Source organism: Hypanus sabinus, chromosome 9 (assembly GCF_030144855.1).
Source record: "Hypanus sabinus isolate sHypSab1 chromosome 9, sHypSab1.hap1, whole genome shotgun sequence".
NCBI classification, from domain to species: Eukaryota; Metazoa; Chordata; class Chondrichthyes; order Myliobatiformes; family Dasyatidae; genus Hypanus; species Hypanus sabinus.
Genome location: NC_082714.1, coordinates 137424344 through 137496432, shown reverse-complemented (window position 1 = coordinate 137496432; position 72089 = coordinate 137424344). Strand labels below are relative to the sequence as shown.

At 41.1% G+C, this 72089-nt stretch overlaps 1 protein-coding gene across 2 annotated transcripts; it reads right to left on the bottom strand.

Moving 5' to 3' along the window:
- Positions 1 to 33141: 33141 nt before the first annotated feature.
- On the bottom strand, positions 33142 to 69772 carry LOC132399842 (protein LKAAEAR1-like). 2 transcript variants are annotated; one of them, XM_059980665.1, is made up of 5 exons: positions 69707 to 69772; positions 69489 to 69538; positions 53076 to 53381; positions 43580 to 43702; positions 33142 to 34685 (listed from the first exon to the last, which is right to left on the bottom strand). In XM_059980665.1, exons 3-5 carry the CDS (start codon positions 53352 to 53354, stop codon positions 34623 to 34625), a joined length of 465 nt encoding a protein of 154 aa, XP_059836648.1. In that variant the 5' UTR covers positions 53355 to 53381; positions 69489 to 69538; positions 69707 to 69772; the 3' UTR covers positions 33142 to 34622. The 2 variants fall into 2 exon arrangements, with proteins under 2 accessions (XP_059836648.1, XP_059836647.1); XM_059980664.1 differs by lacking the exons at positions 69489 to 69538; positions 69707 to 69772 and adding an exon at positions 55148 to 56014.
- Positions 69773 to 72089: the final 2317 nt, after the last annotated feature.

Genomic DNA, 72089 nt, shown 5'->3' with positions numbered 1-72089 from the left:
ATCCCATGCAGCTCAGTATTTTGGATAAGCCTACCATGAGCTAACACTGTATTTGTCTTCCTCACTTCTGACTCAACCTGCAAATTAACCTTTAGGGAATCCTGCACTAGGAATCTCAAGTTTCTTTGCACCTTTGATTCCTGAATTTGTTCCTCATTTAAAAAAATGGCCTACACTTTTATTCCTTTTATCAAAGTGCATGACCATACACTTCTCCATACAGTATTCTATCTTCAATCTCTTTGCCTATTCACTTAATATACCCACGTCCTCTGCAGGTCCCCTGCTTCTTCAACATGACTAATTGCCTTTGTATTTTCAGCAAACCTTGCCACAGGACCATCAATTCCATCATTTGGATCATTAATGCAGAATGTGAAAACCAGCAGATCCAGCACCAACCCCTGCAGAACGCCTCAAGTCACCAGCAGCCAACCAGAAAAGACCCCCCCCCCCTTTTATTCCCACTCTTTGACTTCTGCCAATCAGCCAATCTTCTGTCTGTGCCAGTATCTTTCCTACAATATCATGGGTTCTAATGTTGTTTAGCAGCCCCATGTGTGGCATATTGTCAAAGGCAAAGGTCTTCCAAGTAAACAATGTCCACCGACTCTCCTTTGTATATCCTGCCCTTTATTTCCTCAAAGAATTCAGGAAGCTTGTCAGGCAAGATTAACTCATGAGGAAACCATGCTGAGTTCAGCTAATTTTATCATGTGTTTTATTGTGCCTCCAAGTATCCTGAAAAACTTAATGCTTAATAATGGACTCTAACATTTTGCCAACCATTGAAGTCAAAGTAACTGGCCCATTATTTTCTGCCATTTGCATCCTTCCCCTCTGAAAGAGTGGAGTGGCATTTGTGATTCTCTAGTCCTTCAGAATTATTCCAGAAACTAGTGATTCATGAAAGATCACTACTACTGTCTCCACAATCTCTTCAGCTATCTGTTTCTGAATCCAGGGCTATAGTCTATCAGATCCAGGTGACACATCTACCTTCAGACCTTTCAGCTTCCCAAGCACCTTCTCCTCTGTAATAGCGATTACATTCATTTCTGCCCTCGGACACTTTTGAATTTCTGGCACAATGCTGGAGTCTTCCATAGTGTAGACTGACACAAGATAGTTATTCAGTTCAGCATCCATTTCTTTTCTCCCCATTACCACTTCCTAATTTCCAGCCATTCATTATCCATTCCTGCCTCTATTTTACTCTTTATATATCTGAAAAAGATTTTCGGTATGCACTTTTATATTACTGACTAGCTTAACTTTATATTTAATCTTTTCTCTACTTATTCCTTTTAGTTGCCTACTGTTTATTTTTAACAGCTTCCCAATCCTCTAGTTACCCATTCATTTTTGCAATATTGTATATCCTCTCTTTGACCACCCTTGTCAGCCATGGTTGATGTATCCTCCCTTAGAACTCTTCTCCCTCCTGCCATCTGGGAAAAGAAACCCAAGCATTCGGGCTCTCATGACCATACTATGTAACAGTTTCTTCCCCCAAACTATCAGAATGCCTGCACTGTTTCGTGCACTTTATGCAGTCCTGGGTAGGTCTGTAGTCTAGTATAGTTTTTTGTGTTGTTTTTTTTCATAGTTCAGTCTAGTTTTTGTACTGTGTTATGTAACACCATGGTCCTGAAAAAAATGTCATCTCATTTTTACTATGTACTGTCCTAGCAGTTATTGTCAAAATGACAATAAAAGTGACTTGACTTGACTTGAGAATGCTTCTTTTTCTTTTGGGATGAATTGAACCTTCATCTTTCGAATTCCACCTGCCATGGTGTTCAAGCAACATGCACAACATAGTTGAACTTTACTGTCCATGACACTGTAACCATTTTTTTTAAACCAATAATTCTTTTTGATCATTTTCTGCATGTTAAGAAAAATCTGGCTTATTGTCCGGTTGGAATAAAAGCAGAACAGGGATTGGCAGAACTGAAAGTATCATTACTGCTTTCCAGATTGTGGGCACAGATTTACATGATACACTTTCTATGGTCACAAACCAGCTGTACATTGAGGCAGTGGAATCTCCTATGGGTTGATAAAAATGTCAGGGAAATGTCAATGACCCTGCAAGGCAGATAGTTTGCAAAATGTGGCATCCTGCGTTGTGGTAAGGTCTGTTACAAAACCAAAGCTGAGCGTACTCTAGTCCCGCTTTGCTCTTCTCATTGGAAAGATAGTACAGTGTTTCTTCTTGTGCTGAAACACATGATGAAACCCTTCTGATGAACTACAAACCACCAGATTTTGCTGATGCTACTTGTTGCAAACTGAAAGGAACCTGTGGTGTGAAAGCTAATGGCAAGTGTATTTTTTATCAGCCTAATTCAATGTATTTAATTCTTGGTTTAAAGACCAGAGAAGTTGAAGTAACTTAGTATTAGCTACCTTGATGATGCAAAAGCACCCGTTATTGTTATATAATAAGGTTCCTTTAATACATGCTGTGGTTAAGGCCTAAGGCCTCCTGTGCAATTTTGTCTTTTTCATTTTTCTTCTGTCATCAATCTTACAGTCCTCTCTGCAACTTTCTTCAGCCTATATCCTCCAGAGGCATCTGAACCATAACTACTCCTAAATTCAGACAGTCATTTCTGTGGAAATCAAGAATACAACACAAAAGAATAACACCACAGTATCAGTTTAATATAGATGGCATGTGTTGTTCAAAGTAACAAAGTAACTTAAATGCCACAAATTATCCAGCAGATGGAATTGGAAAACAATCAATAACCTTTAAAATAGCATTGACGGATCTTTTTGCCAGGTTGATCCCATTCGATCTTGCACAGGCCTAATTAAGTACTGTACATATAGATACTTTCTATAATATGAGAAGGATCTCAACTCAAATTATTGCATAACCTATGTATATGGTCACTTCATGCAACAAAGCATCTATTTGCACTTATGTACCAAACAGCTCAATGAGTAGTTGCAATGTGCATATGCTCCCTGCCTGCCATATTGGTAGATTGAAGAGCCACGTTCCACTGAAAAATTTGGTAGTTCAAGGTTGAATCTTTGGTGTTCATATTAACAAAGTCTTAACTGAAAGGATCAAAAGTGCAAGAGACAAATGTGGGTGAACTGAGAGGGTGTGGGAGTTGAGATAGGGCGATAATCTGACAACAAATTACACTGACATTTGTAATTTATATAAAACTTTTACAAGCATGTTATAAATTAGTAACTTTTACCATAGTTGTGTTAATTGCAAGGATCCTTTTAAAGTATAAAACTATGCATAAATTCAGCAGTTATTTATTAGACTTAAAATGTGCAAATTTAAGATATATCAAGGTTAAGTCCAAGTGGTAACAAAATGTAATCAGAGTTCAAAAATCCCCATTTGTGAATTGATTACACCAAATTATTCCAGTCTTAAATGTAGCAATGAGGGTAAACTCTCTCCCACACAAGTACTGGTTGAAGTGTTTTATACCCCAAAACAGAGTCAAGGTCTCTCTGCCAATCTGAGTGCAACTTTTCTCTGTACTGGTAAGGGAATGTGATGCAAAGGTGTTCAATTCCGTCACTCATAACTCGTGACATGACTGCACCTATACCATAGGAGTGTTTGTCACAGGCACACTACAGTGGATGACATGAATCATAATGCGTGAGTATGGTTTCTGACATCGCCATTTCCTTTGCCTTTTAGAAAGCCACCTCACACTGCTCATTCCATTGCCACTTCTTCCCATCTGTAGTAATGAGTACAAGGGGTAAAGCAAAGTAGCCAAGTTTAGGAGCAACCTGTTACAGTAATTGACCAATCCAGCGACACGTCCCTTGGCTTTGGGGCATACACCACAGCTTGAATTTTCTCAGCACGCTTATTTCAATCATGTGACAACAGTAAGTGATGCTTGGTTTGAAGTGTACTAATTCAAGAATTATAATCTTTTTAACACTGCCTTGAGATTTTGGAGATGTTCTTTGACATCCTTACCAGTAACAATGATGTCAGTCATGTAGCACTGAGTGCCCGAGCAGCTTTGCAGCACTTGCTCCACAGCTTTCTGCCAGAGTGCAGGTGCAGGTGCTTCTCCAGAAATAAGCCTACTACAGTGTTAAAGCCCTTTGTAAGTGTTAATGGGGAGGAACACTTTAGACTCTTCTTACATCTCTATCTGTAGGTAGGCTTCAGCTGTCCACTTTACTGAAATGTTTCTCTCCTGAAAGATTTCCAAAGATATCGTCTATCCTGGGCAGAGGATAGTGATCTACTTTCAGTACTGGGTTCATGGTGACCTTAACATCACCGCACACCTTGACACACTCATTCTTCCTGGCTACTAGGACTACTGGTGTTACCCATGGGCTCAACTCAACCTTGATATATCTGAGTGTAACACTAACCCAACAGGCTGGTATCTGTCTAGGGGAAAAGGAGATCCAGCCACTCACCAACCCCACCTCCCGTACATGCAGGTGCTGTGAGAATCAAGTTTATGTTGCGCGTACACACTCAATATCAAACTCACATCAGATACCGTTATGGAACACACTTTAAAAATTTTACTAAAACTGAAAGAGTATTATGCAATACAGTATATATGAAGGAAAAGAAAATAAAGTAAAAGGCGCCAACTTATCAAAGTTCAGTCAGTTTAGTGCACATCGTTGGAGCTCAACCATTGAACCATTCGACCCCTTGTCACTTTCCTCCGACCTCCACGTCCTCGCACCGGGGACCACCTGGGTGGTCGACCGAGTAGTGCAGCGCTCGTCCACCTGCCTCGGCATCTCCTTCCCGCCTCCCCAGAAAAAACCGCGAAACCCCCAAGCTCCCAGCCTCACAAGACAAAATAACATTCCCCATTGCTTAACAAATGAATACAATCCCCATATCAGCAAGTCTAAAGCTAAACAACTGCAAGAGAAAACATTTATCGAACATAAAAGCATTCCTACTCTAGCAAACCAGAGAAGCCATTTTGATTAACATACACAGTACATTGTATATGAGTTTTCAAATGCCATCCTTGAACACTGCTATGTCATCATCAGGTACCTTTCTTAAATTGCTTTCAGTTGACTCTATTGCATGGTATGTGGCATGCAAAATGGCAGCTGGATCTCAAATAAAGTTGTAGTTGTCTCAACCAATCACGCTCCCTACTGCTGGCCCTCCTGTTCTTAAGCCCAATGTGGCTTGTTGATTGTATTTCATTGTTATGAAAATCATTCCCAGAGGAATTAACTTTCTTGCAGTATAAATTCTTAGTTGTATATCTGCAGGCTTCAGTTCAGTATCTTTGAAGTGCCATTTGTTGCGTTCATTAATGAGGGAGAATGCAGACAGCCCACCAGCAGGGCAGCAGGCAGGCTGTTCAAGTGAACTTTATTGATAACGTTGCTTGTACAGTATGTGAACTCCTCCCATGTGGGTGTGGCTAACAGAGTGGCATAGGAGTAACCCTATTATCACCCAGGATATCTCCCCTTCTTGGAAAAAAAAAAGAAAAAACAAGGTATGTACTTCTTGTCTGTAGAACTACATTGAAATTATAGTCACAGAAATTGAGCAATTCAGTTCACTTTGCTCATGGCCCAATCAGTGGCAGGAACAGATCACTGAGGAGGTTACTCGCAGGTCGGCAAAGTTTGAATAAAAGAAGAGCTTTGCAAGTATTAGGACATCCTGGAGGCCCATTCAGTGGTGGGAACAGAACACTTAGAAGTAAATAAAAGTACAGAAGGGACAAACGGGGCGGCCATGGTTTGGAGAGGGCCAGTAGTGAGAGTGGGAGTGTTAGGCGTTAACTCAAGAGGCTACAACATGAAGACGCTGAGGCCAAAGACACAGGTTAGAAGATTTGGTCTTGGTTGCCCATAGTACAGAGCAGGCAGGATAACAGATATGTCAGTGGAATGTTCCTCCTGTAGGATGCGGGAATTCATGGAACCTGATAGTCTCCCTGATGACTACACCTGCGGGGAGTGCAGCAAACTCCTGATCGTGAATGACCGCATTAAGGAGCTGGAGCTGGAATTGGATGAACTTAGGATCATACAGGAAGAAGATCATTTGATAGGTATGACATTTGAGCAGGTGGTTACACCTAGACTACAGGATTTGGGGAATAAATGGGTGACCACTGAGAGAGGTAAAGGGGAAAGGAAGTCAGTGCAGGGTACCCCTGTGGCCATTTCTCTCAGCAACAGGTATACCCTTTGTATATTGCTGTGGAAGATGACCTATCTAGGCAAGGCAGCAGCAGCCAGACCAATAGCACTGTTGTCAGCCCTGAGTCTCAGACGGGTAGGGTGAAGTCAGGCGGAGCAATAGTCATAGCGGACTCAATATTTAGGGAGACAGATAGGAGATTCTGTGGCAGCAAAAGAGATGCCAGGATAGTGTATTGCCTCCCAGGTGCTAGGGTCCAGGATGATTCTGAGCGGTTGCAGAATATTCTTGAAGGGGAGGGTGAGCAAGCAGGTGGTCGTGGTACATATGACATTGGCAGGAGAGGGGTAGAGGTCCTGTGCAGTAAGTTTAGGGAGTTAGAAAGGAGGTTGAAAAACAGGACTTCAAGGTGGAAATCTTTGGATTGCTCCCGGTGCCACAAGCTGGGGAAGGTCAGAGCAGGAAGATAGCTCAGGTGAATGAGCGGCTGAGGAGACGGTGCAGGGGGCAGGGTTTCAGGTTCTTGGATCATTGGAACCTTTTCTAGGGAAGGAGTGACGTGCACAAGTGGGACGGGTTGCACATGAACTGGAGGGGAACCAATGTCCTAGGAGGGAGGTTTGCTGATGCTGTTGGGGAGGGTTTAAACTACATTTGAAGGGGGTTGGAGTGGAGTGAAGAGGCAGAGGATGCAGTGGCTGGTGCACAAGTAGAGAAAGCTTGTAGGGAGTTTGAGAGGAAGGATAAGCAGATTATAGAGCATAGATGCTCACAGCCAGATGATTTGAGATGTGTCTACTTTAGTGCAAGGAGGATCATAAACAAGGCGGCTGAACTTAGAGCATGGATCAATATTTGGAACTATGATGTTGTGGCCATTTCAGGGGCAAGAAAGACTGCTGAATGTGCTGGGCTTTAGATGTTTCAAAAGGGACAGGGAGGGAAGCAAAGAGGTGGGGGAGTGGCATTGCTAATCAGGGATAGAATCATGCCTACAGAAAGGGAGGAAGTCATGGAGGGGTTGTCTACTGAGTCATTATGGGTGGAATTCAGAAACAGGAAGGAGGGAATAACTCTACTGACCCCACAAAAGTAACAGAGACTTTGAGGAGCAGATAGGGAGGCAGATTCTGGAGAGGAGTAGGAGCAGATAATTTGGGAAAACACTCAATTGGTGTAGGGGAAAATATGATGATATTAGGCAAGAACTTGGGAACATAAATTGGGAGCGGTTGTTCTTGGAAAAGCACAGCAGAAATGTGGCAAATATTCAGAGAACATTTGCATGGCATTCTGCATAGGTCTGATCCATTGCAGCAGGGAAAGGATGGTAGGGTAATAGAACCATGGTATACAAAGGATGTAGAAAATCCCGTTAAGAAGAAAAGAATAGCTTATGAAAAGGTCAAGAAACTAGGTACTGTTAGAGCTCTAGGAACTATCAAGGTTGCCAGGAAGGAGCTCAAGAATGAAATTAGGAGAGCTAGAAGGGAACATAAGAAGTTCTTGGCAAGCAGGATTAAGGACAACCCCAAGGCATTCTACAAGTACGTGAAGAACAAGAGGATGAGCTGGGGATGATTTACAGTGGATTGAAACACTTGAGTGTATAGACATTAAGAAAGAGGATGTATTGGAGCTGTTAAAAGGTATTAAGTTAGATAAGTCACTGGGACCGGACAATATACCCCGGGCTACTTTGGGAAGTGAGGGAGGAGACTGCTGGGTCTCTGGCAATGATCTTTGCATCATCAATAGGGACAGGAGAAGTACCAGAGAATTGGAAGGTTGCAAATGTTGCTCTCTTGCTCAGGAAAGGGAGTAGAGATAACCCAGGAAATTATAAACCAGTGAGTCTTACTTCAGTGGTAGGCAAGTTGTTGACGAAGATCTTGTGAGAAGGATTTATGAGCATTTTAGAGACATAGTCAGCATAGCTTTCCCAAGGATAGGTCATGCCTTACGAGCCTGATTGAATTCTTTGAGGATGTAACAAAACACACTGATGAAGGTAGAGCAGTGGATGTAGTCTATATGGAATTCAGTAAGGCATTTGATAAGGTTCACCATGCAAGGCTCATTCAGAAAGGTTCATTTTGGTAGGTCAAATTTGAAGACAGAATATAATATTAATGGTAAGACTCTTGGCAATGTGGAGGATCAGTGAGATCTTGAGGTTCGTATCCATAGGACATTCGAAACTGCTGCATAGGTTAACAGTGTTATTAAAAAGGCAAATGGTGTGATGGCCTTCATCAATCATGGGATTGAGTTCAAGAGCTATATTAAATGAGGAATGTTAAAGCTATGCAAGACCTTAGTTCGACCCCACATGGAGAACTGTGTTCGGTTCTGGTCACCTTACTACAGGAAGAATGTAGATACTTTGGAGAGAGTGCAGAGGAGATTTACAAGGATGTTGCCTGGATTGGGGAGCATGCCTTATGAGAATAGGTTGAGTGAACTTGGTCTTTTCTCCTCGGAGCGACGGAGGATGAGAGGTGACCTGTAGAGGTGTATAAGATGATGAGAGGCATTGATCATGTGGATAGCCAGAGTCTATTTTCCAGGGCTGAAGTGGTTAACACAAGAGGGCACACTTTTAAGGTGCTTGGAAGAAGGTACAAGGGGAATGTCAGAGGTAAGTTTTTTGCAGAGTGTTGGGTGTGTAGAATGCACTGCCAGGAATGGTGGTAGAGGCAGATACAATAGGGTCCTTTAAGGACTCTTGGGTACAAGGAGCTTAGAAAAATAGAGGGCTATCTAGTAAGGTAATTCTAGACAGTTTCTAGAATAGGTTACATGGTTGGCTCAACATTGTGGGCTGAAGGGCCTGTAATGTGCTGTAGATTTCTATGATTCTATAGCACATAACTTATGCTCCTTACATAAACATAAAAAAGAATTGACATTATAACTGTCCACTGACATCTTCTATAAACCCACTGAATCTCATATTTACCTCAACTATACCTCTTCCCACGCTGCCAAATGTAAAAATTCTATTCCCTATTCCCAGTTCCTCCGTCTCCACCACATCTGCTCCCAGGATGAGGCTTTCTGTTCCAGGACATCTCAAATGTCCTCTTTCTTTAAGAATCGTGGTTTCCGTTCTCACCCGCATCTCCTCCATTTCCCGCACTTTGACCCTCACTCCATCCTCTCGTCAACACAACAAGGACCGTGTTCCCCTTATCCTCACCTACCACCCTACCAGCCTCTAGATCCAGCATATTATCCTCCGCAACTTCTGCCGCCTTCAACAGGACCCCACCACTGAGCACATCTTTCCCTCCCTATCAATCTCTGCTTTTCACAGGGATCATTCCCTCTGTGACTGCCTGGTCCATACGACCCTCCCCACAGATCTCCCACCTGGTACTTAACGCTGCAAGCATAAGTGCTACACCTGTCCCTACACCTCCTCTCTTACCACCATTCAGGGACACAACCAGTCCTTCCAGGTGAGGCAACACTTCACTTGTGAGTCTGTTGGGGTAATCTATTGCATCCGGAGCTCCCGGTGCTGCCTCCTCTAAATGGGCGAGACCCAATGCAGATTGGGGGACCGCTTCGTCAAACACCTCCACTCCGTCCACCACAACAGACAGGATCTCCCGGTTGCCACCCACTTCAACTCTGCTTCACATTCCCATTCAGATATGTATATACATGGCCTCCTCTACTGTCATGATGAGGCCAAACTCAGGTTGGAGGAGCAACACCTCGTATACCGTCTGGGTAGTCTCCAGCACCTTGGTATGAACATTGAATTCTCCAACTTCCGGTAATTCCCTCCCTCTCCCTTCCCCCATCCTACTTTCACTCTGCCTCCTCTTCCAGCTGCCTATCACCTCTCTCATGATTAAGCCTTCTTCTACTACCCATAGAGCTGTCCGCTTACATTCCTTCTTCACCTTTCCTGCCTATCCCCTCCCTGCTTCCCCTCCCCCACCCCTTGATCTTTCCTCTGATTGCTTTTTCACTTGGCACCTTACCCTCTCCCCCCATCCTCTTTATAGGGCCCCTGCCCTCTCCTTCTTCAGTCCTGCCAAAGGATCTCGGCCTGAAATGTTGACTGCTCATTTCAATGGATGCTGTCCAACCTGCTGAGTTCCTCCAGCTTGTTGTACATGTTGATTTGACCCCAGCATGTGCAGTGTACTTTGTGTTGACATTATAACTGTCTTTTCCTTTGTTTTTAACACTCATTCACTTACTCACTTTGTTTTACTCCTTTTTTTTACACCAATTCTTTTTCCAAAGAGAAGTTTCATTTTGAGAAATGTTTTCAACATTAGAAGTCTTTTTAAAAAACAGATGGAGGTCAGGGCAGATTACCTGAACACTGAGAGGATTATTCTGCCTCCTTAGTCACTTACCCTAAGCTTTTAGGCTATGTAGTATATTTCTGTGATGGAACTGATAAACAACCATATCTGGGATAGGTTTCCAGGACTGTTGGAGTGGATGAAGATTCTTGAACAGGTCCTTGCCATGAGGATCAGGCCACTCTATGTCTTTCTCTAACTGTTGTGGACTTTGAAGACGCACGAATCCATGTCTGTTCCACCTGATTGTTCCTCAATTTGTTCTGATTACGTATGATCATGTTGCATGCTGCCAGACTATTCTTCTTTTGGTGGATTGGTCTGAAACGCAAACAGTTTTGCCATTCCTGAATGGTGACAAAGATTTTCCTCTCTGTCTAATATCATGCATGCTTTGTTTTTTCACTCTGTTTTGCCTCAAAATTTCTCACTTTTTCAAAGTGAGTTTGGAGAAGAGAAGGAAAAACAGACAGGCTTTTTCCCAGTCTCTAGACCATTGACAGTTCTGATGGACTGTAGCCACTCACAAGAGGTGTAGAGCAATAAGCTAGCAGTGCTTAATAGGAGTGTTTTGCCTTCAATAGGAGATTCATAACAGTTTACACTGGTCTTTCTGCTTCAGAATTTGCCTGTAGATTGTTTGTCCAGTGTTTGAACTCATAGTCCTTAGCAAAAACTTTGAATTCTGAGTAGGTGAATTGCAGACTGTTGTCTGACCCAAGTATCTCTAGTATTCCATGGTGACCAAATATAGCTTTCAGGTGCTGTATAACTGCTGCTGAGGATATAGAGAACAGCTTGGACAAGTCAACTTTCCATAAATAGTAATCCATATTTTGTCCCTTTTGCATGGCATCCTTGACTGGTGTGAAAAGATTTGCTGGGGACATGTTCAATGTCATAACAGTATTGTGTAAGCCTCATTCCAAATCTTTGTGACTGAAGTTAAGTCATCAAAGTGTTTCAAGCTGAGCAGGCTGACAAGTGGCTTGTGGTCTGTTTCAAGTAGGAATTTGGTGTACATCAAGCAGCAGCTGAAGCCTTCACAAGCCCACAAGAGAGCCAGTGTCTCCTTTTTGATTTGGGCTTAATGCTGTTCTGTAGGTGTCAATGCTTTGATGCATATGCCACTGCAATTTTGCATGAGCACCCCCCTGGGCCAAAGCAAGATGCATCTGCTGAGACCTTGGGTGCTTTGTTCAGATCAAAAAATGCCAATGTTGGCAGAAAGTTGAGATCTACTTTAAGTGATGAGAATAACTTCTCCTGTGGTGTGTTCCATATAACCATATAACCATATAACAATCACAGCACGGAAACAGGCCATCTCGGCCCTCCTAGTCTGTGCCGAACTCTTAATCTCACCTAGTCCCACCTACCCGCACTCAGCCCATAACCCTCCACTCCTTTCCTGTCCATATACCTATCCAATTTTACCTTAAATGACACAACTGAACTAGCCTCTACTACTTCTACAGGAAGCTCATTCCACACAGCTATCACTCTCTGAGTAAAGAAATACCCCCTTGTGTTTCCCTTAAACTTCTGCCCCCTAACTCTCAAATCATGTCCTCTTGTTTGAATCTCCCCTACTCTCAATGGAAACAGCCTATTCATGTCAACTCTATCTATCCCTCTCAAAATTTTAAATACCTCGATCAAATCCCCCCTCAACCTTCTACGTTCCAATGAATAGAGACCTAACTTGTTCAACCTTTCTCTGTAACTTAAGTGCTGAAACCCAGGTAACATCCTAGTAAATCGTCACTGCACTCTCTCTAATTTATTGATATCTTTCCTATAATTCGGTGACCAGAACTGTACACAATATTCCAAATTTGGCCTTACCAATGCCTTGTACAATTTTAACATTACATCCCAACTTCTGTACTCAATGCTTTGATTTATAAAGGCCAGCATTCCAAAAGCCTTCTTCACCACCCTATCTACATGAGACTCCACCTTCAGGGAACTATGCACTGTTATTCCTAGATCTCTCTGTTCCACTGCATTCCTCAATGCCCTACCATTTACACTGTATGTTCTATTTGGATTATTCCTGCCAAAATGTAGAACCTCACACTTCTCAGCATTAAACTCCATCTGCCAACGTTCAGCCCATTCTTCTAACCGGCATAAATCTCCCTGCAAGCTTTGAAAACCCACCTCATTATCCACAACACCTCCTACCTTAGTATCATCAGCATACTTACTAATCCAATTTACCACCCCATCATCCAGATCATTTATGTATATTATATGAGCCTTATTGCAAGGTTATATCTGGGCCCAAACATTTCTCTGAGAGAGGAGGTCACGTAGTGGCTTTGATTTCTCTGTCAAATCTGGAATGAATTTTCCCAGCTGGATTACCATGCCAAGGAAACTGTGGATCACTGATACATTTGTAAGTTGTTTCATGCTCCAAGCAGCTGCCAGTCTGTCTGAATCTGGCTGCACTCCCTCTGAGGACATTTGGTGGCCTAAGAACTTCATCTCCAACTTCACAAATTTGTATTTCTTTTTGTTCATCGTGATTCCAGCCTGTTTCAAATGCTCCAAGGAACTTCCACTCTTTTGTCATGTTCCTCACTTGAGCCTCCAAAGATGAGTATATCATCCACGTGGCAGACTTCTCCATCCAGTTTCTTCAAAATTTGGTTCATCCTCATCTGAAAGAGTTCCGGGGCTGATGAAATGCCAAAAAGGAATCTCTTGAAGGCATAGCGTCCATATGGTGTGATAAAGATTGTGAGCTTCTGTGACTCAGGAGCTAAACAGGTTTGCCAGATTTGCATCTAGTCTGTTGAAGGACTGTGCTTTACCCAGCATACCCAATGTGTGTTCAACAGAGGGCAAAATAAACTTCTCCCACCTGACTGGATTATTCAGGTTTGCTGGCTCAACACAGATCCTCACTGTGCCATCTGGCTTGGGAACCAGAACAATGCCTGCACACCAGTCAGTAGGTCCATTCACTCTAGTTATGATGTCAAGTGCCTTCATTCTCTCAAGTTCAGCTTTGGCTTTTTTCATCAACGGGAGTGCTATATGGCTTACTGTGGTCAAGGAGAATGGTGTCTCTACCCTGGCCTCAGCTGGATAAAGTACTTGTCTTTCAGTACCCCAGGATCAACTTCGGGTACTTCTACTACTGAACATAGTCTAGCAAACCCAACCTTGCAATAAGGTTCATGATGCACCATCAATAATTCCCAGTTTTTATTAATAGCGAAAAGAGAGCACGACATGTCGAAGACAGGGGGGGGGGGGGAGCAGTGCCCAATCGCCTTTATTACAGGGGTCTGTGCGAGAAGCCACAGGAGCAGTCAGCAGAGGGGCGTGTCCAGACGGGTATACAGAATTTACCACAGTTCAATTTCTTTTTATGGCACGTTGTCCCAGTAGAAGTATGAAGAGACTCTGAACAATATAGAAATCCTCTCTTAACTGTTTCTTATTCCTTTCACATTGAGCTTATGTTTCTCTGGCCTCATGAGCACTTCCTTTTCTGGGTTTAGCATAATGCCTGTTTTCTTCACTCTTTCTGTGAACAGACATTCAGGGATGGCTGTGATATCTGCCCCAGTGTCCATTTTGAATGTCACTGCTTCATTTTGCAACTAAACCATCGTACACCAGTTTGTCTGTTTGAATCTAGAGCCCCAAGGAAAATCCTCTCTTCATCTGAATCATAGTTTTGTTTGACCTCCTGAAGAACTGTTTTTGAATGACTCTGGCTTTGCTAACGGCCAACTCCTTTGCAATAGTGACGTATCACTTCTTTTACTGGATGGAGCTCTTTGACACAGAATGGAGGCTTGCTGCCCCTCCTGTGGTCAGACATTTTACCTGCTCTTTGTTTTGCGTGTCTGGCTCTTTTGAGCTGAGCTCTGCTGTTCCCTCTTTCTGTAGTCTTTCTGTCTAGACCTTGTTTCCTCATATATCACATTTCACTTTCTTGTGAAATATTCTTTGAATTTGCCCTGCACTGTGTTGTACTCCTTTTCCTGAGCATGCCAGTCCTAATCCACCCATGATGTCATCTGCTTTGTAACCCATGCAGTATATCAGTATGCTTACTTGCTGCTCTTCTGAAGCCTGACTGAAATTGCTTGCGACCCTAAATCTCTCAAAGCATCTGAGCCATCTCTCAAAGTCCCCTGGTTTAAAGAAATCAAATGTCTCAGGTGGCTTTATTAGGTAAATGGACATAGGTATGCAGGCATTTGCTCCATTTTTCTGTTTGTTTATTTCATTATTGTTTTATTTATTTGGCTACAATAGTCCTCTCTCTCTGAGAGTTTGACTGACTTCTCTGACTTCTCTGCTGTGTCTGTATCTTTGTGCACATCCCCAAGCTAATGGCCCACAAATGATTACAATGTATCCCCTTTTGGGTGCAGCTCGAAGGCATTGCCTCACAATCTTGCCTGTTCTTAGATCACTTAATAAACTAGCATAAGCAGTCCAGGCTGACAAGTTCCTGGACAACTCCCACAGAAATGTACAAACAAAAACAGACTTACCGCAAATTCTTTCTTGTTGGTAGTCTCCTTTGGTCTGTAGCCCAAATTCATCAATGATCAACCACCTCTGACACCATGTTGTAATTGTTTATGAGAGAGAGAGTGCAGAATGCAGACTACTCAAGTGCACTCTATTGGCAACAGTGCTTGTACAATATGTGAACTCCTTCCATGTGGGAGCTGCTAACAGAGTGGCATAGGATTAAGTCGTCAACTACCACAACACTATTCAAACACTCATTTTGTGGAATGAGTGTCCAATTCACTTTTAATTTGCCAGTCACTTCTGGTGTAAGTCATATTGCTTGTCTATTGTAGTTCCTAAATTGTAAACCCCAAGGCCACCCAGTCCTATGTCACTCTCAACATAATCAGGATTTATCATCAACAGCATGCAGATTAATACACTTTTTGAAACTGCAACTTAACCTTTTTATAGTTTCTCTTCCCTATGCAGCCCACTTGCTTTTGTCTGTAGGATATGCTCTTTCTATGTGTCCTATTTTTTTGCATTTTCTGCAGGTTTCACCTTTAAACCTGCATAGGTCTGGTGTATGTGAACCCCCGCCACAACAGTAATACAAATTGTTTGGCCAGGTCAGTTTCTGTTTAGACATTGAAATTTTGTTCATGTTCTCTTTCATTCCTAATTGCAACTCTATTGAATCTCTGGCTGCAGTTTTCATTGATACAGTGATTTCAACTGCCATTGTTTTGCCCTTTGTTAAGCTAGGCAGATATGTAACCTTCAGTCCTGCATAGCTGCAGTTTGAAGGTGGTTTTATTATTCACCATTACAGTATGCTAAAAACTGAGAAAAATAAGAAAAGACAAGACTTTTCGTCATTCTAATGAAAGACAGATTCAAGCATTGATTAAAATTCCTTCAACTTCTAACAAGTGCTTCTAACTACTAAATAAAATATACAAAAATATAAAATGGCCAACCTGATGGTGAAAGCTAATTGCTTAACAATGCGATAATGAGTAATCAGCAGCTGCTGTGAACCCACAAGTAAGCAGTGAGATCTGGTAATTAGGGATACATCAGGAAAGATGTAAAACTTCCTGGCTGGTATCTGTAAAATATGCCAACAACTTAACTCATGGCTTTCATAAAAAAAATGTTTAACAGAGTCATCCTCCTGATCAATTGGATATCACAGTCAAATACTAAAGAATAATAGGATCATCAACTGAATTCAAAATACATTCTGTCCATCCAGAGGGATGACTGACCCCAACTTTGGAATAAGCCAATTAGATTATATCAAAGTTACAACAGAGAATCCAAAACAAATCTAGAATACATACAAACTTAAAATACTGTCTACACTTTTACAGATTTGGAACCAGAATTCACATTGCAATCATTTTCCAGCAGTCTATTCTTCCATTTATACTCTTCATTTTTATCCTAAGTAATTTTCGAACGTTTCTTGAGCACATGTGTAAGTGAAGGGAAGTGCCTGCTTGCATGCTCACAGTTGTTTGAGAGGCATCGTCGGAGGTTACAGAAGTGTAGTGGTGTCACCCAGCTGTCTGTGCTGTCTTGATGGAACCTGTTTTCCATCACCCTCAGGAAAGTAAGGTCATCTATTGATGGAGCTGGTTTGTAGTCATCCTTTGTATGGACAAAGACAGATTCGCACATGCTTACCGTGTTGCTTGTCAAACCTTTTTGTTGCAAGGTCATGGTGGGAGAGATGGGAGTCTGGCAGGACTGGCTAAAGCTGTCCCTGACATGGACGCTGCTATGCCAGGGAGTCATGACACTGGGGTGCACATTTTCTAGAATTCTAGTTCTGAAGACCTTCACATGAGAGCATTTATTTGCACTCACTAGGCAGATGTCTTCTACAATGACAGACCCAAGTGTTAACCTCTGTACCAAAGGAGCACCTGGAGGTCCATTATATTGCTGGAGTACCTTGTGTTCCTCTATGATGTAGCTTCCTAGCAGGAGCAGCATCTCAGCCTTTGGGCTGAGTGATGGCATCTCGCTAGCTAGGGACGTAGTGAGTCACTGCTGCTGGAGTGGGGATTTCTTTCCCATTGTCCAGAAGTTCATAAACATGGGGAGAGCTAAATGAGTCTTTTAATCAACAGATTTAACAATAAAGCCTCTTGTTCTTTGCCCAACCATCACTGCACATGTCTTAATTGTATAAGGTAAGGCACAATAGGTTATGTTGAAGACACTGAAGGAAGATGTTTTAGCTAGAGACTTATTGTTTTGATCATCCAAGACAACATATATCCGCATCTTCTTCTCACAGTGGCCTTCTGGGTAAACATTAACCAGGCAGATCCTTAAACATAACTTACTGGTGGAATTCTCCCCACAGAATTCAGTACAGGAAGAGGTGGCAACTAGAGAGGAAGGGAATTCATCTGTCCCCCACCCCCTGCCATAATGTAAGGAGATACTTGTGCTTTTCTACACAGACCAGGGAGGTGGGCCAATATGAAGAGTTGCAATATCACTGTCACATTCAGAGCACTGGATGACAGCACTACAGTCCCTCACCCGGTATCTGGTTGAAGAACAGCAACAGAAACATATGGAGTGTTCTTTAGAGGTCTCTTCGCTCCTCTAGAGGTTTCTTCCAGAAGCCTCTACACTTTTGGAGAGGGTGCAATTTCCAGTGTAGAGGGCACTGTTTGTGAGGATCTTCTGACATTTTAGAATAATCCTTTTGGACAGCATTGTCCATTTCAGTTTTGAGCACCATGATTGTCCCTAACAGGTTTCTGTGATTTAAGTGGTGCTGAGCCAAAGACAGTCAGGATAAAGTTGTGGTTGTTCCTCATTCTGGCTTCATCCTGGATAAAACTAGAAAATGAGGAGAAGGGTGTGAAGGTGACTCCCTTTTCCAGTTTGTATCTGGTTCCTTCTGACATCCATTTCTCCTGTGGATTAAAGGGGAGTTTCTCCAAGATTGGACAAATTTCTTGTACAGTGTTGAAGTAAGACAAGCCGCATAAGTAGCCTTTGGTTTTGGCTGTTTCCAACTCGGATAGCTGGTCTCCTAGGTCTCGCAGACATTTGGACTCACTGCTAGAAATGTTGGGGAAGACTCGATTTCTATGAAGAGAGCAGACTCCATTGCCCTTGAAGATCCCTAACACTCTTACAGTCTTTGTCAGACTAAACTGAGGCCAGAACTGGTGTGTGTGATGTGAACTGACCTTAATCTGCTTGGATGCTCAGCAGATGTGGTTTGAGCCACTTCACCAGCAGCTCAAATTCTTCACTCAGCTTGAGGCTGAGGTCTTCAGTGGCGTTGGAGAATGCAGACTTCCAGGCCAGTTCTCTGGCTTATCATCGGATTTGGTGAGTCTGACTGTCAGCAGGTCATGACAGGCGAGAAACATCACAATTCTGACACACCATGATTATGTTGGGGTTCATTGGGGGTGTGGTGCACCTTACCAGGAGGCTGAGCAGCATCACTACCTGTGTTATGCCATGGTACATAAGAGGCCTGGGGTCTACTATTACGTGGCTGCATGCCTCCTTCATTTCTATAGGTAAATCAGTGGCCAGACATTGAATGTTTTGAGATAACTGCCTGTTCGGTGTAAGTGTAAACATGTGAGGGAGGTGGTCTCTATTCTGTCCTGTTGCAGTAAAAGGAGTCAAGTTGCAGGGTCTTGTCCTGAGCAAGAGGAGCCACCCTTCTGTCTAGGTCTACCATGTCTGCTGAGGCTGGGCATAAGCATAAGCAGACTGTTCTTGAACATACTTCGTCATCCTCTCAGCCGATTGATTGACTTGGTGAGTTTGATCTGACGTCGTCGTTGTCAGCAAGCTGCCCCATGGTCACCTCAAAGACTGTGGCCTCGGCTAAAGTCGCTTCCACCTCCTTTTCATGCTGCCATGCCTTCACTGTGGCTTCCAGGTGGGTGAAATCTACTTTGTTATCAATTCCTCTTCTTGCAAATGGTTCTTTGACTAGCACTGCTTCAGCCCTTGCACGGGTTTCCAGCACCGCCGTACTTGCTGCAGATCTGCTAGACAGTCTAGATTGGGGTCAGCAACCTTTACCACTGAAAGAGCCACTTGGACCCGTTTCCCACAGAAAAGAAAACACTGGGAGCCGCAAAACCCGTTTGACATTTAAAATGAAATAACACTGCATACAACGTTTTTTTTTGCCTTTATGCTATGTATAAACAAACTATAATGTGTTGCATTTATGAAATTGATGAACTCCTGCAGAGAAAACGAAATTACATTTCTGCATGCAACAAAAACATTTTGAACTCCGAAAAAAAGACGTTGGGTTGAAGGTTACTTTTAAGTAAAATACTCAACGTCTATTTGAGTTCTTCTTGTATTTATGAAAAACGCTGAACTTAAATTTTCCGCCAGCAGCAAACCAAAAATAACGTCAGCCAGCTGTCAACCTGAAAAATAAAAGGACTATTTCACTGAACAATGAAAAAATATGAATATTCCTAAAATAATAGGCAATTAAAATATGTATCATATTTAATGGGATTTCTGCTCCTGGACCTCAGCGCACAGCATCTGCACATCAGGGCTGTATGACGTCACCTTCAGCTTTACACAGGATCGCAAGCTGTCATCTGTGAGGCGTGCACGATGTTTGTTTTTAATAAAGTTCATGTTGGAGAACACCTGCTCACATACATAAATCGACAGGACTCCAAGCGCATACTTTTTAATGTTTACATAAATGTCGGGGATAGCATTCCATGTTTCGAACACAAGTTTGTCCGGTTTAGGGAGGTTTTTAATATCACTCCATTTGTGATTCTGAGCAAGAACGGCCTTCTGACGGGCAACATCTTCAAGGTCTGCTGTCAAGCATCTAAACTTGGACACCCATATGTCTTTGTCGGCTATTTCGGCCAGTTCCATCTCAAGATCAGGTTTACTCACACCTGCCAATGCAGTCATATTCAGTAGAGATGAATCGATGCTTGGGGGAGTGACCGGGAAGGATAATGTGTTTTTCCTCTCTGAACTCACAGAAGCGTTTCCCAAACGATGTTTGCATTGCGATGATTGCAGAATGTAAATACTCCGAACTTATCATGTCGTGACCTTGTTTGAACTCTCTCAAATTGGGGAAGTGAGACAAAGTGCCTTTCTGTCAATCTCGGCAAGCACTGTCAACTTGCGCTCGAATGCCAAAACTCCTCCAACATGTGTAGGGCTGTACGTCCTTTCCCCTGAAGAGCTGTGTTCAGCGTGTTCAGGTGCGCTGTCATGTCTACCATGAAGTGTAGCTTTTCCAGCCCTTTGCTGCCCAGGAAAGTTTTCACTTCTTCCAGACACGCGACAAAGCGTTTCAGCACCTCCCCTCTGGATAGCCACCGGAGTTTGTTGTGCAGCAGGAGATCAGATTATGCGCTTTCCAGCTCATCCAGTAACAAACGGAAATGACGGTGATTTAAACTTTTTGCCATTATTTTATTGACAATCTGAATGACAACATCCATTACTTCTGTGCATTCTGGAGGAAATGTTTGAGCGCACAGTGCCTCTTGGTGCAAGATGCAGTGAAAAATCAGCAGCTTTCTGTCCAGCGACTTCTGCAGTAAAGCCACAATTCCCTTGTGCGTTCCCGTCATATTCGGTGCCCCATCAGTAGCTACTGACACCAGGTGGGTAGTCTTTATTCATTTGGCTCTTAAACAATTCAAGACAGCCTCACAGATGTCCTCCCCCTGTGTTTGGTCTTTTAGAGGTATCAACTCAATCAGTTCTTCCTGTGGCCCGGCAGAGTTTACATACCGGCAGAACAATGCTATTTGTTCAATATCACCTTTGTCTTTAGACTCGTCACAGGCAATCGAGTAGGCCACAGCTGAATTGATGTCTTTAATTTGCTATCTTGTGATGTCTTCTGCCATTTTTATGGTTCTGTCTTTGACAGTCTTTGCAGACAGGGGCATATCCCTGATTTTCTGCACAATTTCACTCTTGTTTTTAAAGTCCGTGAATAGATGTTCTGAAATCTTAATGAAAGATTCTTTTATATATTCACCATCTGTAAACTGCTTCCCGTGCCTGACTATTTCCTGAGCGGCAATATAACTAGTGTATGTCGTTGGTTTTCCGGACTTCATCCATTGCTTGAAATGATTTTTGCTCAGATCAACCTTCTGCATCAGTTCCGAAACGGCTTTTTTTCTCTCATCTCCATCCGGATGTTTTTGAGCAAAGGCTGCGTGTTTATTCTAGAAATGCTTTGCAACATTTGACTTTTTGTTGTTTGCTAGTTTCTCATTGCATATTAAGCATACCGGTAAACCAGTCTCGTCAACAGTGAAAGCAAATGAATCTGTCCACGTATCATTAAACGTTCTGTTTTCTTCAGTCACTTTTCTTTTTTTAGAATTCTCCATAGTTGGCCTACCTTGGATCGAAAAATTAAAGAAATCGCGCACTGACGGGTGTCAGGTATTGGCAGTGGTGACGTATATTAATAGCGATATAAACACGTTGTAGCGGTGTGCTCACGCAGTCAGTAAACTGCAGTCGAATAACTTTATTCGAACTAAACAGCCTTGCTTTTAAGCCTCCCTCAACCTGGCCCCCATGGGCGCGGATGCTGCAAAAGACCAATTATTTCCCAAAGCAACAGGGAGCCGCAGCACAGAGGTAAAAGAGTCGCATGTGGCTCCGGAGCCGCGGGTTGCCGATCCCCGGTCTAGATGAACACACTTCTGTTCTGCATTGTAGACATTTTAGCTTTATGTCATGTGGAAGTTTGCAAAATCAATATCTTATCCACCATGGGTGTTGAAAGTGTCCTTTTACTGTTCTGCCCTTTCTGGAGAGTTTCCCCATTTTCTTACACTGGACAGATAGGGAAATCTCTGTCCTCCTTAGTTGCAGTTTGAAGGTGGTTTTATTGTTCAGCAACACAAGGAACTGGTGAGAAAAGAAACTACTTGTCGGTAGTCTAACAAAAGGCAGATTCAAATATTGATTGAAATCCCTTTGTCTTCTAACAAGAGCTTCTAACTACTAAATGAAATTTACAAAGATATAAAGTGGCTGACCTGATGACAAAAGCTAATTGCTTAATAACTTGATAAAGAGTAATCAACAACAGCTGTGAATCCATAAGTAAGCAGTGAAATCTAGTAATTAGAAATATATCACAAAAGACATAACAGTAATGTACACTGAAATGGACTCCCCTTCCTTTTGATTCCACTTACAAAACCTAAATCTTCAATAAACAATGGCTTTAGACAATAGACATTAGACAATAAGTGCAGGAGTAGGCCATTCGGCCCTTCTAGCCAGCGCCACCATTCACTGTGATCATGGCTGATCATACACAACACTGTTCCTGCCCTCTCCCCATATCCCTTGACCCCGCTCTCTATAAGAGCTCTATCTAACTCTCTCTTGAATGCATCCACAGACTTGGCCTTCACTGCCTTCTGGGGCAGAGCATCCTACATATCCACCACTCTCTGGGTGAAAAAGTTTTTCAGCATCTCTGTTCTAAATGGCCTACCCCTTATTCTTAAACTGTGGCCTCTAGTTCTGGACTCACTCATCAGTGGGAATATGCTTCCTGCCTCCAGTGTGTCCAATCCCTTAATAATCTTATATGTTTCAATCAGATCCCCTCTCATCCTTCTAAATTCCAGTGTATACAAGCACAGTCGCTCCAATCTTTCAACATATGACAGTTCCGCCATTCTGGGAATTAACCTTGTGAACCTACGCTGCACTCCCTCAATAGCAAGAATGTCCTTCCTTAAATCTGTTCCTACATTTCATTCATACTGGCAGAACAGCTCATTTCAGCTGGTTTTGTTGGAGCAGTTAAACTTCCCAAGCAAACTGGCTTTTTCCTCTGTTGCACTAAGCAAAACTGGTACTCGCTTCTCATTGACTATTCCATTTGCTATAAAATCCTGCTCAATTTGTTCAGTATGCATCATCCAGTCATCTGTTGTGCAATTGAATGACTCCATGCAGCCGTCCATTTCTGTTTTATTATTATTATTATTATCATCACCTGGTGTTCTCTGTTTATGAAGCAGTGAATATTGTCTGTTTTCTGCCTTTCTTCAACTCGAATGTCTCTTTCCCCCTTCGAACGAGAATGTACTGTGCTTCTTTTGAACTCGATTTTTTACTCCAGAAACTAATGAAAGAAAAACACAGGACCAGGGATACAGGTCCACTTACTTTTCTTTTAGTGAGGTGCTCATATATGACGTGGTGACCTAATGGCATATGAAATTCACGTACCTTTTACATATAACCTGTAATGAAATATGTAAACAAACAAAGAATGCTTAATCAAGCAATACATTTACATTTACAATATTGTTCAAATATTACTGAAATATTAAATATACTAATCATAAGTTAGATGCTAAATCATTCAGAACACAGATTTATAGGAATTTTCAGTAAGATTACTGTAAGTATATTATAACAATTACCATACTTGTCAAGTAGAATCATTAGAAAGTTTATTTCATAGTTATTCTTTCTTCAAAGTGAAAGCAATACTTCCTGCTTTAAGTTAATCTTTGATGCAGTTACTCAAGAAACTGGCATCTATCACCATGAGTTTGCTAAAATAGACATCCATTTTCAGACAGACACTGGGACAGAAAACAAACTGCTAGAGAGCTCAATTTGTTGAAAATCATCTATGGAGGTAGAAGCATTTTTGACAATTCCTCTCCCACAAAGTTGCTGCTTGTGCCACTGAGTTCCTTTTCATTCCAGCTTCTGCATTTTCTTCTTTCTGCAGACACAAACAGATTTACCTACAGCACCTTACAATTTCTGCTCTTTGAAGGAATCGCTCCTGTACTTAGCAGCTGAAAAAAATTAACATTAATAAAATTTTCTGGATGAATGACTTTTCCATACTTAGCAAAATTTTCCATACTTGACATTAGAGAATTTTATGAATAGTCTTCTTCTTAGGTTAAATGACAAACAGTTCATCCTGTATTTTTTCAGCAAAAGAGTGGAGGTGATATGATTGTCTTGTGTAGGGAAGACCAACAATAACATCTCAGATTGATGAACTTTGATCTAAAGAAATTTAGTTCTGACAATATTTCTTCAAATTAAAATGCTAACCACTCTTCTCTTTCCACAGCTGCTGTCTGAGCTCATGAATACTTCCAATATTTTTTGTTTTGTTTCAGATTTTCATATTTGTAGATTTTTTTTTTCTTATGCTCCATTATATGTACCGAGAGGTCAAAAATCTGGTGGTTTCTCACTGGGATAAAATATATGCTTTTAGTGGTGAAAACAATCCTTAAGGTTTTTGAATTGGGATGCGACGATTCTGATCTAACTCCACATATGGTTGATGGGCTTTAGCGTTGTCTTTGGAGGCTGGAATAGAGTCCTTATGTAAGGGAATCTTAATGTTTGTTTGGATCTGGTTAAGGAAGTGCATTTAATTTGTATGCAAACACTACAACCTCATACCATTCAGGCATGACTGTAATGAGCAGCAACCAATATATCATTAGAATTAGATTAATGACTGAATAGCAATTCAGTATCTTTTTATATTTGCATTTAATTGCACACTTGTCCCTCACATGATATTCCAATTACTCATAAATAATGCTGAGTGGAATTTGACTCACTGTTTTACAGGCAATGAAATCGAATCCTGGAACTTCTTACTCATTTATCATGCTGTAGCATATTTAACTCACGCTGCTTGTGAAAATAACTCCTATGCAATTCAAAGTAAATACTTCATATTACTTAATCAATTATTTTGGTAGCAAATTATTTTAGTTGATTATATATATTGACAACAGACAAAATCTATTCCTGGATTCAAAGTTTAGTAGTACTTTTTTTTTTAACAGTGACAACAAAGCAATTGAGATATTTAGGAGTCTGCAAAATAAATCACATCCATTTAATGATCATTTGCCTGAATGGGGTATGAATTCTCTCTCCAGAGGAAAGTATGCATGTTACTTAATCATTCTAAATCAATGTTTATAAAGACAATATGTATAGGATATCATTCAGTATTTAACTGAAATAGTGTAGTGTACTGATACAGAAAACTCCACCTATTTGTTCACAAACTTACCTTCTTATTAGGAATTCTTCGTACAGTTACTGAAGATGAGTTTAAGAATCCCTCTTGCATTGATACACAACACCATTCCAGTTCTACCTTTACATTAGAATTCCCATTAATCACAATCACAGTCACAATCAGTGCCTAGTTCAGGTATCTGATTTACAAGTTCAAGTTTGAATGTCAACTTGGTGTCCACTCCATCTTCAAATTTCTGGGTGTCAACATCTCTGATGATCAGCCTTGGGCCCAACCTATTGATGGAATTACAAAGGAGGCATGGCAACAGGTATATTTCATTAGGGGTGGGAGGAAATTTAATATGCCACCAAAAACTCAGGCAAATGTATACAGATGTACCATAGAAAGCTTTCTATCTAGGTGCATCACTGCCTGGTATGAAGGTACCAATGTACAGGATTGGAAATAGCTGAAGAGGGTTGTAAACCAATCACAAACAAGAGAAAATCTGCAAATGTTGGAAATCCAAGCCACACACACACAAAACACTGGAGGAGCTCAGCAGGCCAGGCAGCACCTATGGAAAAGCGTACAGGCCGTTTCAGGTCGGAACCCTTTGACAGGACTGTAAACTGAGCCAGCTCCATCATGGGAACATCTTCAAAAGGTGATGCATCCATCATTAAGGATCACCACCATCCAGTACATGCTCTCTTTTGATTACTACCATCAGGGAGGAGATACAGGATCCAGAAGACATACACTCAACATTTTAGGAACAGCTTCTTCCCTTCCATCCTCCGATTTCTGAATGTCCATGAATGAACCTATGAATACTGCTTCACTTTTGCTCTTTTTGCAGTTTTTTAATTTCTTATTGCAATTATAGTAATATTTTGTGCATTTCACTGATTTGCTGCTGCAAACCAACACAATTCATGATGTATGTCAGTGATAATAAGTATGATTCTGACTCCACTCATTTCCCTTTACTCCTCTCATTCTTTCAGCAATAATCTGCTGCCTACTATTTTTTTACTTCATTCTAAGTAAAAACATTTTATTTGCATTGATTTGATTGAGGATAGTAATGATGCTTAAACAGTTCTTCAGGTGCTTTAGCTGATCTTTCACTAAGGACATGCCACAAACCCAGAACTGCCATAGAAATTCAATACGCACAAAATGCTGGAAGAACTCAGCAGGACAGGCAGCTCCCATGGAAATGAACGAACAGTTGACATGCTGGGCTGAGACCCTTCTTCAGGACTGAAAAAGATGGGAAGATACCACCATAAAAGGGATGGGGAGAGGAAGGAGGATAACCAGAGGTGATAGGTAAAGCTAGGCGAGTGGAAAAGGTAAAGGTCATGAGAACAGAGAATTTGATAGGACAGAAGTGTGGACCATAAGAAAAAGGGCACCAGCGGGAGGTGATAGGCAGGAGAGAAGAGGTAAGAGGTCAGAATTGAGAATAGAGGAAGGATGGAGGAGGAGGGATTTTTTTCTTAACAGAAGGAGAAATTGATATTTATGCCTTTAGGTTGGAGGTGATGCAGATGAAATATAATTTGTTGCTCCTCCACCCTGAGGATGGTTTCATCATGGCATAAGAGGAGGATTTACCCTTCCAGCAGAATTTTTTTCCCATACCCTTCCCTTCTTCTATTCCCCACTCTAGCATTTTACCTCTTCTCACCTGCCTATCACCTCGCCCTGTTCCCTTTTCTCCTATGTCCGTTCACCTCTCCTGTCAAGTTCCGTCCTCACCAGCCCTTTTCCTTACCCACCTGCCAGTCTTCATCTTTTGGCTAACCTCCTCCCTTCCCCCCACGTTTTTATTCCGCCATCTTTCCCCTTCCTTTCCACTCCTGAAGAAGATTATCAGCCTGACATGTCAATTGTTTGTTCACTTCCATGGATGCTGCCTGACCTGCCGAGTTACTCCAACATTTTGTGTGTGTTGCTTTGGATTTTCAGAATCTGCAGAATTTTTTGTGTTACAGAAATTCAAGTCCAAATTTCTGCAATTCTACAATTTCTGCAAATGTATTAAAGTGCAAATATACCACACACAATATTTTTTTCATGGGTTAACAGATCTACAATTATTTTCAAGTTAGGTAGGATTGTAAGCACAGAGAAGGACATTAAATAATTTCAAAGGACTATGGGTAATCTAAGTGAATGGATAAGAACATGGTGGATGAAATGCATTTGGAACAAATGTGAGGTAATCCACTTTATGAAATAGAGAAGTGGACTATTTATTATAAAGAAACAGATTGGGTTTTGCTGATATTCCAAGGAAGTAGTGTGTGCTTGTCACAAGATGCAGAAGGCCAACAGAGATGTTCCAACTGGGATATTGTGGCCATAACAAAAACATGGCTGAGAGAAAGGCTTAGGTAAGAATGGAGGGCTCTTTTAGATAAGGGAGGATAGAACAATGGTACTTAGGGAAGATATTCTCATGGGATCATCTAGTGAGGTCACTTGGGTAGAACTGAATTGAACTGAATTGACTTTTATTACTTAATTTAGAAGTAAGAAGAGGGTGGTCACCTTGACATTGCTATAATATAAACCTATGTTAGTGGCAACATGAGAGGCAGACTGTGATGGAGAACACTTGGCAGATGCATACCTTACATGCACAAGCATTGCCTTGTCATTCTGCGGTCATTGCGCTGAGTGCACGCACTTCAATATCTTCCCCTGTATATTCTCATAATGGGCCCTAATCCAAGCTGATACAGGCAGGTTTGCTTTATCATGCTTTCCCGCCATGCATGGCAGAATATTCCATTTCTTTAGCAATGGGGATTTGTAAATGTGTATATGTTGTTTGTATACTGTGTTTAAGGTAGATTCTTCTGTATATGTTGTAATATAATTGTAATTGCCTTGTGGGGTGCATCCTGTCCTAATTCATGTGCAGTTAATTTTGTTGGTAATTAAAGATTGTATGTCCTAGTGCCAAATAAAAAGGAGTTAGTTTGTCACCCTCAGTGAGAGTTAGATGCTAGGAGTTCACACTGACAAGAGTACTATAGAGCAGGTGCTCACAACCTGAGGTCCATGGACCCCTCGGTTAATGGCAGGGTCATGGTATAAAAAAGGGTGGGAACCCCTGGTATAGAGCTATTATTGTGTTTTCTGGTAGGTGTCTTTTCATAAATCTTGGTAGTTTTCTTTTCGCTATTTTTGCTAATATTTTTGAAGTTTGATTTTGATGCACCTAATAAATACTCTTGCACTAAAGTGCTCAATGATTCCAGCCATTTTTTCCTTTGGCCATAATCTACATTTCAAACACAAATCGGTCAGGAAATTGCATGTAGTTGTGAGAATAGTAGGGTAGTGCTAGTAGGACGTCTCAATTTTCCTGGTTATTGGCTGGGCCACCCAGATTGCAACTGGCCTGGAAGAGGTGGAATTCGCGTGGTGCATCTGAGATGGTTTCCTCAAGCTATGTTTCGAGGAAGGAGTGATATTGGAACTCCTTTTAAGGAATGAAGTGGGCTAAGTAACTGAAAAGGCCACTGGGGAGTACTTTAGGTCCAGTGACTACAATTCTATTAGCTTTATCATAGTTAAGGAAAAAGATAGAACAGGTCCACTGGTTAAAGTGCTGAAATGGAGCAGGGCCAATTTTGAGAGCATAATGCAGGATCTAGCCAACTGGGTGACTCCACTTAAAGACAGATGAACAGTTGGCAAGTGGGAAGTTTTTAAAAGTGTCCAGCGCAGCATGCTCCTGCTAGGGTGAAGGGTAAACATATCAAGTTCAAGGAACTCTAACTGGTGAGAAATATCGAGAATCTGGTAAAGGAAATAAAAGGAAGCATAGATCATGCTCAGGTAGCTGGGTGCAAATAAATCCGATGATGAATACAAAAAAAAATTAAGAGCAGGCTTAAAAGGAAAATTAGGAGGTCAAAAGGAGGGTATGACATGAATTTGTCAGGCAGGATTATAATAATTCCAAGAGGTTCTTCAGTTACTTTAACAGTGAAAGGGTGACCAAGGAGAGACTGGGTCTCTCAGGACTGCCTATGTGTGGAACTGCGGGAAATGGCTGAGGTTTTAAAAATAATATTGATGCTCAGTATTTACTAAGGAGAATGTCATGAATGCCAAAGAAGTGAGAGTAATAGGTAGGGAGATCTTGGTTCATAATGTGTATTATGAGGAAGGAGGAATTTGCAGCCTTGATATGCTTTAAGATTGGTGAATCTCCAGGGCCTCACCAAGTGTATTCCTGGACCTTATGGGAGGTAGGGAAAAAATTGAAGATGCCCTTGTAGAGATATTTTCTTTGTTGGTAGCTTCTGGAGAAACTCCAGAAGACTGGAGGTTGGCTAATCTTGTTGCACTGTTCAAGAAGGGTAACAAGGACAAACCAGGGAACTGCAGGAGAGTGAGCCTGACTTCAAATGGAGGGAATTTTGAGGAGCAAGATCTACCACCAGATGGATAAACAAGGTTTAATCGGGAATGGTCAGAATGATTTTGTGCTTGGGAGGTCATGCCTGATAAATGTATTGGAGATTTTGAGGGAGGTAACTAAGAGGATAGATGAATATGGTGTAGTGGATGTTGTCCATATAGACAAAGTCCTGCGTAACAGTCTGAACTGTAGATTAGGTCATATGGAATTCAGGACAAGTTAGCAAAGTGCATTCAGAATTGTTCGATGATAGGAAGCAGAGGGCAATGGCTAAAGGTTGATCTCCCAACTAGAGGCCTGTGACTACCCCAGAGTTAATGCTCAGGCCTCTGTTAGTCATTATTTATGTAAATGATTTGGATGTAAGTGTTCATGGCACAATTAGCAAGTGTACTAATGATACTAAATGAGAGGGTCTTAAGCAGGTTACAATGAGATCTTGATCAGTTCTGGAGATGGGCTAAGGAATGGCAAGTTGATTTCAACTTAGATAGTGGTTCTAGAAAGTTTGTGAACCCTATAGAATTTTATCTATTTCTGCATAAGCATGACCTAAAATATGATTAGATCTTCACGTCTCTTAAACCTAGATAAAGAGAACCCAATTAAATAAGCAACTAAAATAAAACATTATACGTGTTGAAGGAACATCGTCAAGCTAGAGGTGGTGCAAAGAAGATTTCCAAAGATGCTGCTGAACTAGTAAGTCCTGAATTATCGAGAGGGGTTGGCCATGCTGGATCTTTATTTCCTGGAGCACAAGGAATGAGGGATTTGTAGATGAGGGATCTTTTTCTCAGGCTAAATAATTCCAAAATTAGAGACACAGATTCAAGGGAGGAGAGATTTAAAGGAGGAATGGGAGGTATTCTCTTTACACAGACGGGAGTGAGTACTGGAATGAACTGCCAGAGGAAATGGTCAAAGCAAGAACAATTGCAACATTTAATAGGCATTTGAATAGGTGCATAGAGTGAAAGGGCTTAGAGGATTATGGGTCAATTATGGCAACTAGGACCAGCAAAGAGGATGCTGTGGTCAGCATTGACCTGTTGGACTGAAAGACCTCCAGGCAGATAAAGTAAATAATTAAGAGGGTAAATCATCTTTTGTTTTGTTACCAGAGGACTTGAACTTAGGAGTAAGGAATTCTCATTACAATTATACAAGGTCTTGATAAGATTGCACTTGGATTATTGTATGCCATTTTGGTGTCCTTGTGTACTTGACCTAGAGGGACTGTGGTGAAGATTCACTGGACAAATCCAAAGGATGTGGGTCTCTCTTCCCACCATTACAGACGTTTACACCACACGTTGCACCCGCAAAGCTAACAGCATTGTGAAGGACTCCACACACCCCTCATACAAACTCTTTTCCCCCCAGTCATCTGGCAAAAGGTACTGAAGCATTCAGGCTCTCACGACAAGACTGTACAACAGTTTCATCCCCAAGCCATCAGACTCCTAAATACCCAGAGTCTAAACTGACATCTACATCATTATTATTATATTGAATTTTGTCCTCTACTGTGCCTATTGTCTTGATTATTATTTATTTATTTATTAATTATTGTACTGCTCTGCACTGTTTTATGCACTTTATGTAGTCCTGTGTAGGTCTGTAGTCTAGTGTAGTTTTTGTGCTGTTTTTACATAGTCTAGTGTAGCCTTGAGTTGTCTCACATAGTCTAGTGTAGTTTTGTGTTGTTTCATTTAGCATCAGGGTCCTGGAGGAACATTGTTTTATTTTTACTGTGTACTGTACCAGCAGTTTATGGTTGAAATGACGATAAAAAGCGACTTGACTTGACTTTATTATAAATAGAGAGATTGAGTAGACTGGTATTAAATTCTCTTAGTTTGAATGAATAAGAGATTTTACCTCACCATACAAAAAGCTTCACCTTTTTGTTAATCAGACACATTCCCTGATCCTTTTCAATCTCCTGCGAGGGACACCTCAGCCTGCTGTACACAGATGCTGGAGAATATTGCTATATCAGTAAATAAAGCAATAGTTGGTCTTGCTGCAATCAGGACTTTGCATCACGAACAAGAAATATAATTTGCTGATTGCAGAAGCAGAAATTGACAAGTTTCTGCTCAAAACCAAGAGAAGTATAATAACAAAAAAAAGTCTGAGATATTATATTATAATCTATAGGGAAATGTGATAAACTGGGGTTGAAGAATCTGTTATCATCCAAGATATCTACATTAGTCCATCACTTCTGAGCAGCACTTTGTATAACAACAACCAACTAAAAGTACTGTTTGAAAGTGACCCTACCACCCATTCAGGCAGTGTGTTCCAGACCTCATCATCCTCTTAGTGAGCTGTTTTCTTCTGATCTCTCCTTTAATCCTATTTATTGGTTTAAGTCTATTCTCAGTTGCTTTAATTACCTCCATTATTTATTCTGTTTAACGATTTTAATTTTCTATGCCTCATTAAAGTCTATTCTAAGTCTTACACCACAGTTCTGATTTGCACCTTGTAGATAATGCAAAGGCTATAGGTGTCAGAATACCTGTGATTTGCTACAATAAGCATAACTATTTTTCTAGCCACAGGATTAATATAATTAGTACATTAAATTGCTTGATCAATAATAATTTCTAAGTTGTTCATGGCCTGACAACGTAATAATGATAATACCATTGGGTATGAGGATGAGGTAATTTGGCTGCCTTGGAGCTGATTATCATCTTGCACTTACTTAGCAAACAACATTAATGTTACAAATGACCAGAAGCTTGAATTTTGTCCACAAATAACATTGTTGGGATTTGCAGTCTTCCTTCTACCCAGTGCAGTCAGATTTTTTTGATATGTTTGGTGTTATAGCGAGAACATCAGGCGAATGATAAGGTAGATTCTTACTTGCAATGCTGATTGAACATGATTCAGTCATTCCTTTACTCTTTAAGTGTTATGGTTTACCATCTTAGTGGATGAAGATATTCCTTCTGTTTTTCTTTATAGCAATTTAATTTACCACTTCCTTTCATGATTGGATGTGACAGAATAACAGAATTATAATGGGTTCAGTTTGTTGCAGCATTGATCATCTCTGTCCAAAGAATGGCGTTGCCACTGGTGAAAATATAACATTGTTTTAGCTGGATAGGATTTGAAAGTTACTTCTAACTGGTCTTGCTCCCTACATTCCGTTCTGTTCTGTCATTGAAATTGTAATGCTAGGAGTTACGAATACTGTAGGTCACAAGGTTATTGATGGTGGAAGAATTTAATTCTTTTTGCACTCATGGCTCATTGCTGTTCAAGGCTTCCCACTATTTTCGATGCTAAATCTGTTCTGAAGCTTACCCATTTAATGTAGTTGTAATGGCACACAACTCAATGGAGACCATACTTGCCCATGTAAACATAGGTTTTATTCTGCATAAGGAGAGCGCAGGACCAAAACAATTCTTCCTTGGATAGATGTTTCTATGATAAATTAATTGATAAACCTTCCTATGAATTGCCTGCCTGTATAAAAAAATGGTCTTGATGTCAGAGCCAAGTGAGAATTTGAGGAAACCTGTATCCTGATCTATGCTTGAAGTACAACATAATGGTAAAACCGATAACACAATAATCTTGCAGTTTTAACAATATGTTTAATGTTATTTTACTTCTTCATTACAGGAAAGTACAGAAATAAATTATAAAATTACACTTGGGTAACAGATATATCCCGAATGAAAGATTTTAAATACTTTGCAGAAATCTCGTTAGTTTTGTAAAAAAAACAATTTACTGTAATCTTCTATTTCATATTAGACTGAGTGTTTGAAATGAATATCCAAGCAACATTGAGTTACCATCAATTGGATGATAAATGTATTAAGTAAGGGGAGAAAAACTTTGGAAATGAGATTTTGGATGCTGGTGGTGTTGGAGTAGGTAAGAGGAGAACAAGCATTATGAAATGCAACAGATTTTAAAAATGTAAGAGGCATGCTAATTCTTACTGTTATTAGGAGGAAGTGAAAGATTCAGACTGCTTCCCTGCCACTGACTTTGCTGGAGACAAGTCAGGTCTGTTATTCTTTACTAATTCTATCATTGTACATTAAGAAGTCCAATTAGTACGGAGGCTAAAATAATGACATAGAGCACTGCACCACTGAGAAGAGAAGCCAGGCTTATGTGCAGTGGTATTAAGCAAATACTGCATTGACTTAGATGTGAGCCATTTCAATCATTTTCCTTTCCCCCCTAAAACATATTGTTACTTCTCTACTGCAACTGAGATTCAGTACTTCAAAGCAAACACCAGCAGCCAGGCAAATTATGAAATAACAGACAAGAGTTGGATGAAGTCTGACTAAGTTCCATTAGCATCTTGTTTGTTGCTCCAAATTCCCAGTCTCTTCAGTCTCCAAATTATGAAAGAAATCCTGATCTTTGGGCTTTACAATTAAACTGCATTATTAGTAACAAATTTGTATGAAATTTCTGGTTCTCATTTTGTTAATGTTGCTAATCTCATTTACTGAAACAAACAGAAGAATTTCATATATAACTACAAGATCAAGCTATAGTCTTGCACCATTTCAATTATAAACTCAATTTTCTATTAAATTCATTTGATTCTGAAAGAAATAAAGTAGGAAGGATTCAAAGTCAGAACTAGAAGTTAAAACAAGTTTTCCATCCTCTGTATATCATTGAATTGTGACTAAAATGTGAGAATTTTAAATTACATTTTATGTAAATTTCTGATGGAAAATAGAGTCAGTGTTGAAATGAAAACAAGTTTACTGTCAGGTCAATGATAATTTCTCTAGTTCTTTCAAAGTTTAGTAAGATTTACTTGTGTTATGCAGATATTGGTCAACTTTAAAAGCAGGCAATTAAAAGATGTTAAACAAATTCAAATAAAATGACAAAATAATGAATTTCTACTGATTTTTGAACTCCTTTGATAATTACATACTAATGTATTTTTGAATAGCTTTATTACTTATATCGAAATGAGTAAGTCACTGCTGAGCTTCAAAAGTTTAATTCTGAGCAAATATGTTACAAACAATGTCCTTAGATGTCCTGTTAACTGGAGCAAATGCAGTGACTTTTTTGCCTTTATAGGGTTCGATTTATTGTTAGCCCTGCTTCATCACCTATGATTTCTTCCACTCTTTTTCTCTGTAAAACAATCACAAAGGAATAATTGTCATAAGTATTACTGAAGTAAATTTACTTGCATACAATGACAAGCTGATAAGCGTAGACAGGATTAGACATGAAACCTACTTCTTCAGAACTGTGCACATTTCTGTTAGTGTAAAATAATTGTTCCATACCAGCAGCAGCAGCATGGACTATGCAGAGTGAGAGCTTGTTGCAAAATTACTGAAGACTAGGTTCTCCTATATATGTAAACATACAAACAAATGCCTGTTCTCTCACAGAGTTTCTGGCATCTGAAATCGTTCTCATTGCTATCACCTTCTCCATGAATTCTTTCACTCACACACCCTCTTCTTTTGCCTTCAACATTTCCCATTCCCAAATTTCCATGTTTCCTCTATCACTCTCCAACTCTCTTTCTTGCACTTTACTATTCAGCCACCTCCTTCCTTCCCTTTGTTGTGTATTTAATATTTCAGTAATATTGTAAATATTGTGTCTGATTCAGCATTCTTTGTGGTTTACAAAATTCATTACAGTTTATATGTAAGAAGTAAGTGAATGACATATTCGAGCATGTCATAAGACTGGGCGTCACTAAAAGTAAAAAGCAAAGAGCATACATGTTCTCCTGGCTCAGTTATTTTCTTTTGAGGAGTTTTTTAAGTTACAAAGCATAACGGTAGCAATCAGTAACTTTTTAATGAACCTGAGCTGATTACCTACCTGTTAAAGCACAGCAAGTCATTTTTTTCTCTTTGCAAGTGGAAACAGAGAGTATTTTAAAAAGTGGAACATGTAGATTCGTCAGAAAAGGAGATATTCTAGTTAAAATATAGGCCGAAAACAGACAAAGATCATGGGTTCATAAATTCACAGGTACTGTGTGATAATAAGAATAAACAAAAGAAAATAGAAATGGCTGGCTACATCAGAAAGACACATTAGATTGCAGAAGAGGTAACTGGAATATGTATACCGAGTGAATTGAACAGTATTTTAAAGAAAATGGAATAGACAATAAGAAACGAGTGCCAATTTTGCTGAGTGCAATAGGGGGAATAGTACACAATTTGCTGAGAAGTTTAACTGGTCTAACTAAACCAGAGAAAAATAAGCTTTGCTGATATCATGAAAGTAACGCAGGTACATTTAGAACCAAAACCATTGCTGATTACAGAATGTTTTAGGTTTCATAAGCAGAATCAAAAGGAAGGGGACTCCACTTTAGCTTATGTGGCTGAACTGAAGAAATTGTCAGTTCATTGCCAGTTCAGTAATGGACTTAATGATGCACTGAGAGACTATTTAGTTTGTAGAATCTTACAAGAGAACGTTCAAAATCAGCTCCTAACTGAAGCACAATGTACATTTAGAAGAGAGGCTGAAAATGCTGTATCAATGGAAACAGCAGACAAGCACAATTGAGTTACAGTCACGAATGCAACAGAAACCTGTGGCAGGAGCTCACATACATCATCTGGATCTAAACAGAAACTGATCTGGCAGAACAAATTGTGTCTCATACACCAGGCCAACGCAGGTTTAAAGTTGAAACTTGCAGAAAATGCAACAAGGTAGGACATATATAAAGAACATGTTGGCAGACAAAAATAAATGGAACTGCACAGGGAAGTAAAAAAGGGGAAAAAAAATCAAGCTGCAGTTTCAAAAAGAGCACTAATCTTCATGCTGTTGATGAAAAATTTGATAATGATGAGAGTGACACAGGACTGGGCAGCCTTGAGATTTACTAACAGAGAAAACTAACAGGACGCAAGCAAGACAGCTTACACCAGAAGGGAACAGCAAATTAATTAAAATAAAATTGGATAATGGCTTTGTTGTTTTATTATTTCAAAGAAGTGAAGCCTGTAGATATCCAACTAAGAACTTAAAGTGGAGAAAAGATAAATCCTATAGCAATTACCTTCATAACAATAAAATACCATAACCAACAAGCCACATTGGACTTGTATGTGGTAAAAACAGGAGGGCTAACATTCTGGGTCTGTGAGTGGCTGAGACAACTTAATTGGACATCCATCCATCATTTTCATGCCACATCCCTTGCAAAGGAGTCAACTGAAAGTGAATTAAGAATTGTACTGGAGGATGCCACAGCAGTGTTCAGGTATGGAAATGGAAAACTCAAACATATCAAGAATGAAGTAGTATTACATGAAAATGTCACAACCAAGTTTTATAAAGACTGTGCAGTTTCTGATACCATCCATGATAAAGTAGCCAGTGAGCTAGATTGCATGAAAGCTGGAAGGAATTATTTCCAAGGTTGAGTACAAACCATGGGCAATGCCATGGTCCCAGTAGCCGAGAAGAATGGATCTGTCAGGATCTTGGGTGATTTTAAAGTTTTAAAGTTGTCATTAACCAGTACTGAAAGTAGATCAATACCCTTTGTCCAGGATAGAGGATATTTTTAAAAAACTTTCTGGAGGAAAACACTTCAGCAAAGTGGACAGCTGAGGCCTATCTACAAATGAAGATGGAAGAAAACCTCGAAGTGTTTCTCACCATAAACACTCAGAAAGGGCTTTATCACTACTTGGAGTAGCATCTGCACCTGCACTCTGGCAGAAAGTTATTTAGCAGGTAATGCAAAGTTGCCCAGGCATTGTGTGTTACATGGATAACATCATTGTTACTGGTAAGGATGACAAGGAGCAGCTTCAAAATCTCAAGGCAGTGTTTAAAAGACTTGAAGATTATGGGCTTCGAGCACAACACAACAAGTGTGAATTTTATGTGGTCATACAATTGATGCACAAGGATTGCATAAATATGCTGAGAAAATCTAAACTGTGGTGGATGCCTCTAGGTCAAAGAATGTGTCACAGTTACAGTCCTTTTTAAGATTTGTCCATTCTATAACAGGGTCCTGCCAAATCTTGCTATTGCACTCCACCTCTTGCACTCATTACTACAGATTGGGAAGAAATGGCAATAGATAAAGCAGTAGGAGGTGCTTTACAGAACACAAAGGAAACAGTAATGTCAGACACTGTACTCACACATTATAAACCGCAATCCAGTGAAGCTTGCCTATGATGCTTCACCTTATGGTACAGGTGCAGTCATGTCACATGTTATGAGTGATGGAAGTGAACACCCCATAGTATTTGCATCATGTTCCCTTACTGCTACAGAGAAAAGTTATTCACAGATTTACAGAGAGGCCTTCAGTCTGATATGAGGTGTAAAATGTTTCAACCAGGACTTGTATATGAGAGAGTTACCTTTATTTTTAATCATCAACCACTGGTGTCCACTTTCAGTCCACAAAAAGCCATTTCACTAACAACATCAGTCCAAATGCAGAGATAGGCTCTTTTTCTTGGAGGATACAGTACAATTACAACATCGAATTTAAAACGACAACTAATCATGGAAATGCTGATGGATTATCCTGTTTTCCCCCGGAAAGGGAAATATCTGAAAAATTTACAAAAGAGGACACTCTTCTTGGTGTATTCTCCCTAATGCAAATTGAAGATCTCCATATCATGGCAGAGATGATCCAAAGTGAAACCAGAAAAGACCCCTCAGGTCTACGTGGCAACCCAAAATGGCTGGGATGTGCAGCAGAAACTCCAGTTCTCCCATTTTTACCAGTGCCAGGATGAAAGTTGCCCTTGACAGGAGTTGCCTTATGTGGGGATTGAGAGTTATTGTGCCATCTAAGTTAACAGCTAAAGTGTGGGAAGAGCTGTTCTAGATATTGGTCATCTAGGCGTGACCAAAATGAATGTGTTGGCTTGAAACTTTGTCAAACCTGAGATTGTTTCACAGCCACAAGTTCTTGCCAAGAAGGGTGACCCCTTGTCAGGAAGATGTTATACTACAATTTTAAGAAATCTGATTAGGACAATTTAAAATTCACTATGTCGTGGATGTCTATATAATAATTGTATAGTACGCTGTATGTATGTATATGTAAGTTGAGATGCATTCTATATTATGTTGGAGTTTATAGCTAATCAGGAAGGAGTGTTGTATATTTAATAATTTAGTAATATTTGAGTACTATTATAAATATTGTACATTGTTAGATTAAACATTCTTTATTGTTTACATAATTCATCATGGATTATATGTATGAAGTACCTGAAAGGCATATGTCGATTTGCCGCCATGTCATAAGAGTGCGTCTCATTAGAAGTGAAATACAAAGTATACACACATCTCCTGGTACCCCATATTTTTCTTTCAATGAGTTATATGTTTTGGAGTTACAAAGCATAACACCATTCTCTGGGCTCTACTTTCTCCCTCTTCATCTGTGAACACACATTTCATCAGAACAATGCCTCAACCCCAGCATACAGCTTAAAGTAATTACAATGTTCTATATCATTCAGAGACATGGACTCCCTACAGCTCCTTCAAGTATTAACGCCTCCACAAATCCTTCCAAATCCATTGGCAAATTAGGTAAACTAAAGCCGTTGTGCTCGCCAGTTGTCAGCATCCCGAGTATTGAAGCTCTGGTCATAGAACATAGCACATTACAGTTCCTTTGGCCCACAATATTGAACCAACCTTTGAACTGGTCATATTCAGTGGACTCTGATGGATGGAACATAGACCAAGCTCCCATAACATACCTTTGTCTGAGCACCATCATGGCAACAGATTATCAAGAGATCAGAGGGAATGTTTAATCTTTTTGGGGAAGAACAAACTCAGATCATGACCGATGAGTGTAGTGGAGTATCCCAGACTGCATTGGATATCTATTAGCATTCCTCTTGTGGAAGCCTGGTGAAAATGAAGTGCAGAATGCACAATGCCCATACTGTAACTATTACTGCAGGACATGAAATCACTTATCAGTTTCTAGATTTCCACTGCATCTATCTTGGATGCCAAATCTTTCTCACACAAGAAATGAAACTAAAGGTAAATGTATAGAAAGGGTAATGTACACTTTTGTTTGAGGGAGTCCATCAGGATTGAGGATGATTTTCTCTAACTCTAGTTTTGTCAGATCTAAGGTGGCTGATGAGATCACTGTGGAAAATGAAGATAGAAAACTAACGTCAAGAGGGCAATGTTCCAATGGTCATGGGGGATTTCAATATGCAGATAGATTGTAAAATTTAGGTTGGTACTGCCTTCAAGAAGGCTTTTTAGAGCAGCAAAGAAAAGCCAATTTTGCATTGGTTGTACTGTAATGAACCAGATTTTATTATAGAGCTTAGGGTAAAGGAACCTTTAGGAAGCAGAGACCATAATGTGAAAGGATATACCCTGCAGTTTGAGAGGAGAAGCTAAAAACAGATGTATTGGTATCATATTTGGGTAAAGGTAATTACAGAGACATGACCACAGGAGCTAGCCAACATTAATTGGAAGGGGATATTAGCAGGGAATATGGCAGAGCAGCACTGACAGGCATTTCTGGGAGTAATTCAGAAAACACAGGTTCAGTTCATCCTAAAGAAGAAGCATTGTAAAGGGATGATGAGGCAACTGTGGTTGACAAAGGAAAGCAAAGAGAGCAGAAAGCAAAAGAGAAGGCATACAATACAGCACCAATTTAGTGGGAGGCTAGAGGATTGGGAAGCTTGTAAAAACCAAGAGAAAGCAAAGAAAAAAGAAGATTCGGTTGATCTTCAGAAGGCTTTTGACAGGGTCCCACTCTTGAGGCTGCTTAACAAGCTACAAGTCCATGCTATTACAGGAAAGGTCCTAGCATGGATAAAATGGTGGCTGATTGGCAGGAGGTAAAGAGTGGGAATAAAGGGAGCCTTTTCTGGCTGGCTTCCAGTGACTAGTGGTGTTCCACAGGGGTCTGGGTTGGGACTGATTCTTTTTACATTATATGTCAATGAGTTAGATGATGGAATTGATGGCTTTGTTGCAAAGTTTGCAGAGGTGGAGGGACAAGTTGTTTTGAAGAAGTAGAGAGGCTATAGAAGGACTTAGATTAGGAGAATAGGCAAAGAACTGGCAGATGGAACACAGTGCCGGGAAGTGTATGGTCATGCACTTTGGTAGAAGAAATGAAAGCTTGACTATTTTATAAACAGAGAGAAAATACAAAAAAACTGAGGTGCAAAGGGACTTGGGAGTCCTTGTGCAGGATTCCCTAAAGGTTAATTTACAGGTTGAGTCTGTAGTGAGGGAGTCAAATGCAATTTCAAGAGGACTAGAACATAAAGGCAAGGATGTAAAGCTGAGATTTTATAAAGCTCTGTTAAGGCTTAACTTGGAATATTGTGAGCAGTTTTGTCCTTATTTTACAATGAATATGCTGAAACTAGAGAGGGTTCAAAGGAGGTTAATAAAAATTATTGTGGGGTTGAATGGCTTCTCATATGAAGAGTGTTTGATGGCTCTATGTCTGTATCTGCTAGAATTCAGAGAGAATGAGGGTGATCTCTTCGAAACCTATCCAATGGTGAAAGGCCTTGATAGAGAGGACGTGGAGAAGATGTTTCCGATGGTGGGAGAGTCTAAGACTATTGGACACAGCTTCAGAATAAAGTGCATTCTTTCAGAACGGAGATGAGGAGGAATTTCTTTAGCCAGAAAGAGTTGAATCAGTGGAATTCCTTGTCATGGACAGCTGAGGAGGCCAATTCTTTATGTATATTTAAGACAGAGATTGATAGATTCTTGATTGGTCAGGGCACAAAGGGATTTAGGGAGAAGGCAGGAGATTGGGGCCAAGAGGAAAATTGGATCAGTCACGATGAAATGGCAGAGCAGACTCAATGGGCCAAATGGCCTAACTGTGCTCCTATACCTTATGGTCTTCTGGTCTTAAGGCAAGTAGAAAAACTATGAAGTGTGATACAATGAAATATGAAGGTTAGCCTGCCAATAATATAAAAGAGGATACCAAAGGTATCAGATATATAAAGACTAAAAGACACACAAGAATGGACATTGATTTACTGGAAAATGACCCTGAAGAGGTAGTAACGGGGAACAAGGAGATGGCTGATGAATCTAGTAAGTATTTTGCATCAGTCTTCACTGTAGATGACACCAGCAACATGCTAGAAATTCAGAAGTGTCTGGGGCAGATGTGAGTGCAGTCGCTATTACTAAGGAGAAAGTGCTTGGAATCCTGAAAAGTCTGAAGGTGGATACGTCACCTAGACCTGATGGACAGCTCACTTCTGAAAGAGCTAGCTGAAGAGATTAGTATAGTATTCGTAGTAATCTTTCAAGAATCTCTAGATTCTGGAATGGTTCCTGAAGACTGGAAATTCACAAATATCAGTTTACTCTTTAATTAGGGAGGGAGGAAAAAGACAGAAAATTATGGGATAGTTAGCTTGACTTGAAAGATGGTAAGTTGGTAGAGTCTACTATTAAGAATGAGGTTTTGGGGTACTTGGAGGCACATGATAAAATAGATCAATGTCGATATGGCTCCCTTAAGGAGAAATGTTTCCTGACAAGTCTGTTGGAATTCTTTGAGGAAATAACAGGCAGGATAGACCAATGAGTCAGTAGATGTTGTTTACTTCGATTTTCAGAATTCCTTTGACAAGGTGCCGCACATGGAGCTGTTCAACAATATCTGAGCCTATGGTATTACAGGAAATATACTAGCACGCACAGGTGATTAGCTGACTGGCAAAAGGCAAAGAGTGGATTAAAGAGGGGCCTTTTCTGTTTGGCTGCAGGTGCATTGCAGTGTTCCAGAGAGATTGGTGTTGGGTCTACTACTTTTCACATTATATGTTAATAATCTGGATGACAGAATTGATAGTTTTGTGGTGAAGTTTACGGATGATATAGTACAAAGGTAGGTGGGGGGGCAGATAGTGATGAGGAAGCAAGGTGTCTGCAGAAGAACTTGGACGTATTAGGAGAATGGGCAAAGAAGTGGCAGACTAGTGAAGGATTTCCTGAAGGTTAATTTGCAGACTGAGTTGGTAGTAAGGAAGGCAAATGCTATGTTAGCATTCATTTTGAGAGGACTTGAATATAAAGCAGGGATGTAATTCTGAAGTTTATACATCATCAGTTAGACAGCACTTTAAGTACTGTGAGCAGGTTTTGGCCCATTATAAGAAAGGATGTGTTAGTTTTGCTGATGGTCCAGTTGAGGTTTATAAGAATGATCCCAGGAATGAAGGGGTTAACGAGAAGCATTTGATGTCGCTGGGTCAGCACATGCTTGAGTTTAGAAGAATGAGGGGGATCTCAGTGAAAACTATTGAATATTGAAAGGCCTAGACAGAGTGAACATTGAGAGGATGTTTCCAATAGTGGGAGAATCTAGTACCAAAATATCAGGACGTCCCTTCAGAACAGAGATGAGGAGGAAGTTCTTTAGTTTGATAGATTCTCAATTAGTAAGGGTGTCAAAGTTTACAGGGAGAAGGCAGGAGAATAAGGTTGAGAGAGAAAGTAAATCAGCCATGATCAAATGCCAGTACCAATTTGATTAGCCAATTGGCCTAATTCTATCCCTATGTCTTATGCTCTTAATATAACCAAAATATTTTAAAACATTTTAAAATTATTTAAACACATATCAAATCTGTGATAGAAATATTAAGGCAGGGGTTCCCAACCTTTTTTATGCCATAGACTCCTGCCATTTACTGAGTTTAGGAACTCCTGCAATAATGTTAGTCTTTCTGATCCTAAATATTCCTGATATTCAGGCTTTCTGGCAGCAGGAGAGGTTCTCTGAGAGCAAAGCCCATGTTCAGATGTGATTCTGCATATTGCTTATGGATTACTTTTTTCTGTGAGATCACCACAACAATTGTACCAACAGGACACTGAGCCTGCTCAAGCTGATGTGATTCAGGCTAATGATAATAGCTCTCCCATTGTCTCGTATCAGCAGAACATTGCCTACTTACAATATCTTAAGGCCAATATAGAAAGACCTACACTGCTTCACAAGAATTCACCTGCAGTTTATTCAAAGTATCCTTGAAGTTAATTTGTTCCTCATATGGTGGAAGAAGAGCCTCCAATCGAATAGCCTTTCTGGCTGTTGGCTGGGATGATATTAAAATATTGATTTCTTCAGCCTAACATGAGAAAATACAACCATTAGTTTCTATGAAGCAAAGTAATTGTATTTTGGTCAAGAGGCACAGATTGATTTTGTGCATGTAAGAACATTGACTAGAATGGAGTGTAATTTTGTCAAGTCAGCAGCGTAAACTGCAAATTATTTCAAGCACACTGGAAAACTTAATATGCAGTCTGATGCTAAATTCAAGACATTGTGTATGATTTCTTTAGCAAAAGACTCCCAAAACAAGGCACTAAGCATTCTAAGTTTACATATCTTTGAAACAGAAGGTAGGCCTCAAACATATGAAATACATTATGATCATATTATACAATACTATATCATACTACTTCAGTATCATACCATATCATTACCTAAAAACTGTATAATTTTCAAATATATCCTATTCATAAAATGGATGATTTTTAAAGTTTATATTTTTTGTTGAAATTCTTTACCCATCTTTGATAAAAATTGTTTGCTAATGAGAATTGAAAATACAGAACAAAAATAAATTTGGGTGAGTGTAAAAATTACTATCATCATCCATGTTATGCTTCTGCTTAAAATGAATTTTAACTCTACCATTAGCTGTCAGGATGAAAGGGAGCTGGTATTTTAGCGCACAATGTTGAACAAAATTGTTCATGTCATTTGAACAATCCATATATTGATAATTTCAAAAGTCTTCAATGAGAGCGTTTTGTTTTACATGTTGGTACTTGGTGCCCGGTGGCATTGTGGCATCAGCACTGGACGTCAGGGCAAGAGGTTCAGAGTTCAAATCCAGCCAGCTCCCAGTAAGAGCTTGTGATCTCTTAAAAAAAAATCACCCGGCAGAAGGCAATGGCAAACCACTGCTGTAACCTGCCCAGTATGTGTTTTCCCAATATGTCAGAGCGGTGTGGAAGGAAATCGTCTGCTACCTGGAAATAATTCCGGATGCGACATGCCTTTTACTTAAAGCCTATGAAATTTTATCTGCTAACAGTTATCTGTTGTAATAATTCTGTTTCTGATACAGAGCATGTTTACTATGCCCAAAGGATTTCAGGCTTGGGAAAAAGATGACAATTATGCACAATTATTTAAAACAGAATCTAAATCCAAAAATAGTAAGTAACCTAATCCCGAATTCTCAAGGTTCATGTAAACTTCACGGCATATCAGAGTCCAAGATCAGGAATTTCCTTGAGACTTTTCCCACCTCATCTCTGTATTTTTGGCCGATGAAAATAGAAAACTCACTGAAAGAAACACAAGTTTTCCTTATTCTGTGTCAGGGTGTATTAGATCATAATGCAACAGAAACTGTAGGCAAAATGAGTTAGAGGTGCAACTGATATAAACAATGAATAGAAAATTTTAATTTGGAGCAGGTTTCAGGAGATGAATATTGAGTACACCCAAAATTAGCAATTTTATCTTCTGAGCCCTGTTTGTATGTTGCCAATATGGTATCCACTAAGAGCTGAAGAATGGTAGTTATTGTAGTGTATTTAAAATTTCAGTAATATTTGAGTAATATTGTAAATAAACTTTCTTTGTTTACATAATTCATTATGGGTTATATATACAGTAAGAATTACCTAAATGGCACACATCATTATGCCACTGTGTCATATGTAAGTGCCTTACTAAAAGGGGGGGGGGGATGAACTACATAAACAAGTGTCCTGGTTTCTTTGGGGGGTTTTTTCCCGATTAGTTTCTGGAGCTAGGAAACATAAAAGTGGTGACAAGGAAGTTCTAAAACAAACTTGAGACAACTACCTATCTGTTGAAGCACAGCAGGTTTTTCTTCGGAAGGGGAGAGGGACATTCAAGTTTAAAAAAGGCAAAAAAAAAGGATGTAATTAACAAGCAATGAGTATAGTGATGGGTTCATAAACAGTAAGTACCAGGTGATAATAATACATTTTAAAGAAGCAGAAATGGTTGACTACATTGGAAAGATAGATAACCTTTCAGCTTACCTTGTGGGCAACACTTTAATTGACTTGAATAATGAATTAAATAACAAATACGTTTTTTTTTAAATGCTGCGTGATAGGGAAAGTTCAGTTTCATTTTATGATCAGCAGCCCAAAATCCATAAGATATACCCAAAATGTTCATGAAGCAATATCTTTGTTGTCTAGTTTAATTTAAGTTTTTGTTAACCAGCAGAAATTGTGGTATTGATGTTCAAAGGAACTTGGGTATGCTGAACATAAATTTCTGAAGGCCAATATACATGTGCAACAATGATTAAGAGGGCAAATGTTAGCATTTATAAGGATAGGGCTTGAATACAAGAAAAAGCCAAGCTGAATGCAATTGTATTGGGCCATGGCAAAATTCTACGAGGAACACAGTCTACAGGTTTGGTCTCCTTGTCATAGAACAGATGAACGAGAGGAGATCACATTGTAATCTATGATCAACACACAAAAACTCTGGAGGAGTTCAGTCAGTAGGTAACATCTATGGAAGGGAATAAATAGGCAAAACTTTGGGTGAGAACTTTCATAAGGACTAGAGTGGAAGGGAGAAGAAAACAGAATAAGAAGGTGGGTGGAGAGTAAGGAGTACAATATGGGAGGTGATAGGTAAAATCAGTTGACTGGAAAGGAGGATGGGTTAGAGGGAGGGGTGATAGGTGGACAAAACTAAAGGACTGAAGAGGAAAGAATCTGATAGGAGACTGTGTAGACCATGGGAGAAAGGGAGGAAGGGGCATCAGAGGGAGATGATGGCCAGGTGAGAAGGGGAAAGAGGGTAGTCAGAATGGGGATCAGAAAGAGAGGAGGGTAAGGGGGAGAAATCATTGGGAGATAGAAAAAATGATGTCATGCCATCAGGTTGGAGGCTATCCAGAAATCCTTCAACCTTAAAGTGGCATCATTGTAGCAGTAGAGCAGCCATGGACCAACAAGTCGTAATGGGGTTGAGAATTAGAGTTAAAATGTGTGGCCACCATGAAATCTCGAATGTTGTGCCAGGTAGAGTGAATGTACTCAGCAAAGAGGTTCCCCGACCTTTGTTGGGTCTCACCGATATAATGGAGGCTGCACCATGAACACTGTATACTGAAGATGATCCCAACAAATTTTTATGTGAACTGTTGCCTCACCTGGAAGGACTGTTTGAGGACATAAATGGTGGAGAGGGAGGAGGTGAAAGGGCATGTCCCTCTTGCAGGGATATGTGCCTGGAGGGAGGCCAGTGGTGCAGGATGAGTGGACAAGGGAGTCAAGGAGAGAGCGATCCCTGCAGAAATTGGAGAGTGGGGAGGGCTGGAGGAAGAGTTCTTTTGAAGATGATGGAAGAATGATATACTGAGCGGAGGCTCATGGGTGGTAGGTAGGTAAGGACAAGAGGAGCTCTATCCATATTATGGTAGCAGGAAGATGGGGTGAGGGTGGATGTCTAGGAAATGAAGGAGATGCAGGTGAGGACTACATCAATAGTAGAGGAAGTATAACCCTATTTTTTGAAGAAGAGGGACTTAACAGATGTTCTGGAAAGGAACCCCACATCTTGGGAACAGATGTAACAGAGAAAGAGGAACTGAGAAAAGGGAAAAGCATTTTTAAAAGTGATAGGGTGGGAAGAGGTATAGTCAAGAAAGTTGTGAGAGTCAATAGGATTATAAAAGATATTAGTGAAGATATTCAGAGATGGGGAGAGAGGTGTCAGAGATGGACCAATTAAATTTGAGGGCAGAGATGAAATTAATGAAATTGTCAAGCTCATTTTGGGTGCAGGAAGCAGCACCAATGTAGTTGTTGATCCAAGATTGTTTAATGTTATTTCCAGTACACAAGTGTGAAGGAGATTAAGATAATTCCAAATCTAATGCAGCACAAAGAACACAATAAGATAAAGAACACAATGATAAGCATAAGGTGCAAGGTGTTGATCAGCTTCATTGCTTGGGGAGGGTAACTGTTTTTGAGTCTGGTGGTCCTGGCATGGATGCTATGAAGTCACCTCCCTGATGGGAGTGAGACAAACAGTCCATGAGCAGTGTGCATGAGATACTTCATGATGTTGCTGGACCTTTTCCAGCACCTTTCTGTATATATCTGTATGTCTTTCATGGTTGGTAGGCTGGTGCCAGTGATATGTTGGGCAGTTTTGATGACCCGGTGTGGAGCCTTCCTATTTGCCTCAGTGCAGTTTCCATACCAAGCAGTTATACAGCATGTTAGGATGATCTGTACTGCACATCAATAGAATGATGTGTGTAGTCCAACTCTGTACAGCCTCCTCAGAAGCAGAGGTGCTGGTGAGCTTTCCTGATTGTGTAGAATGTGTTCTAGAACCATGAGAGGTTGTGTGAAATGTGCACTCCCGGGAGTTTGAAACTGCTTGCAGTTTCCACTGCTGTGCCACCTATTATTTTGTGCTCCTTTACGCTTGTGTACTGGAACAGACATTAAACAATGGGGGGTAATGGTGGAGCAGCTGTTGTCAAAAATGAAGCAGAGAACTCTAAGGCATTGTTGATGGTGGATAGAAGTGTATTGGGACTGGACATCCATAGTGAAATTGAGGCATTCAGAGCCAAGGAACTGAGAGTGATTGAAGAGATTGAGAACTTGTTAAGTGACATGGATGTAGATGGGAAGGGACTGCACCAAGGGGGAGAAATTGAGATGAGGCATGCAGACTTGAGTGCAGTGGGGCAGGAGCAGGCAGAAACAAGTCTCACAATATAAAGGACACGTAGGATGTAAGTAAGGAGATTTCTTTTTTCAGATGTTGGTGAACCTATTGAGGGCTGTTGTGGCTCAATTTTTTTTTGTTTTTTTTCAATAGATTTTGGGAAATTACAAGATGCTGGGGATAGTGCTGGTAAATAGCTCTAAGATAGATCAGCCATCATCAAAATGAATGATGAAGCAAATTCAAAAGATGGAAGTGCTTCTTCCAATGCTTGTGTTCAGTTGTTCTCATGAGGAAATTAAGGATTGTAGCGATGTGCTACACACAGCGCTGAAGTAACGATACGCAGTTGGTAAGTCATTTTGAGACTAGTTTATTCAAACTTCGCGGTGCTGGCATTTAAATCCCTAGCGCCCGCCATCTCTGGGCGGAAATGACATCAGAGGTGCATTAACAAAGTCTGCCCCCGCGCGCTGGCTATTTGAGAGCTGGTTCGCCTGTGCAGAAAGTGGGTCACCACGTAACCCCCCCCCCCCCACAGAACTGGCGATACCCCCCCCCCCCAATGTCAACAGTCTGGATCAGCCTCTGTTTGGGAGGTCTGTCTCTGCGCTGCGGTGCCTGAACCTCGACCGGCTGCACCAAGCCCACATGGGCTGGTTTGAGTCGGTCCACCGTGAAAAACTCCTCTCTCCGCCCAATGTCCAGAACGCATGTGGACCCATTGTTGTTGATCACCTTGAATGGCCCCTCGTACGGCCGCTGTAGCGGTGCCCAGTGTCCACCCCTTCGTACAAACACAAACTTACAGTTCTGCAGGTCTTTGGGGACATGGGTTGGGGTCTGTCCATGCTGTGAAGTTGGTACGGGGGCCAGGTTGCCAAGCCTTTCACGTAGCCTGTCCAGGACTGCTGTGGGTTCTTCCTCTTGCCCCTTGGGGCTGGTATGAACTCTCCCGGGATGGCCAGGGCCGACAAAGCGTGCATATCCTCTTTGGGCGCTGTATGAATTCCAAGCAGGACACAGGGAAGCTCGACTACCCAGTTAGTCAGGCGGGCCATGAGAGCCGACTTCAAGTGACAGTGGAAACGTTCCACCAGTCCATTTGACTGTGGGTGGTAGGCAGTTGTGTGGTGTAGCTGCGTTCCCAATAGGCTGGCCACATCCGACCACAGGCTAGAGGTGAACTGGGCGCCTCTGTCGGAGGTAATGTGGGCCGGTACCCTGAAGCGCGCTACCCAGGTTGCGATTAGTGTTCGGGCACAGGAATCGGCAGATGTGTTGGTGAGTGGGGCTACCTCTGGCCACCTCATGAACCGGTCTACCATAGTTAGGAGGTACCACACTCCTCGGGACACTGGTAGGGGGCCCACGATATCCACATGAATGTGGTCAAACCTCCGGTGGGTGGGTTCGAACTGCTGCGGCGGGGCTTTAGTGTGCCGTTGCACCTTGGCTGTTTGGCATTGTGCGCACGTTCTGGCCCATTCACTGACCTGCTTGCGAAGTCCATGCCACGTGAGCTTGCTGGAGACCAGCCGGACGGTTGTCCTGATAGATGGGTGCGCCAAACCGTGTATGGAGTCGAAAACTTGCCACCTCCAGGCTGCCGGGACGATGGGGCAAGGTTGGCCAGTAGCCACATCGTACAGGAGGGTCCTATCACCGGGGCCTAAGAGAAAGTCCTGCAGCTGCAAAGCCGAGACTGCGGTCCTGTAGCTGGGCATCTCGTCGTCTGCCTGCTGCCCCTCCGCCAGTGCTGCACAGTCCACCCCCAGGGACAGGGCCTGGACAGCTGGTCTGGAGAGTGCGTCCGCCACGACATTATCCTTTCCCGAGACATGCTGGATGTCTGTCGTGTACTCGGAGATGTAGGACAGATATCGCTGCTGGCGAGCCGACCAGGAATCAGACACCTTTGTGAATGCGAAGGTCAACGGTTTGTGGTCCATGAACGCGGTGAACGGCCTGCTTTCTAAGAAGTACCTGAAATGCCAGATTGCCAGATACAGTGCCAACAGCTTCTGGTCGAAAGCACTGTACTTGAGTTTGGGTGGTCATAGGTGCTTGCTGAAGAACGCCAGGGATTACCAGCACCCCTCGTTAAGCTGCTCCAGCACCCCACTGACTGCTGTGTCAGATGCGTCCACCGTGAGGGCGGTCAGAACGTCCATTCTGGGGTGCACCAGTATCGCGGCATCTGCCAAGGCTTCCTTGGCTTTAACGAAAGCGGCCGCGGCCTCCTGGTCCCAAGTAATGTTCTTGCCTTTACCTGACATCAGGGTGAACAAAGGGAGCATGATACAGGCTGCTGAGGGGAGGAAATGCTGGTAGAAGTTCACCATACCAACGAACTCCTGCAGGCCTTTGACCATGTTGGGCCGGGCAAAGTGGTGGATTGCGTCTACCTTGGCAGGCAGAGGAGTTGCCCTGTCTTTAGTAATCCTGTGCCCCAGGAAGTCAAAGGTATCGAGACTGTACTGGCATTTGGCCGGGTTGCTCGTGAGGCTGAAATTACTCAGGCGGGAGTAGAGCTGGCGGAGGTGGGACAGATGCTCCTGATGACAACTGATGGCTATAAGGATGTTGTCCAAATAGATGAACGCAAAGTCCAGGTCACGTCCATTAGCCGCTGGAACGTCTGTGCAGCATTCTTCAGGCCGAACGGCATTCGGAGGAACTCGAACAGGCCAAACGGGGTGATGAGTGCTGTTTTGGGGATGTCTTCAGGGTGCACCAGGATTTGATGATAGCCCATGACAAGGTCTACTTTGGAAAAGATTCTTGGTCCATGCAGGTTTGCTGCAAAGTCCTGTATGTGTTCCACGGGGTAGCGGTCTGGAGTGGTAGCCTCGTTCAGTTTGCGGTAGTCGCTGCATGGTCTCCAACCCCTAGGTGCTTTGGGCACCATGTGCAGGGGGGAGGCCCATGGGCTGTCAGACCTCCGTATGATCCCCAATTCCTCCATCCTCTTGAACTCCTCCTTCGCCAGGCAGAGCTTTATCAGGGGGAGCCTTCGTGCACGGGAGTGGAGGGGTGGTCCCTTGGTCGGAATGTGGTGCTGTACCCCATGTCTGGGCATGGCTGCTGTGAACTGCGGTGCCAGAATCGATGGAAAGTCCACCAGGATTCTGGTGAATTCGTTGTCCGACAGCGTGATGGAGTCCAGGTGTGGGGCCGGCAACTTGGCTTCTCCCAGGGAGAACATCTGGAAAGTCTCGGCATGTACCAGTCTTTTCCCTTGCAAGTCAATCAGCAGGCTGTGAGCTCGCAAGAAGTCCACCCCCAGGAGTGGTTGGGCCACCGCGGCCAGTGTGAAGTCCCACGTGAACCAGCTGGCACCGAACTGCAGCTGCACTGTGCAGGTGCCGTAGGTCCATATTGTGCTGCCATTTGCGGCCAGCAGGGTGGGTCCTAGCTTCCTGTTGCGGGTGTCGTACCCCGTCGGGGGCAAGACGCTGATCTCCGCTCCGGTGTCGACCAAGAAGCGGAGTCCCGACTGTTTGTCCCTGACGTACAAGAAGCTGTCCTGGTGGCCAGCCGCCATAGTCATTAGCAGCAGCTGGCCCTGGCCCTTGCAGGGCGGGCGACAATGGCGGGCTTTTCTGCCCCACCGCTGGTGGTAGAAACACCACTGTTCACTGGCCTCCTCACTCCTGCCTTTGTGTTGTGTGCGCCCCCCTGCCAGGACTGGTCTGGTCTGCTGTTGGGCGTGTGGCCTGGTAATCTGACCAACGGATGCCATGCTCTCCCTCTTGGCTTTCTACAGCACGTCTGCCCGGGCCGCCACCTTCCGGGGTTTGTTGAAATCTGCGTCGGCCAGCAGCAGATGTATGTCCTCGTGCAATTGCTCCAGGAACACTTGCTCGAACATGAGGTAGGGCTTGTGTCCATCAGCCAGGGCCAGCATCTCGTTCATCAATGCTGATGGCAGTCTGTCTCCCAACCTGTCCAGGTGAAACAGGCAGGCACCTCGCTCACGCCATGAGAGGCCAAAGGTCCCAATAAGCAGCGACTGTTTGAAATCCACAACCTGGGCGGCTGTCTCCTGGTAAAAGGCGCTCACCACGTGGTAGTAACGCGTGGAATCAGAGGATATCTGCCGAATCTGGAACTGGGCTTCTGCTTGGCTAAACCACACGCATGGTCGCAGCATCCAGAAAGTCGGCAGTTTTAGCAAAACTGCGTGAACAGATGAAGAGTTGGTCATCTTTGGTCCAAATCCTATTTGGACCGTCGGGGTCACCAATGTAGCGATGTGCTACACACAGCGCTGAAATAACAACACGCAGTCGGTAAGTCACTTCGAAACTAGTTTATTCAAACTTCGTGGTGCTGGCATTTAAATCCCTAGCGCCCACCCTCTCCAGGCAGAAATGACGTTATAAGTGCATTACCAAAGTCTCCCCCCGCGCACTGGCTATTTGTGAGCAGGTTCACCTGCGCAGAAAGTGGGTCGCCACAGGATAAATAATCTGGGCCATTTTCTGTGCAAAAGGCACTCATAATTTAGAGCCTATTTTTCGGTTGGAGATTTTAACATCAAATGTAACCCTTCATCAGTTAAATTATGATACCCTTGACACCTCTACAATTGGTTGAACACTACTGGCATTCAACACTTAAAAATTTTCATAAAATCAAAAGACAATCCTTGTAATAGAATTACAAGATCACAAAATGATTCAATTACATGGCTTTCAATTGTTTTTTTTTTATGATGAAAAACTTACTCTCATTGTTTGGTAACGGAATCTCATGTCTTGTATCTTTTTATGTGATTCAGCAGCTTTTAGCTGTCCAATAAGAATTTGCTGCTTTTTCTTTTCCAATTCTTGATGGCAATCAAGAGGTACATCTGATCTCAGTAAAACAGGATTTGCAATCGTTGGGTGTTTTTGTGATTTTGATGTCTCTTTGGTACTGGGATGCTTCCGAGTTGTTTTCTCTTTCCTTGCAGTGGATTTCTTTTCAATATTAGAATCACTGGAATCTTTGGTTTCCTGAGACATTTTATTTGATCTGTTTTTGCCTATATTCTGTAATGCAATGAAAATTGAAATGTTAACTATTCATGAATTTAAGAAAAAGCATAACATACCTTGACGGTAACTAGCATTTAAAATTTCCAACATGCACAATACTTTCCAATAATAATTTCATATAAGCTTCATCAATTTACAGCCTAAAGCAAACTGCTGGCGGAACTCAGCAGGTTGAACAGCAGCTGCGGGGGAAAAGAAATTGTTAACCTTTTAGAAATTACTAAAATTTCTTCCAAACAGACCTTTTGTATCTACAGTATTGTGTAAAAGTCTTGTGCACATACTGTATATATAGCTAGAGTGCCTAAGACTTTTGCACAGGAGTGTAGTAATTTTATGTACTGCATTGATGTATTGTCACAAAAAAAATCAAATTTCATGATACTTCAATAAATAAAGGAAGGTTTATCATCACTCACATACATTACTGGAGATTAGAAGAATGATTAAGATCTCATTGAAACCTATTTATAGGGCTATAACAACACCACTAATCACCAGAACGCCAACCAGAAATGGCTCCCTTTATTTCCACATTTTCCCTTCTATCAGTTAGCCAATCTCCTATCTTATTTAGCAGCCTCATGTGTGGCGCCTTGTCAAAGGCTTTCTGAAAATCTAAATAAGCAACATCCACTGACTCTTCTTTATCTATCCTGCCTGTTATTTCCTTAACAATGCTGACTTTAGCCTATTTTATTATGTACATTTTTCATTTGCCTCTTAACTATTCGCAATGTTGATTGAAGATCACTCAACTGAAACATAATCTGTTTCTCATAAGATTACCATGAGTTCTACTTAAAATTGCCATCTAATAAAACATAGAAAAGTACAACACAGACAGGCCCTTTGGCGCATGATGTTGTGCCGACCATACTCAAAGATCAATCTAACACTCCCACATAGCCCTCTATTTTTCTTTTGTCACTATGCCTATCTAAGTTTCTTAAATATCTCTAATGTATCTACCACCATCTCTGGTAGCATATTCCACACACCTACCACTCTCTATGTAAAAAACTTACTTCTGCCAACCCCCTATACTTTCTCCAATCACCTTAAATTATACCCCTTCATATTGGCCACTCCTGCCCCTGAAAAACATATCTGGATGTTCACTCAATGTATGCCTCTTATCATCTTGTACACCTCTATCAAGTCACCTAGCATCCTCCTTTGCTTCCAATGGAAAAGCCCGAGCTTGCTCAACCTATTCTCAGAAGACATGCTTTTCAATCTAGGCAGTATCCTGGCAAATCTCCTCTGCACCCTCTCCAAAATTTCAACATCTTTCCTATGATGAGGCAATCACAGCTGAACACAATATTCTGACTGGGATCTAACCAGAGCCTTATATGCAGCATTACCTCACAGCTTTTGGACTCAATACCCCGACTAACAAACATCAACACATTATACTGCTTCTTACCCACCCTATCCTCAGCATTCAAGATAAGGTAGCAATCGTTCAGTAGTTCAATAGTTACATTTCATATCAGAGAAATGCATGAAATATACATCCTGAAATTCTTTTTAGAAACATAGAAACCTACAGCACAATACAGGCCCTTTGGCCCACAAAGTTGTGCTGAACATGTCCCTACCTTAGAAATTACTAGGCTTACCTGTAGCCCTCTATTTTTCTAAGCTCCATGTACCTATCCGAAAGTCTCTTAAAGACCCTATGGTATCCACCTCCACCACCTTTGCCGGCAGCCCATTCCACGCACTCACCACACTCTGGGTAAAAAACTTACCCTGGCATCTCCTCCCCAGCACCTTAAAATTGTGTCCTCTTGTGGTAACCATTTCAGCCCCGGGAAAAAGCCTCTGACTATCCACATGATCAATGCCTCTCATCATCTTATACACCTATCCTCACAAATACCTACAAAAACAGAAGAGTGCCCCGAAGAATGAATGCCAATTGAAACATTAGAACTCCCCTTCCAATGCACAAGCAACAGCAAAGTAACAACCATTCCCACCCCCACCCACTTCTGCAAAAATGCATCAGCACCCTTCACCCACCAAGCATGCAATAGCAATCCCCAATAAAGACCATGACCTGCTTACAACAAAAAAAAACTATCAGCTGACAATTCAACATGCCACAGGCGTTCTCTCTTCCTAATAAGAGGAAAAAGAGGTGTCCCCTCTTAGACAATGGCTTTGTGGGAGAAGCCAGAGAGTAGTAGTCAATGGTTACCTCTCTGACTGGAGGCCTATGACTAGTGGACTTCTACAGAGATCCATGCTGGGTCCGTTGTTGTCATCTACATCAACAAGCTGCATGATATATTTGTTAAGTGGATCAGGAAATTCGCAAATGACAGTAAGATTGGGGATGTAGTGGACAGCGAGTAAGACTATCATGGCTTGCAGCAGAATCTGGACCAGCAGGCAAAATAGGCTGAAAAATGGCAAATGGAATTTAATGCAGACAATGGCGAGGTGTTGCATTGTGGTAGGACCAAACAGGGTAGGTCTTACACAGTGAACTGCAGGGCACTGTGGAGTGCTGTAGAACAAAGTGATATAGGAATACAGATCTGTAATTCAGTGAAAATGGCATCACAGGTGGTTAAGCTTGTAAAGAAAGCTTTTGGCACATTGGCCTTCATAAATCAAAGTATTGAGTACAGGAGATGGGATGTTATTTTGTAGTTTATGTTGGTGAGGCTTACCTTGGAGTATAGCATGAAATTTGGGTCACTTATCTACAGGAAAGATGTAAGTAAATTTGGAAGGGTACAGAGAAAATTTACAAGTATGTTGACGGGACTGGAGGATCTGAGTTATAGGGAAAAATTAAATGCATTAGGTCTCTACTCCCTAGAATGTAGGAGATTGATAGAGGTATACAAAGTTATGAGTGGTATAGACATGGTAAATTCAGGCTTTTTCTACTGTGGATGGGTGTGAATACACCTAGAGGTCATGGGTTAAGGGTGAAAGGTGAAATGTTGCTGGGTAATATGAGGGAAAATTCCTTCCCTCAGAGGGTCATGAGAATGTTGAATGAGTTGCCAGCGCAAGTTTGATTTAAATGTGTTTGGTCAGGGAAATGGAGGGCTATGGTCCCAGTGCAGGCCAATGGCAGTAGGCAGTTTAAATGGTTCAGCATGAACTAGATGGGCTGAAAGACCTGTTTCGGTGTTGTACTTTTCTATGAATCTGTGACTCTATCCACTTGTGTCACACTTTAAGGGATCTATGGATGTGGACGCCAAGAACCCTGTATTCCTCCAGACATCTAAGAATCCTGCCATTAAACCTGTATCCTGCCTTTAGGTTTGACCTTCCAAAGTGTATCACTTCACACTTCTATGTATTTTCTCTCCACAAAATCTGAGTACCTGCAGGGTTTTCTATTGATAATTGATGATAATCCCTTTAGGAAACTCACAATTAATTTTATCATAAATTCTGATGACAAGTTATCAACTAGAATTGTTAACACACATCATCTAGATCAGAGGTTCCCAAGGTTTTTTTTTATGCCATGAGCACTTACCATTAAGCGAGGGGTGCATGGTTTACAGGTTGGGAACCCATGAGCTAGATAGATTGTTTTGTGACTTTCCTGATGTTTTCAGAATATTCTGTTTTATGTGCAGTTTTCATAAGGAATAAACTCTAAAGACAGTATTTTTAAATAAGTGTGAAAGAAAATTGTTGCATAGCAAATGTTTATATTAATTAGCATCTTACTTTTCTCTTTAACTTTTATTGCCCTTCTGTGCCAAGAAGCAACTAACTGAAAACCCAGATTCTAAATGAAGAATTGCAAGTAAGTAACATTTGTTCTTTTATTCTGAGCTAGGCAACTTGCATTGAAATATTGCGCCAATTATTCTGACATGATAATTCCCAGGAATAAATGTTATATGTGCATACTGTTACGTACCCGTGACACGTGACAGTGGTGTACTTGTTACGTGACATGTGTTGAAGCTATACTGGACATGAGGTAATGGTCTTGGTAATGGTAATGGTAATAGTAATGAAGGAATTAATTTTTAAATATAAGGATTTGTTTCCAGATGTTCCAAGAAGGACTACTATAGCTTCACATGATGTAGATGCTGGAGATGCCAAACCCATTAAACAACATCCATATAGGATGAACATAGAAAAATGTGAACTTGCTGAGAAAGAAATTAAATATATGTTAGAGAATAATATTATTAGATCTTCTAACTCGAATTGGAGTTCACCCTGTGTTATGGTGCCAAAACCAGATGGTAGTATTAGGTTTTGTACTGACTATAGGAAGGTGAATGCTGTAACGAAAACAGATGCGTATCCAATTCCTAGAGTAGATGATTGTGTAGATAAAGTTGGAAAAGCAAATTTGCTTACAAAGATTGATTTATTGAAAGGGTATTGGTGTGTTCCATTAACAGACAGAGGTAGAGAGATTTCTGCATTTGTAACTCCATCTGGGCTATATGAATATAATGTTCTTCCATTTGGGATGAAGAATGCCCCAGGTACTTTCCAGAGGATGATTAACTCTGTGATCCAGGGATTGAAAGATACTGATGCTTATATTGATGATTTAGTGACAGGAAATGATACTTGGGAAGCACACATTATTGCGGTGGAGAAATTGTTTGAAAGGCTTTCAAAAGCTAACTTAAATATTAATTTAGCTAAGAGTGAATTTAAACATGCCACTGTGACTTACCTTGGTTATGTTGTGGGTCAAGGTAAGGTAGCTCCTGTTCAGGCCAAAGTTTGGCAATTTTAGAGATTCCCACTCCAACGGGGAAAAAAACTCTCAGAAGATTCTTGGGAATGGTAGGATATTATCGAAAATTTTGTAAGAATTTTTCTAATGTTGCCCTTCCATTAACTAACCTTTTGCAGAAGAATGTGAAGTTTGTGTGGACAGTGCCTTGTCAAGAAGCATTTGAAAAATTGAAAACAATGATATGTCAACAACCTGTGCTCAAGGCACCTGATTTTGAAAAACCTTTTTCATTAGCTGTAGACGCTAGTGATGAGGCTGCAGGAGCAGTATTAATGGAAAGGAATGAGGGTGATGAGGTTGATCATCCAGTAGCTTACTTTTCTAAGAAATTTAATAAGCATCAAAGAAACTATTCAACAATAGAGAAGGAATTGTTATCTCTTGTTTTAGCTTTAGAATATTTTGAGGTATATGGTGGTACAACTCAAAAACCACATTGTTTACACTGATCATAATCTGTTAGTGTTTCTGAGTAAGATGAAAAACAAAAACAGAAGATTATTAAATTGGAGTTTGATGTTACAAGAGTACAAAATTGTGATAACTCATATTAAAGGTAAAGATAATGTGGTTGCTGATTGTCTATCTCGATGTTGAATGTACAATGTAATTTTTTTATTATGGAGTGGTTTTTTTTTACAATTGTAACACTCCTACTGTATTGTGAGTTGTAAGATGTTATATGATGATACTGTATTGTATATTGTGTTTGTTATAAAATTTATACATTTGTTTTCCTTGTAAATAATTGTTAAAATTTTTGTTTTTGACAGACTAAATTTGTTTTTTTGGATGGAGGTGTTACGTACCCGTGACGTGACAGTGGTGTACTTGTCACGTGACAGGTGTTGAAGCTATACTGGACTTGAGGTAATGGTCTTGTGATGCTGGAGTGATGTCATTTTCCCACCAGTAGAGGTCAGGTGACAGATTTTTTTTTTACAGGGTATAAAAGGAGGACCCCTCCCTGTGAGGAGGGGCAGTTCGTGGCTGGATTTGCCATGTTGACTTCATGCCACTGCGTGATTTAATATCATGATGCAGTGTGGTTGAAAGATGGAGTTTTATCTAATGCCTAAAGTTTAAAAGGTCATTGCCAGCAGTTTCTTTATAATACTGCTAGTTGAGAATCAGTGGAGAGTGAATATTGGAGTTCGGGAGTTAAAAGATCGAGGAAAGTTGATTTCGACGGTGAAACAGGTTCGACCTTGTTTGATCCTCAATCGGAAGGAATTTGTTGACTGTGCTCGTGTTAATCCCTGTGAATAGCAGAAAGAATTGAGTACAGTTTTGTAAAGGAAAGGTCAGTGCCTTTAAGCCGTTATATTTCATCTTTGTAAATTCTTTGTGAAAAAAGTATAGTTCAACTGGGAACCGCAGCAAGACGATGTGAAAGAGAATATAAATTGTCTTAAAAAGTCTCTCCCTTAAATGGACTGTAAGCATTTTGAACTTTTGCAACATCACTTTAAGAACTGTTTAAGCTGCCGCACAGCAGCTGATTTCTGGTTACGTGAGTGGTTTGTTTTTCAGTGTTTAATAAATGTTTTGTTTGTTATAAAACCCCTGCCTCACTCATATTTATTGTTGCTGAATCCGTAACAATCCACATTCATAAAATATGTATAAATTGGAGAGGTTCTCTGGATGCTTGGAGAACTAATGAAGGGACTGCCTGTTTTTGGTATTGCTTAATGAGTAAATGTTAATTAAAATCAGGTTGTCACTGTTACTTAGGGAAGAGGACCCTAATTTGACAGAATTTTATGCAAAACTTACACCCCTCAGGGGTGTGTCCTCTCTCCACTGCTGTTCTCCCTCTACACCAATGACTGCACCTCCTCCAACCCCTATGTGAAGCTTTTGAAGTTTGCAGACGACACCACCGTCATCGGACTTATCCAGAACAGTGATGAGTCTGCATATCGACAGCAGGTGGACCAACTGGTGCTCTGGTGCAGTCGGAGCAATCTGGAGCTGAACACGCTCAAGACAAAGGAGATGATAGTGGATTTCAGGAGACATCCCCCCGTTATGTCCCCCCTCACAGTCCTCGGCAGCTCTGTGTCCACCGTAGAGAACCTCAGGTTCTTGGGAACCACCATCTCTCAGGATCTGAAGTGGGAGCAGAACATCAGCTCCATCCTGAAGAAGGCCCAGCAGCGGATGTACTTCCTGCGGCTCTTGAGGAAATATGGTCTGCCTCAGGAATTGCTGCTGCAGTTCTATACTGCAGTCATTGAGTCTGTCCTGTGCACCTCCATCACTGTGTGGTTTGGAGCCGCCACCAAGCAGGATAGAACCAGACTACAGCGCACAGTGAGGACTGCCGAGCGCATCATTGGAGCCTCCCTGCCCTCTATTGTGGACCTGTACTCTTCTAGGTTGAAGAAGAGGGCGGGGAACATCATAAAGGACTCCTCCCATCCTGCGCACGGACTGTTTGAACTGCTTCCGTCTGGTAGGTGCTTCAGATCCCTCCAGACTAAGACTAATAGGCACTGGAGAAGTTTTTTCCCTACTGCGGTCACTTTGCTGAACAGTTAACTGCCAGTTAACTGTCGGCTAACTATTACTTGGATTGCACTACTTGTATGTATAATCTATATTTTCATTTATATTTATCATCTGTTATGAGCAGAGAGACAACATCTGCCGGAAGTAAATTCCTTGTATGTGTACAGGTACTTGGCAATTAAAGTCTGATTCTGATTCTGATTCTGGTGTGATTTTATTCAACCTGAAACCAGAGTCTTAAATCTAAATGAAGCAAACTATAAATATGTAGTATGAAATGGCTAAGATAGACTGTGAAAATACATTAAAATGAATGACAAACATCTAAAGAATTAATACAAAGTTTATAGCAATCATACATCCTTGCAAGACATAAAAGAAAATGGTTCAACTATTGCAAATAACAGTTCAGAGTACATTTTTATCAAAGTATGTATGCAGTGTACAACACTGAGATTCATCCTTCTGTGGGCAACCACAAAAAAACGAGAGGTCAGGAATAGCATTCTATCAAAGGAACAGACTGGTAATGTTCAATCCATCCTCACAGTTAACTTAAAGAATTCAAAAATTCAGCAAAGGAGGGATATGACAGCTATAAGTTAAAATCTATCATAAGTAAAATTTTAAAAGCTATTATTAAATGTACTGTAGAAGGGTATTTGAAAAATTATGTGTAACTAAGCTAAGTCAACAAGGTTTTCTGAAAAGAAAATAACGTTTGACTAATTTATAGAAATGAAATACAATGTCAGGAAGTGATTTTGGGAAGAAAAAATTTTAAAAAGTTATCTACTTGGTAAGAAATTGCAGAGCACAGAGATGCAAAAGGATGTTGGGTATCCTAGAGTATAAATCACAAAAGGAGAATATGCAAGCCAAACAAGTAAACAGAAAAACATACAGATTTTAATAATTTATTCCAATGGGAATAGAGTACAAAAGTTGCAAGTTTTGCTTCAGTAAAATTGGGAATAATGAAATCTCATCTAGAATACAGTGTACAGTATTGTTCTCTTTAATTAAGGATATTAATTTATTAGAAGTAGTTCAGAGAAGGCTTACTAGACCAATATATTTGGAATGCACTAATTATCCTCTTTGGGTGGACGGCAGGGTGAAGATACTTCTCTACCAAAGGAGGTGAATTATGCCTCTTCCCTCCATTAGCCTGAAGGTCACCCTTGGGCAAGGTGTTGCATCTGCTTAGCCCCCCAATCAGGGTCATGTGAAGCCATAGCAGCAGGTTGTGGATGATCACATGAGCAGCTGGTACATAACTCAAGTCCTGGTTATGTGACCACTGATGCCAGGCAGACAGACTCTGAAGAGTATTGATAATGGCTGGTGTCACCCATCTTGTAAAGACACCCCCCAGAAGAAGGCAAAGGCAAACCACAAAAAAGAAAAAGATTTAAAATACAAGATGCAAGACTGGAATAAATGATTATCTAAATCTGTTGAAAATGCTGAGTTCTAAAAGTTTTTAGAGCCAGTAAGTGTAGATAATACAGTCCCAATTGCTTCCATCTGCTCCCAATCGTCTCTTATTTGACACTAGATTCCATAATCTATATCACCTTCCAGCCTCTGTTGCTATTACTACACTCCCCCTCTACATTCTAGCTCATCTGCCAATCAACCCTTCTTGCCAGCTCTTACCCATATCACACCTCCATCTATTCCAGATGCAGGGTCAAGACCTGAAATGTCGACTGTTCATTTTCTTTCTCAAATGCTACCTGACTGTCTTGAGTTTTTCCAGCAGCTCATTTTTGCTCCAAGATTCAAGCATCTGCAGTCTCTTGTTAAAGTTGAAAGCTTGAAGTAAATATCAAAGTATCACCATATACTACCTTGAGATTAATTTTCTTGCAGGCACTTACAGGAAAAAATAATAAAATTTCATGAAAAACTTAAAAAAAGACGAACAAACAACCAATCTGCAAAAGAAGAACTGCAAATAAAAAAATAGTACTGAGAGCAACCTTCTGGTTTTAATAATACTGAGAACCACTATGCTTGGTTGCAGTGACCACTGCGGATCCAAACAAAGGCGTAATTGTTCATCATTTGTGTCTGTTGTGTGATCGCCAGATATTGGATATCGAAAACGTCAAGTACTGCAGGTCTGTTGCCTGGTGAATTGCTCGATGGCAGTGGAGCTGGACCTGTTGCGCACAATGTTGCCAACAGAAGGAGGAAGGCATCGGAGGCCGTTTACAGAGGCACGGGCGATCAAAAAAATAGTACAAACAACTGTCCTCTACATTCTTAATTGTGACCACAAGACCCTGTTGGACGTTGGTACTGTAGAAAGTTGCAAGTCTGGTTCACTGGTTCATTGGTGACACTGACAATGGTGGGGGGGGGGGGGGGGCGGGTTGCATGGCCTCGGCTGTTGCATGGAGTAGGCTCCCATGCTGTAGGGTTGCCTACTGGAGCTGCCCAGGGAAGGAGACGCTGGAGTCCTCTGGGAAAGAGCTGAAAAGTCTGTGCTGGCTTAGGGGCTAATCCCTCCCATAAGTACTTCACTCAAGTATTTGCTCAGCGGAGGATGAGTTGGATTGCATTCATCTATGGCTGCACCATCAACATACAGGCCATGACAGTCAGGGACCCTTGGGCTCTTTTTTTTCTCCCTCTCCCTCTCTCTCGTTACATTTTTTTGCTATTATAACTATATGTGCTGTGTGCTTTGTGTGACTGTTGGTACTGTGATTTGGAAGTTGGCCCCAGAGGAACACTGTTTCTTTCGGCTGTATTCATGTGTATGGTTGAATGACAATTAAACTTGAACTTGAATTTGATCAGAAGTTGTAAAGAGTCCTTGAAAGTGACTCTAGAGATCACATCAGGCCAGGTAGCATCTATAAGGAGAAGCACTGTCGATGTCTCGGCCTGAAACGGCGACAGTGCTTCTCCTTATTGATGCTGCCTGGCCTGTTGTGTTCCACCAGCATTTTGTGTGTGTTGTTTGAATTTCCAGCATCTGCAGATTTTCTCGAGTTTGCTCTAGAGATCACATAATCAGTTCAGAATAGTAGTGATTGATGTAATCCACTCTGGTTCAGGAGCCAGATGGTTTTAGGGTAATAATTGTTCCTGACCCTGCTGATGTGGGACCTAAGGTTTCTGTACCTCCTGCTTGATGATAGTAGCAAGAAGAGGACATTGTCTTGATAGCGGAAATATTTAATGATGGCTGCTGTTTTCTTGTGGCAGCACCCCATACAAATGTACTTAATGGTGGGGAAGGCTTTGCCTCTGCTTTCCATCTGTGTTGAAACATTTTTTTTGTCCTTTTTCTCTTTTATTCTAAAATCCATTTTATTTTGCCTCTTTTTATTAGTATTTTTATCATTTTCCAATAAATTGTGTGGAGTAAAGACTAACATCTCAAATTCTGCATGCCTCAGCAGGGATTTGTCAGCTTGCTTGACTAACAATTTTCAAAATTATTTCTGTTGTTTATTCAATTTGCAGATCCCCTATAGGAGATGTGCTGAAATTACCTCCTAATCTTTAAAAATCCATAATACTGTAAATTAAGTCCTATGAAAAGTTGGTGCTTTTGTTTTCCACCAACCGCAAAATCCAGGTTTGTGAATAAAGCCACATCAGATATATTTTAAAACATTAGAGGCCTTGTGACTATAAGTACTTGCTGTTTTTAACATTCATTTAGTACATCATGGCTTCATTTGTTTGGTGTCAGGATTGGGGTATTGATTTTTAATGTAGAATAAATTCAAAAGATCTGATAATATGTTATTCATAATCATAAATACTTATGTATTAATATGGACTGAATGTGACCAGACAACTTAGAAATTTGTAATATGGTAATAGGAATGCACCATTCATTTCTCTGTGCCTGTTATGCCATTTGAACAGATCACAGCAGATTTGTTATCTCACAGTCAATTTCCTGCACTGATTCCACATCCCTTGATTTCCTTAATATCTAAAAAGTATAGCTCTCTGTCACGAATGTACTCAGAGAATGAACCTCCACAGCAGCTTTGGGTAGCAAATTCCAAAGATTTTCTACACCCTAAGAACCAATTTCTTCTCATCTCTGTCCTAAATGGCCTACCATTTTTATTGATACTGTACTGCCTGGTTCTAGCATCCCTGTAGGAAATATCTAGCCTGTATAAAATTCTTTCAAAACTAGTAATCCATCTCAAAAATTGGAAAGCACCAACTGATTGCATAATTTGGAGCTTAACGTTCCAATCCATGACAAATGTGGTACAGTATCAGCATAGTTAAGAGCATATTGTCCACTTGTTGCTTTTCACATTATTTTAAGGAACATTCTGCTGTTATCAAAAATGGATAACTACTAAGAGTTTACAGGATTTTTCCCACATATAGTTGATACTCAATCATGGATTCTATAATGACACTATTACTGGAAGCACTGTTAAGCCATGTGTGGCCATTCAAGGACATTGGACAGGAAGAAAAGACATGCCTTCTTTCAGTCATCGGAAGAACCAGAAACTGCTTGATCTTTCTGATGAACAAAGCTTTCCCAGGCGTAGGTTTTCCAGTTCATCACCAAGTTGGGTGACATCAAGCAGATGACTTACAGAAACACTCATGTACACAGAGTATTCTCTCTATGGAGGTTAAGGTCACATTGACTCTCATCTTTCCTGCCTCGTGACCTTTTCAAAAGCTGCAAATAAAATTGATTGTTTCTCATAAGTTTCTGCTCACAGCTGCATCAGAGGGGTCACATACAAGAAAATCAATTAACTCATCTGTTTTGAATTGAATTAGCAGCTGGCGACTACTTAAGCACTGGGATATGCTGGCAATACCAACCTTCCATAAGTGCAGGCAGCCATTGTCTAATCCATGGTTCCAATGGGTGATATCACCCCGTTGTTTGGGAGTTTCTAAGGAGGTAATAAAGATAATGGGGGCAGTGGAGGGAGCACTTGAAAGAAAGGGGTCAGTTGAATGATTACAAGCTTATTTTAATAAATGAATTACTTGTTATTGGCATTTGATCCTTAATGTTACATAATTGTACTGACCTACTGTTTTCTTGGACTTTGCTTGGAGTGTGCTTTAGTTCTTGAAAGGCAATGTGACAATTGTGTATTTGGTACACCATAAGAAATCAGTGAGACCAAAGAATTGATTGTGGACTTCAGGAAGGGGAAATTGAGGGAACACACTATACTCCTTATTGAGGGGCCGGTGATAAACAAAATGTAAACTTTCAAGTTCCTGTTTGTCAACAGGTCTGTAGATCTATCCTGAGCCTGACATGTCAATGGAATTACAAAGAAGGCACACCAATGCTATATTTCATTAGGAGTTTGAGGACAGTTGGCATGTCATCAAAGGCTCTTGCAAATTTCTACAGATGTAGCATGGAGAGTATTCTAACTGGTTGCCTCATCATCCAATATGGAGGGCCCACTGCACAGTATCAAAAAAAGCTGCAGAACATTGTAAACTCAGCCAGCTCCATCATGGGCACTAGCCTCCCAGGCATCAAGCATACCTTCCAAAGGCGATACCTCAAAAAGGTGGCATTCATTAGTAAGGACCCCCATTGCCCAGTACAAGCACTTTTCTCATTGCTACTATCAAGAAGGATGTACAGGAGCCTGAAGAAACAAACTCAGCATTTCAGGAACAGCTTCTTTCTCTTGGCCATCAGCCTTTTGAATGGACAATGAATCCATTAACACTACCTCAGTATTTTTTTCCTCTCTTTTTCCACTGCTTATTTAATTTAGTTTATTATTATGTATTGCAATGTACTGCTGCCACAAAACAACAAATTTCACAACATACTGTGTATGCCAATGATACCAAGCTTGATTCAGATTCTGATTCTAACAAGGCATCAAGTACTAGTTGAGGTAATCAAGATTTGAATCTTAGTATTGATTAGTGCTTGAGTGATAATTTTCACCTAGATCCCATATATAATGTCCTGCTCCAACAGAAAACTTCCTTAGAAGAATTAACAAAGTAAGGGAGGCAGTGATGAAAATTATATAAAAATTCACATCATCATAGTTCTCCATGAAGTTAAGATGAAGGTTATAACATACACAAAACATAGCCTATTACATAGGCTTTATTTGACGACAAAATACATTGTTGACATATGTTAATATAAAGAACAGGTATTTTAAAAAATCCAAATGCCGTGCCTCTCCTACCTGCATATGCTAAAGAGCAAGGCTCCAGAGATTAAGACAAGAGGAGGTAGAGAAGTAGCTTCGGGATTGCTTTCATTCAGTGTACTGGGCTGTGTTCATGGACTCATCTATGGATCTCAATGAACATACCATGGTTATCAGGGACTATTATAATAATAGTCTTAGATGAATGTGTCCCCACAAAATCATTCAGAGTCTTACACAACCAGAAGCCCTGGGTAAATGATGAGATCCACAATTTGCTGAGTGCTAGATCAAAGGCATTCAAGACTGGCAAGCAAGAGAGTTACAAGCGGTCCAGATACAATCTCCAGTAAACTTTTTCATGGGCAAAGTGGCAACTCCAGACTAAATTTGAATCTATGAAAGATGCTCGACAACTGTGGCAGGGCTTGAATGCTATCACCTCCTACAAAGTGAAATCAAGCAACATGGACGACAAAGGGGCTTCAGTTCCATATAAGCTCAATGCCCTCTGTGCTTGCTTTGACCATCAAAACATGCAAGGACCATCATGAACTCCCACAGCCTCTGATGATCCTGTGATCTCAGTCACTGAAGCTGATGTGTGAGCATCCTTCAGGAGGGTGAACCCATGGAAAATATCCAACCCATGGAAAACATCCAACTCAGATGGGTTACCTGGCCAAGTTCTAAAGACACCCCTCGTATCCCCACCTTCTTAGTTTAACATCTTATCTTTTTTTCTAGTCCTGACAAAGGGTTTCGGCCCAAAACGTCAATGTTTACTCTTTTCTATAGATGCTGCTTGGCCTGGTGAGTTCCTCCGGTGTTTTTTGTATGTTGCATTGATTTCCAGCATCTGCAAATTTACTTGTGTTTCCTGTGGTTGGAGGGTTCACTGAGACCTTTAACCTCTCACTTTGGCAGTCTGAGGTATCCACCTGCTTCTAGCAGGCTTCAGTTATACCGGTGCCTAAGAAGAATATGCTAACCTACTTCAGTGATTGTAATCCAGTAGCACTTATATCCACAGCGATTAAGTATTTTGAGAGGTGATGCACCATCAATAACTCACACTGAGACGTAAGGCGAGATACCGGCTTTTATTGACTGGAAGAAGGAACCAGGAGTGAGTGTCTATCATACAATGTCCTGGAGACTGAGGCCGAGCGTCAGGCCTCAGATCTCCTTTATACAGGGGCCTGTGGGAGGAGCCACAGGAGCAGTCAGCAGGGGGCGTGTCCCGACAGGCACATAGTTCACCACAAGAGGTTGGTGATAAAACACATATACTCCTGTCTGAGAAGCAACTTGGATCTGCTTCAATTTACCCACCAACTCTACAGGTCCACAGCAGATGCAATTTCATTGGCTGTTCACTCACTAGACCATCTGGACATCAAAGATGCATAATCAGGATGCTCTTTATCGCTTTATCGAGCATCATTATTCAGTACTATCATTCCCTCAAGACTAATCAATTAGCTTCAAGTCCTTAGCCTCAGTACATCATTGTACAATTGGATCCTTGATTTCCTCACTTTCTGACCCCAGTCGGTTCAGATTGGCAACAAATTCTCCTCTACAATCACCATAATCATAAGTGCACCACAAGGCTGTGTGCTTAGCTCTTGCTGTATTTGCTTTACGATTGTGACTATGTGGCTAAGCACAGCTCCAATACCACATTTAAGTTTGCTGCTGACTCCATTGTCATAGGCCAACTCAAGGTGGTGATGTATCAGCATATAGGAGAGAGACTGAAAATCTGGCAGAGTAGTGCCACAACAACAATATTTCACTCAATGTCAGCAAGATTAAGGAGCTGATTATTGACTTCAGGCCACCACCATTTGGATGTGCTTCTCCCGGCTAATGTTGGAGAGCAAAGATAACCTGTGGCTTCTTTTTCAGAACCATGATTAAACAGAACACACACAAAGTGAAGAAACAAGAAGTGGATGATGGCCAAAATCAGTAATAGTTTAGGTGAGACAGAAGAGGCCACTTAGGGTTCATATAAGTGAGAGATGGGGAAGGACGAGGAAGAGGGAGAGGCACAACAGAACTTATTGATAGTTTTACATAGAGAATATAAAAATATTTTTGGGGTGGGAGGGCTCAGCTTTTGGAAGGTTCAAAAGTGCAGGATTGGTTGGTATCAGGTGAGAATCTAATTTAATAGATCATACACTATGCACCAGCAAAAATACTTAGAGTGAACTTCTGTGGAAGAGATCAATAGAGGAGGGGAGGGGTTGGTGACAAAGTTAAAACTTACAAATAAGTGGAAAAATGACAAACTGATTGTTAGGGTTATACAGAAAGTGGGTGGCATGCAGGCAGAGTAAAAGCTCAAAAACAGCCTGTAGCACTCCAAACACATAGACACAAGCACAAAAGATTTGGCAGAGGCAACTAGAGGAATATTATTCATCTTAATGTTGTACAATGCCATAAGAAGAATAAATATTACTGGGGGAACTGTACTGAAGGTAGCAAAATTATGACATCATCCTCCCACAAATAAACAACGTAGGAAAGTTTCCGCAGATCTCTCATTTTCCCGTGAATTCCTTGCTGGATATGAAGAAATGCTCAACACATGACATCGTGTTACTGTACGTGATGTGTCAAACGCGTAAAATATATACTCACTGCACAAAATGCCGGGGGTTGGACTCGATAAACATGATAGGAGTTCTCTCCTGAAGGCAAGAACAATCTGCAGTGAGAGGGCTGAAAGATGCATAACGCCCGCCTGACATACGGAGCTCACAACTAACGGCGCCACATATAAAAACCGATGTGACTCTCCCTGTAGCAACATATTACTCGCCAAAATATACGAAAAATAGCAGTAGAAATAAACCCACCCAGCTACACGCAGCGTTCTCAGCGAAAAGCAAAACCGGAAACCAAACAGCAGTTACTATGGTAACTTTGGCAGCTGCTTTCCGGGTTAGCTTGGCTGGGTACCTGTTGAGCACGGAAGGGCACCTGCCTGTGGTCCTGGGTAATAAAGTACAATGAAATCAGTCCGCCACCAGTGATCTGTGAAATTACTTCGTACTCTCTTCTGGCACATTTCCAATGGAAAATGGACTTTTTAAAACCTGTTTGGGTCATGTTTAGAATTCGAAAGTGCATTAAAATGGGTTAGATTTATTTTTCCCTTCCAGGTCCTCGAATTCAAATATGGTGAAATGCATTTAAAGGATCGACTTTAGAACTTCACTGGTCAAGAAGCTTATTCAACAAATTAAATTTTCGTCAGCAATCAGAGGTGATTTCCTTAATGGATATACTGCATTGGACGATGTAAACCAGATATCAGACCTCAAGTCCCAAATGGAGACAGTTTGTTGCACTTGTGTGAGATTAGGGGCCTAACATCACACTCTGGTTGCTTCCAGGTAGTTATTGAAACAGCTTTTATGTTAAGCCGATGGTTTAAGTGGTATAAGTCAGGCCACTAAATGAGACATTGGTGTAAATTTGCTATCATTTTTACCCCGATTGAGACTATTTCATTGATTATTACATCAGTGCCAATCCTGTGTTTTGTTTTGACCAAGTGCAAAGTCTTTTCAGTTGCAGGCTACAGGATCCAAAGAATGGATCCAATTAACGTGTGCACGTAGGCGTGAGTCCAAATGAATCAGGATGTTCTCTAAACTTGGTAATATTTTTGCAAACCATAAGAGATTAAGTGAAACCCAAACAGTTCCCACCTATAGCACAAGTGCACATCACTTGTTTGTGGGTGATTCATGATGCATCTGCCACCAAACTGAATCATAATGATCAAGTTTACACCATGTTAAGCATTTAAAGATTGCTCAGAGTTCAGTAGCAGAATGAATTCCTATCACTACTTATCCCATTCCCAATCCATATTAATTTAAGGGATTTTCAATGGCCGGCAGGTTTGTCTGTAAGCTATAAGTTAAAGATGATTACACAACATGCAATTTAGACCTTCTCAATAAATGAAGCCGTTCATGCCAACATGGAGTAAACCTCGACAATATTCCAGTGTGGGACGATAAGATGTAAATAACATGAGCAACATAGAAGAGCTGCCTATAATCATATCCATTCTAGAGAAAGGATCTAACTACCTTCCTTGATATTCAATGACATTACTATTGGTAACTCCCTGATTGATCATTGATCAAAAGCACAGATGAACATAGATAAAGTGATCAGAAACACAACTGCTCATAGGAACAGTGACTGCATGAGTAGATCATAGATAGGGACATGTTCGGCACAACTTCCTGGGCGGAATTGTGCTGTATTGTGCTGTAGGTTCTCAATGCTTTTATGTTTCTCTATGGCATCATGTGGTGCCAACCTCTCACATCCCCACTCTCTACAACCTAACAAACAAGGCGAGAGCATAACGACCTTCTTCTCACTTGCATGGGTAAATGCAATTCCTGACACGCCCAAGAACACTTGACTTGCATCCCATCCGCCAACCTAAATTTAAATTTCTTCTGCTAACTGTGCTCAATTACAGCAGTGGGTACCATCTGCTGGACTCACTGCACTGCTTGGCTAAGGCCACTCCAAAATCAACTCCATAATCCATGACCTCAACCAGCAAGAAAGCCAAGGAAGGAAAATGGGTGCCTCGGAACATTACCACTTTAGGTTCACCTGCAAGTCACATAATAATCCAGGATTTGAAATGCATTTTACAAGACAAATTGCAGTGGTTCAAAAAGGGCTTCTCAAGAGCAGTCACAAGTGATCAATAAGTGATATCCCCATCCCATGAATGTAACAAGTACCTTCTTCCTCAGTCCATCATGCTTGGTTTTTTTTCATCTACAAGACCAGTGTATAGAGCACCTATCTGCACATTGAACAGCACAGAACAGGCCCTTTGGCCTAATGCTGACATTTTAACCTACTCTGAGATCAACATGTTTCTCTCCTGCATAGTCACATACAGGAGTGCAAATAATAGTTGGGAATATAAAGGCAATCCACTGGAATTCCACAGGGGGATGGTTACACTCACCTTGTTGGTGATGACCACTTTCTTTAACATGCGTGGGATACCTGTTTGTTGTCACTTCCCAGTTAAATGTTGTACATGGTCACTGCCTGCTTCATTCATTTGGAGAATTACAGAATCATACAACATGGAAACAGACATTTCTGCTCAGCATGCCTGTGACAGCCATCAAGAACAATCCAGTTCCAGCCCCGGCCATTACCTTCCATGCCATGATATTTGTCATG

What these genes read in the sequence shown, in the direction of transcription:
- LOC132399842 (XM_059980664.1), bottom strand. Translation starts at nt 55,234, where the DNA reads ATGTGGATAGTCAGAGGCTTTTTCCCGGGGCTGAAATGGTTACCACAA. An exon ending in TCCGTTACCAAACAATGAGA is followed by an intron (nt 43,703 to 53,075) that starts GTAAGTTTTTCA and finishes TTCTCATGTTAG; the next exon opens with GCTGAAGAAATCAATATTTT. An exon ending in ATACTTTGAATAAACTGCAG is followed by an intron (nt 34,686 to 43,579) that starts GTGAATTCTTGT and finishes ATTGTTTTACAG; the next exon opens with AGAAAAAGAGTGGAAGAAAT.